Here is a 71015-nt window from a genome sequence, read left to right as displayed (position 1 = left end):
TGTTCAAATTCCCTAAGGCTGAGAAAGTAAGAACTGAGAACACTGAACAACTGAGTTCAACTCTTCCCAACCGTTTGTTTACTCTGTGTCTAAATTTTCAGCTATCGCCACGTGGCCATTTGGGGGGATAGTTTTGGAAATTCAGAATATTCAATTCAAGGACCAAAAGAGAGCTTCTCTCAATCTCAATCCTTTTTTTTTATTTTTATTTTTTATATATATATATAAAAAATAATTTTATTATTATTAAGAAAAAAAAAATTCAATGGTTATTTTTGAATAATCCTCGTCCACTCCATACGTTCCAAGGAAAAAAAAAGAAAAAAGGAAAGTAGATAAGACTAATAAGTATTAAATCCAGTTTTATTTATTAAAAAAAAATACCCTAAGAAGAAATTAACTCCTGTAATATAAATAGATATTTATTTTATTTTATTTTTTAGGTTACAATTCTTGAATTAACAACATAGTCTATATATAATAATAATAATAATAATAATAATAATTGGTAAAACTGAGAAAAAATCTAATTAGATTTCAAATTAGATTTCAATTAGAGTCTAATTTTGTGCCACGTGTCCCATCTAATTTAAACTTTTAAATTTTTGTGCTAAGTGAGTTAATTCAATGTAAAAATTGGATTTCAATTAGAGTTTAATTTTGCGACATGTGTCCCATCTAATTTAAATTTTTTAATTTTTGTACCAAATGAATTAATTTAGTATAAAAAATGAGGAGTCCAAAATAAGTAAACCATAAAAAACATAATTTTGAATGATTTTATATTTATGAGTTTTTTTTTTTTTGTAGAACTAAAAACAATTTAAGTTTATAAGTCATCTATATATATATATATAAGTAAAGTTGAGAGAAAATACAATTAGAGTTTAAATTGAAATCTAATTAGAGTTTAATTTTGTGCCACATGTCTCATTTAATCAAAAAATTTAAAATTTTCAACTAAGTTAGTTAGTTTAGTGTAAAAATTTGATTTCAATTAAAGTTTAATTTTACAAAACGTGTTCCCTCTAATCAAAGTTTTTTAATTTTTGTGCAAAATGAGTTAATTTAGAATAGAAAACGACGAGTCCAATATAAATAAATCATAAACAAATAATCATATATCTAACACTATATATAAAATTAGAGGAAAAGAGAGTTTCAATGATTTTATATTTATGAACATTTTTTTTTATAACTAAAAACAATTCATTTGGCACAAAAATTATATATATATATATATATTAATAGGTAAAATTTAGAGAAAATCCAATTATATTCTACAATTGAAATCCAATGTTGTACTATGTGTCCTAAATTATTTATTTTTAGAGAGTTTTATTTCTTAATTTTGGAATAAAATGTGAGATCATATCATAAATATTCATTCAAGTGAATTATTGTTAAATATCCATTCAAGTGAGTTGTTGTGTACAAAAATTAAAGAGTCTAAAATTAATGAGCATAAAAATATTTAAAAAATGAAAAATTTATATTTTCTACCTAATAACATTTTTACAAGACTTTTTAAAGAGTTAAAAAAAATATAAGAATAACAATTAATAATATTCAAATTATATTTGTAAAATTATTATACTATGTATTTTAATGTATATCTTTTAAGTATATTCATGCATATGCATGAACTTACAAGCTAGTACAAGTTAATATTTGTATTCAGAATATAGTCCAGATAGACGAAATTGAGATTCAAATATCTCTCGGTGCTCGTTGGAATTGAATTGGATAATTATGAGTTTTAATTTGCTCAACAATAAAGTTGTAGTTAAATCAAAATATTTCAGAAATAATTTCCTATTTCAATGAAGATCATTCTCAGTCTCAACACCAATCCTCAAAGTCTCGCATAGTTAAAACTTAAATAGTTGGAAAGAGATACGAGAAGTCTAGAACAAATGGTGTGTGTCACCACTTACACTTCATGTTTCATCTACCAAACTTGAAACTACAGCTCAATATTCCAACAGGACAAAAAACTTATTAATTAAGCATCTCTCTAAAAGCAGAGAGGCATGTATTCCCTGAACCCCTAAAAAAATATGATTTCAGAGAATCAATAAGGTGATATGTAAAATATGAACAAGTACCACCGAGACCATAAAAGAATGGGGAAAAAATAGAAAATGTTATTTATCTATGATACAACTTGCAGACTAAGAAAATCATTGTGGTATGATCCAGAGAACAGATGATCAAAGAATTCGTCACAAAATTGTTGCCAACAGCCATATATGCAACAAGAGCGAATATGCAATAAGGCCTAGCCTTGCTTGGGGACGACTCATCAAAAGTCGACCACCGGATACCCTGCATGTACAGATTAAAAAGAAACTTAGTATCAAGTCTGTATATAGAACATAATCCAACTGAGTTACGACTTTATTCCCCAGTTAGTCCAAATTTCAATACAATAATTGAAACATAAACTAAAGCAGATGATATGGCATGTTACCAGATTCCATCAACCCGATCTGCAATCAACTTTCCTTGTTTTGGAATGAGACCTGACGTGTTCAGAGACTTGAATACATGACCTGGATAAGAGAAAAAAAATACGTCAATTACCTGAGCTTTCTAAACTGAATATTTGGTTGAAGATGAGATAGAATGCAAACCTTTGTCTTCATCACTTCCCTCATTGTTGATCAAACGTTCAGATTCCACATCAACATTAATTGCGAGATGCTCAGCTGAACCCTTTCGCACAGTTCGTGCAACGGTGGCTGGCAGGACAGGAGATTTTGAAGTCTGCCCAAGTGAGCCCTGCATAAGGCAGGCAATGCTTTATACATGCATCTTCTCTATTATTTGGAAAGGAAAATTTTGAGTCACCCAACAGCAAGTCTACCCAAATTGTGTTACATATCATTACTCCTTTGCCTGAACTACATCTTTCTTTTTTTAATATCCAACTTAAGTTTTGAAATTCATTCGGGAAGAGAGAACAAGAAAAAGGATTGAAGAAAGCTTTAACTTTTCCAATGGAAAGTTTTAACAATTAGGTTGGTCACATAGATCACCGAAAAACGAGACTCTGTAGGCAGTACAGATATATGTATAGAATATATTAATTAATCTAATTTGTCTAACTGGAACATCTGCAAGACCTGAACATAAGGTCATTTGAGATCCAAAAACCAACACAGTTTGCTTAATATTTATCCATGAAAACTTTGTTCAGAGAAACAAAAATATCATGCAGGAAGAAAATTATATTAAAAAAATCATGTAATTCAATAATTACCGCATCTTCAATTTCAGATATCTCGGACCCTGTAGGCAATGAGGGAGCTTCAAAGATGCTCCTTTCCTGAACAATCTCTGTCTGAGCACTCCTATCCTGAAGTGAGTCTTCAAGAACTTTAACTTTGACTGACAATTCATCCACAACCTTTTGGCTTGCAAGCAACTTTGTGCCAAGCTCCTGAGCTTTTGATTTTGAATTTTCCAATTCCAAAGGCATGGTCACAACCTGCTTTTCTAATACTGACAGAAGTCCCTTGACACCAGCAGATTTTTGGTCAAACAATTCACCTCCTAAAATACCTATAATTTTCTCCAAACCAAAAGTGAACTCAGACAGTTCATCCTTCACTTTTTCGGAATCTTGTCTGTCCCTGACAAGTTTCTCAACTTCCTCCTTCAGATGCTCAATTTCCAGAATCTGTGTTGTAATTGTTGATTGCAGCTCTTCTTTGTCATGAGATAATAACCTCACTTGCTGCTGCAACTCAGTAACAGTATCAATAATGTAAAAGAGCTTCTTTACATGAGCAGAATTATGGGGCACCAGGTCTCCAACTTCTGACTCTGCCGTCGGGATTTCAATCCCTCCAACTTTGTCAAGGAGTGTTTTCACTTGGGATGCTGACAGAAGGGAGTCTTCTGCCTCTGAAACAACAAATATGAACAAAGAAGTCAGAAGAAAATTGACAAAATAATAACAACCAAAATAGATTTGTGCAGCAAGATCCCATCAAAGATGTTTACCTTTTTCTTTCATTAACAAAGTATTGGACAGTGAGGAAATTTCTGCCTCTCTTTCCTTTAACTTGTCCTCTTTGGAATGAGAATCATTTAGTTTAAGCCTCAGCTCACTGCATGAAGTTTGCAACTCTTCTACCTCACTCTCTAGCTTGGAAACTCTATCTTGGTTTAGATCCCTTTCTTCAATAGCTTTTTCAAGACTTGTTATACTTTGTTTCAATTTATTTTGCAATTCTTCAACTGTAGCGGCTGCCACATTACTTGTGCTCTCAAACTGTTTAACCAGAGATTGAAATTTTCTAGTTGCCAATAACAACTTATTTGCAGCATCAACATGTTTGTTGCCATCAAGTCTTTGTTGCTGCTCAACTGTAGCATCTCCATCAGTATCTCTCATTTCTAAAGACAAAGTATGGTTCAACTTCTCAAGCTCAGGAACAGAGATAAGTTCCAATAGATTGTTCTTCACTTCAATCTGCAGTTCTCTCGTAGCATCAGTACAAGCAGACAACAAAGTTGCAACATCATTTTCTAAAATGGATATAGTGGTCTCCTGTTCCTGTTGAATCATTTCCAGATTCTTTGATTTTTGTTTCAAAGATTCAATGTGCTCAAGTACAAATACTACACCATCCTGTGTTTCCTGTAATTTTCTCAACAAACCTGCGATACACTCATCTATAAAAGATGAAAAACCTTCGACTTTATCATAAATAATTTTGTTTCTCGACTGGAACCCTTCCACAGTCTTTCTAAAATGTGAAGAAATATTGTCACCATCTGCAGCACTCACCCGGCTGTTATTGATTTCAACATCAACAATATTGTTGAGGCTATTTGAGAAAGATTTCATAACATTTGAATCATCCTGGAATAAATAAAACAAGCCAATTAGAGAAAAGATGGAAAAGATTTAATAGGAGAAAGAGAAAAGCTTTAGATTCATTCTGCATTCTTAAATAGAAAAAGAGAGCATGTTAGCAATTAAGAGAGATCCACAACCACTAATAAAAAACCAAAAAATTGGCAACTGTCATCTGTTTTCAAAAGCAAACAAGTGATCCACTTGAGCATACATATACCAAACCAGTGGTATATTTTTTTCCATTGACAATTCTAAATATAATTGAAAATGCCTTGTCAATGCTAACAATTCTGATTTAAAGACCCAGAATGATTGGCTAATCGAAGTTGATGCGCTCATAATGATTATATAGGTGAAGGTAATTACCAGTTACAGAATCAAGTTCAGAAAGGCAAAATCTAAATACACACATATGGAGATCTACCAAAATAACATGCACAGACACCCTTTCCACCCCCCCCCCCCCCCCCCGGCGCTCCCCACAAAAAAAAAAAAATCATTCAACAAGAAAATTTTTGATCCATACACACACATGCTCATATATAGGTTACCTCCATGACATGGTGACTTTGCAGCTCTTCTAAATCCACTTCTACGAAATGGGTCCTTATGTTTTTAAGAATGAGATCCATTTTTCTCAAGCTCTCGAATTTCTTCTCAAAGCATTCTTTTACCCTTGATAACAGAGTCTCATCTTTCATAATCACTTGAAGATCGTTAAGGTGTCCAGCAAGCTCTATAGATTTGCTTTCAAAACTGCCACTGGTTCCAGCCAACTCTTCCATGCATGCATTTAACTTGGAATTAAGTGACAATAGTTCCTCTTCAGCATTTTTCTTTTCACCTTGAAGTACAGAAACATCTTCTTCTGCCCTCGACAACGCATCTTCCAGCGATTTTATTTTTGCATATGAATCTGCCAGCTTGTTAGCTTGGGACCCAGCTTCCTCTTGCAGCTTCTTTAGCTCATTCTCCAAATTAGTTCTACCAACTTGTGCATCGTTATTTTGCTCAGTCAGCAAAGCAACATTAGTCTCTACCTGAGACAGTGAATCTTCAAGTGACTTTATAGTTTTGAAGGCCTCTGTTAGTTTGCTGGTCTGAATAGCAACCTCTTCTTTCACTTTCTCCAGATCCATCTCTGCAGCAGTTTTACTTACTTGAGCCTCTTCTTTCTCTCTGAACAGCACAGATATATTATTTTCTGCTAGGGATAAGGCCTCTTCAAGTGACTTCCTAGTTGCACAAGCCTCGACAAACTTGCTGGTCTGGGAACAAGCTTCTTCTACTGCTTTCTGTAACTCTTGTTCAATATTTGTCTTCCCAACTTCTAATTCCCTCTTTTCTTCAGCTAGTTGAGTAACATTGTTCTCCGCAACTGACAATGCGTCTTCCAGTGATTTCACTGTTGCTTGGGCTTCTGCTAACTCACTAACCAGGGTACTGGCATCCTCTTTCACCTTACCTAACTCCTGCTCTGCGTGCGTCTTAGCTTCCAGGCATTCATTAATGTACCCAGAAAGCCAGTTCACCTTTCCTACGGGCTCATCAAAAACTGTATCAACAGGAAGAACGATGCCATCAATAGATTCAACCAATTTCTGTAAAATTTTATTGCTCTCCAATAAGAATTGCTCAAGTTGATCACGTTGATCTTTCATCGCAGCAAGATCAGCCTCCAACTTTGGGATGTGCTCTACGTCAGTAGACAATGTTTCAATCTGGTCTCTGCAGTCAGCGACTGCAGATTCTTGCTGCTGTAACTCGAGCTTCAACTTTTGAATTTCTGAGTTCTTTTCATCCAGAAGCTTTTTCAAGTTCTCCCGATCTTGAACCAATCCTTTGCCTTTCTTAACTGCCATGGATAACTTCTCCCTCACCAATGCAGACTTCTCTTCCGATCTTTCAAGATCCTTCTGTAGAGAGCTCTTTTCCTCTTTCAGTGCTACAATTTCTTCAGATACCAACTTTAACTCATTCGACACTTTTTCCACCAAAGTAGACTTCTCTTCCAATCTTTCAAGATCCTTCTGTAGAGAGATCTTTTCCTCTTTCAGCGCTACAAGTTCTTCAGATACCAACTTTAACTCATTTGAAAATTTATCCACCAAAGTGGACTTCTCCTCTGATCTTTCAAGATCCTTCCATAGAGAGCTCTTTTCCTCTTTCAGTTCTACAAGTTCTTCAGATACCAACTTTAACTCATTCGACAGTTTTTCCACCAAAGCAGACTTCTCTTCCAATCTTTCAAGATCCTTCTGTAGAGAGCTCTTTTCCTCTTTCAGCGCAACAAGTTTTTCAGATACCAATTTTAACTCATTCGACAGTTTTTCCACCAAAGTGGACTTCTCTTCCGATCTTTCAAGATCATTCTGAAGTGAGCTCTTTTCCTCTTTCAGTGCTACAAGTTCTTCAGATAACAATTTTAACTCATTCGACAGTTTTTCCACCATAACAGACTTCTCTTCCGATCTTTCAAGCTCATTCTGAAGTGAGCTCTTTTCCTCTTTAAGTGCTACAAGTTCTTCAGATACCAACTTTAACTCATTCGACAGTTTTTCCACCAAAGCAGACTTCTCTTCCAATCTTTCAAGATCCCTTTGTAGAGAGCTATTTTCCTCTTTCAGCGCTACAAGTTCTTCAGATACCAATTTTAACTCATTCGACAGTTTTTCCACCAAAGTGGACTTCTCTTCCGATCTTTCAACATCATTCTGTAGAGAGCTCTTTTCCTCTTTCAGTGCTACAAGTTCTTCAGATACCAACTTTAACTCACTCGACAGTTTTTCCACCAAAGCAGACTTCTCTTCAAATCTTTCAAAATCCTTATGTAGAGAGATCTTTTCCTCTTTCAGCACTACAAGTTCTTCAGATACCAACTTTAACTCATTTGACAATTTATCCACCAAAGCAGACTTCTCTTCTGATCTTTCAAGATCCTTCCATAGAAAGCTCTTTTCCTCTTTCAGTGCTACAAGTTCTTCAGAAACCAACTTTAACTCATTCAACAGTTTTTCCTCCTCTGATCTGACCATCATCTCTTCTTCGAGTAATTTCTCACACAGCATCAATTCGTGATCCCTTACATACAAGAGACTTTGTACTCTTTCAAACAATTCTGCATTAACATAGGAAGAATCCAAAATGGCACTGCTCTGTTCTTTTATCTTCTCAAAACATCTGTGAACAAGACTGGAATTGTCAGAGAAAGTCTGATAGACCCCTTCTTCATTTTCCATTTCAGTTCCAGAAACCTCAATCAACATTTTCACTATCTGATCCTTCTCCACTGAAACTTGATGCTCTTTTTCAACAATCTCTTTGTATTTTCCCATCAGGTCGGCCAACTCTGTTTGAAAATAATCCTTTTCCTGTAGTTCTGCTGAAAGAGAAGCACTTAACTGGTCCTTCTCCAATGTAACTTGACGTTCTTTTACAACAATCTCTTCATATTTGCTCATCAGCTCAGCCAACTCTGTTTGAAGATAATCCTTTTCCTGTAATGCTGTTGAAAGTGAAGCACTTAAGTGATCCTTCTCCAATGTAACTTGATGTTCTTTTTCAACAATCTCTTCATATTTCCTCATCAGATCAGCCAACTCTGTTTCAAGATAATCCTTTTCCTGTAATGCTGTTGAAAGTGAAGCACTTAAGCGGTCAATCTCATTATGGCCAGCTTCCCTTGTTTTAGCAATTTCATCCTGCAAACTATTTACATCATCTTTAGCCCGGTAAAATGACTCCCTCAGCCAACCCACTCGAGCTTCCAAGTCAGATGATGAAACTGTCTCCGGTAGATCAAATGAGGAAAAAGCATCTTTCAATTTTTGAGACTCCAGTGAAACATCCTTTAGTACATTTCTCTCATCTACAAGCCATCTAAATCTCTCTCTAATATCCATCGAAAGAAGTTCCTCAGGTACACCAGCCTCAGACATAATTTCATCAATTTTTTCAAGAACGGAAGTCCTTTCCAATAGTGTTTCCTGCAGAGATGCAATCAAATTTTCACTTTTGACCAATTCCTCCTTGCTTAGTTCATCAGACTCCAATGCGCTAGACTTCTCTTGCAATGCAATCAAACATTTCTCAAGCTCACTTGTTTTATCAGCTAGAGAATGCTTCAATGAGTCTCTCTGTTGCACCAATGCCTTTCCCTTTGTCACAGCCATGGTAAGCTTCTCTTTGGTATTAGCACACCTAACCTTCTCCTGCTCAACTTCTATTTTTGTGTTTGCAAGTTCTGCATTCACTTTCTCAACCATTTCTTTATGCCCGTCAAGTTGTTCCACTAATTTCCTATTTTCATCCTCTAGATGTCTAACTTTATCAATCAAATCCTCCTCCTTTCTTTTCAGCTCAAGTAACTCATCACGTGCAGCAACACAAATAGCCCCATGACCCTCTTGCACCCTGATATCAACCCCAGTCTCGTTCAAACATTGCCTAAGTTGATCAATTTCAGAAAGAATCTGATTGTACTTCTCAATCAACAAAGAGTTGCCTTTCTCAACCTGAATTATTTTCCCACTAATTGAATTCTCCAATGATTCTTCTTGATAACCTACCGATGCTAGAGAAGCTAACATCCTGTTTGCCACATCATCTACATGCCGATCCTTTTCCAACGATACTTCCAAAGAATTCTGAACTGAACTCATATAAGATGCCGCAGCATCATTCGCCAATGACAACTCAGAAACCCGTGCATTGAGATCTCCAATCTCTTGTTCCTTAGTAAGAATAACACCACGAATTTCTCTCATTGTCCCCTCAGCCTGCAATCGTTCCTCTGAAGCTAATTTAACAAACAGTGAGCATTCCTTTATCATTTCAAGCAAAGGGCTATTATCATTTTCCCCACTCTCATTATCACCAAGCAACGGCTGCTGATGATTAATCAGAGCCTTAAGCCCGTGACGAAGCTCAGCAACTTCCCTAGCAAACGCCTCTCTTTCGTCCTGCACACCAAAAACCACAAATCAATAACATAAGAGAAGTGCAACGTCTACAACATTTTCAAGTTGTTACTGGTTCTAATTTTGCTCGTCAGTAACAACCCGCCACTTAGAATACATTGTGAAAGTGGAGTGAAAATAGCATTTCTGATACCAAATTGATAATCACAAAGAGTAACTAAACAAAACTACCCAACTAAACAACTTTTTTTCGACCTTGTATTCCCGTGCATTGCTCAGTCGTCGTTGTTGTTGTAGTTCCGGCTGCACGTAACCATCCAACACCCCATTTTCGACTCCTCGAACCCCATCATCACCCGATTCTTCCCTCACTACTGCTACAACTGCTGCTTCCTTCTCAGCACTCGAAACCAACTCGTCCGAGCAGTCAACAAAATCACCCCCCTCTTCCTCCTCCTCCGAAACCCCATTATCATTATCATTATCATTATCAATATCATCATCAGCACGACCCATCACCGACAATAACGCCGGTTCCTGAAATCATTTCTCAACCTCTCACTAAATATGCACAAATTACAACCATTTCTCACATCAAATCAAAATTGATATACTTTCAATCAATCATAAATTCATTACCTGATTGACTTGGTCATGGTCATGGTCATACCCGTTAGCTTCTTGGGGTGCCCGAATTGCATGATCCGGATTCGGGTCAAGAAAGTTGCTATTCTGAGCTCCAGAAACTTCCAGAACCTGCTCTGAGCTATGATTCTCAGACATTTCTCAATTGCTCATAATCGAAACTGTTGCCCCCCTCCAGATCCGTGAGATTCGAATAACGAAACCTGAGAGATAATGAATTCAAAATCTAGAATCTGGAAATGAAAAACGAAACCCTAGAAACGGGAAAATTATTATTGTATTTGACCTGAGAATGGAAACGGCGTCGTGTTGTTGCGGTGATCGGACGGTTCACGATGAGCTTTGGATTTGAGATTTGAGGACTTCTAAGTTCTAAAGAGTTGTAGTTAGTGGAATCTGGAAATTGTTGCACGGAGCAATTAGCAAAAACCACCCAGTCAAATTAAAATTTCCCACCCACTTTTAATGTTTACTGAATGTTTTTTATTTTTTATTTTTTTTATTAGAAGCGTTACTGCGGTGTCGTTTTATTATCACTGTAGCGTGTCGTTTCGACTTTCGATACGGTACAAGTGTATTCAAAGAAAGGTGTCGTTTTTGGCGTGGAAAACGCTGCCGACCTTTGGTTTTACGTTTCAAAGTGATGCATTGAATGCATGTTTGGGCGTTTTTATTTTTCTTACAGAGTAATGCTCAGGACATATAATTTTGTGTACAATTTTGCGCCCTACCATGGAGTGAATTATGAGAAGTGAAAGTGTGATGATGGGTCATGTGGAGACACACTTTTGTCACTCACAACTCATCACATGTGGCATAAAGTTGTGTTCTAAGTATTATTCTTTCTTACAGGGCGGCTCAAACCTAGCCTAATTTATTTAATAATGGACAAAATTTAGTTACAAAATTGGTTGTAGTCTAAGGATACAACTTTATTCAATAAAATAAATATTACTATATATTTTAAAAATCTAATTGTTGAATTACATATTTTTTATATTCTTAATCCATATATCAAATTTTGTGTCAATCAGACATTATTTACTATATAATCTACAAGCTTATATTTTATACATAGGTTTAAATCACAAAAATTTGCAATTTAAACAATTTATTGATGACATAGCTGTAAGTGCACAATTGCACCTGGCCCCAAGAACAGTTACGGACTCAGGCCCAATGAGCCTTAAACAATATAATTTGTAGAGCGTGGGCTTGAAACCCATGTTAGAAGTGTTTGAGGATTAAATGACAAGCCAAAGATTGTAAACACTTGAAAACAACAAGAAACACCGTAAGTCAGCCTGCTCGGACGTAAGCCGAGAACTGTTCTTATATTATTTCTCTCTCTTTTTTCTCTTTCTTTTAGGTTACAAAGAAGGGGATCCTCTTTTCTGTTCTAAGTTGCTCCTTAAATACTCCTCTTTTTGATACTTTGTACACGTGTTGCCCCAACTCCCCCTTAGCCTAGATATTTCTTTTCTCAGTGCCTTTGAATAGTAACCAGAAGTTTCCCTTCCACTGTTCAATTGTCACTTCCCCATTAATGCGGCCAGGGTGGTAGGTGCAGGGTCTTTAATATGGAGGTGACAACCTTTATCCTTGGTGTTTCTCTAACATCGGTGCTTCTAGGACATTCAAGGGTTTACCCCTTTTATCCATTGGTTTTGACCATGTCATTGCCTAACGTTTATCATGAAATCCCGGGTTCTCCGGTGTCTGTCCGAAGAGAAATTCACCCTCGGCTGGATCCTCGGCGTATGGGCCGACCCGTAGTACTAACAAGTTCTAAACTCAAGAGTAGGTCGGCCTTCCTTAGCACGGCCCAAAGGCCCATATCTCCATCAGGGTCTTTTTACTCCCCATAATAGCTATTGATTTTTAATTTTCTAAAAATTTTACAAGCACAGAGTGTATAAGAAGAAAATGTAATCTAATGGAGGATTTGTCAAAATTCACCTTTAATAAAAAGATATTAAGTAAGATTGTAACCTAAAGGTACAATTAATTTTATAACTAAATTTTGTCCTTTAATAATTATGTCAAATCAAATCTCTCTCAATTCGTTTCTTAAAAAAAAAAAAAAAAATCTCTCTCAATTCTAATACAGCTTATTAATCAAGCGAGTTTACATAACACAACTCATTTCAATTTGTTTAATACACAATCTAAGGGGAAAAAAAAAAATTCTTTGTTTTGGGTAGAAGAGTTGGGGATTTTAGAGTTTCAACGAAGAATTTATCAATAGACAAAGTTTAGCTACGAAATCAACCTTACTCAATATCTTTTTATTGAAGAATTTTGACAAATCAACCAAGGAATTACATCTTCTTCTTATATTCTTCATGCTTGTAAAATTTTCAGAAAATTAAAGATTAATAGTTATGTTATCAATAAATTGTTTAAATTGCAAGTGTTTGTAGTTTAAAATTATGCTTAAAATATAAACTTATAGATCATTTAGTAAATAATATCTGAGTAACACAAAATTTGATGTGTATTAAAAGTGTAAAAAATATGCAAATTAACGGTTAAATTTTCAAAATATATAGTCATGTTTATTTTAGGATAAAATACTATTTTGGTCCTTAAACTTCAACGGTTAAACTTTACAAAAAGTTTGTTTTTCATCCCTAAACTTTAAAAAGTTCATTTTTCGTCCCTAAACTATTGAAAAATTTGTCTTTCATTCCTAAACTATTGAAAATGTTTTATTTTTGTCCTTAAACTTTTTTAAAAAAAAAATCATCCCTAAGCTATTGAAAAGAATTCTTTTTTCATCTCTATTTTTGTCCCTAAACTATTGAGAAAACTACTTTTAAAGACTAGGGATCAAGCTTTTGGTAAATTTTAGGGACCAAAAAAGTATTTTACCTTTTATTTTATTAGGTACAATTGTAGCCTTAGGCTACAAGCAATTTTATAGCTAAATTTTGTCCTTTATCAATATAACTATTAAAATTATTTTAATTCCTTAATTATATTTAGAATTAATTTTTTTAAAATGACACTCATTTATATTCAAATAGGTCATTTCAGTTTGATTACCTATTTATTAATCATGTTTAGCATGTCGACCCATTTTTGACACTAACCCATTTAAACTAAACACTAACCCACAAAACAATTACATCATGTTTGCAGGTCATGTTGAATATTGTCACTCCTGTTTTATAGGCTTATTACGATAAGAACCACTCTATTATAATTCCATGGACTATATGTCCATATCATTCCTACAAACTCGTTATATGAATGTTGAGGATGATTCTTAAAAAAAAAGTATATTGAGGGTGTTGTTAATAGACCGTGAAGGGCCTTTCAGTTGTATAGAGTAAGAGTATTTGCATTAGTAGGTGTATAATAAAAGAAAAGTGTGAAATTTACACATTCAAATCCCAAATCACCCACATCAGTTAAGTTATTGATGGTGAATTTGCAAAGTTACTACATTAATTGTATAAATATACATAGTTATCGTAGTAGTTTTGTATATCATTATTTTTAATTTTTTTTTCTCTCATCTTTTGCCTCATCAAATTCCTCTCTCTCTCTCTCTCTCTGAAGATAATAATAAACAAAGAATGAAAAATGATTACTAAAATAAAATAAAATATAGAATAAATAATTTAATGTAGGTGTTTTCGAAAAGCCATAGTGTGAAATAGAAAAAAAACATGTTCTTATCCTAAAATATATAGAAATTTTTGTGCAAGTTGATGCAAATGTTCTAAGAATTACTTGCTCACCATTTAATACCTTAACAATCTTCGCATCATCTTTGTGAGTTCACGAACATCTTGACTAGAAAAGCTTCTACTTGCGATTGGTTGGAAGTCTTCTTAAGCATTCACATCAACTCTTGAAAAAAAAAATCATTTTATTTTAGCATAAGAACCTACTTTTTCTATTTTACGTACTCACCTTTTTTTATACAAGATAAAATTTCTATTCTAGCCTAATCTAAGTGTATATGTGTGTGAAACTTCCTCTTAGAGACTTGAACTCAAGTCATTACCCCCCCCCCCACATCAAATTATCTACTTAAAATATCAAAATTTTTAAATTTTTTAAATTGTTTCCTTTTTTTCACATACAATAACCATTAACCATTATTCACTCTCTTTTTTCAACATCGGGATACGTAAAGAAAGAATAAAAAATTATATGCATAGTAAATAGTGTCAGTGTAAATTTACATAATTACTGTATCAACTTTGTGAACTTATGCATTTTTAACTTGACTGATATGAGTGCTTTTGGAAGTTAAATGTGTGAAAATGATACCTTTTTTCTATCTTGCATTGTTTGATGCAAATACTCTTGGTACAAGCCATTGAAGTCTTGCTTCAGATTGAACAAGTTGGTTATGGACCTTATGGTAGATAAAGCAGACAACCGAGGGTTCTTTTGAAGAAGATGAATGATCAGTTGAGGTGAACTTACATAGAAGCATCCTCCAATTGAGATCCCTCAAAAAATGGGACATCGATCTCGTTATGAGGCACCCTGGCTATAGAGCCATAGACCACCACCCAAATACAACAAAATGGCCACGAAAAAAAAAAGAGACAATAATTGGTATTTGCCATAATTTTCTTTTTTTTGTATAAAAAATTGACACTAATTGTTTATTTTAAGATACACTAATTTGTTTTCTGATGGGACAAATTTTATTACAAGAATTTTCAAACTTTATCTAATTGCCCAAACTTGTGTTAGTTTGTAGAGAGTTAGTAGTGTTGCTTACCCATGCTCTCTTCGTGAGAAACCGTAATATATTCGTGATTTGAATATTGGACAAAACTAGATGATATATAGAGAGGTATATAATGACTTGGACAAAGTTTATCTTCTCAACTCAATAGGGGGCAATTTATAAAGAGTCCGAAATTGGTAAAGATAAAGTGTAAAACTCATGTTTTACATTATTGAATAAAAGATTGCTACATCAAATTTTTATTTAAAACTCAATACATTTTACCATACATAATAACATATTAATAAACTTACAATTAAGTTGGATTTTCAAATGAATATTAGATATATATATATATATATATATATTTTTTTTTTTTAAGAATCTGGGTATTAGAATTGATTGAGTGTAGTTGTGTTTATTATATAATATGTAATATGATGATGTAATATGTTGAAATTGGATGAGCAAAACTTAGGTTTTATTCCACATCTTTATAGAATTCTATCTCATTTATAAAACTATCTGTGTTTTATTTAATATAAAGCCAAAACACATAAGACATAACTCATTAAAAAACCACCGCACACCCTTGATGCGATGGTCACTCCACAAGTATAAGTGCTTGTGGGGTGTGGGGGGCAAGGGCCGGGATTCAAGTCTCCAGGAGGGAACTTCACACACATATACACTTAGATTAGGCTAGAGTAGAATTCTATCTTATATCCAAAAAAAAAAAAAAAATTCATTAAAAAAGTTTATGGACTAAAACTACCCATGGATAATCTTATAGATAGCCACGTAATGGTTTGGAGTAACTGTTTCCTTAAAACTTTGTGACCTGAATATTGAACAACATATAAATTTATAAAAATTCTTTTCTTGTTGAAATTATGTAAATTATTTGTATCAAAATTGATATATAATAGGTTTTCTAATTAAATTTAACTACATAGTTGCATTGACCAATAAAATACAAAAAAATTTATCTTTTTTAAAAACAATTATATTTAAAGCAGCCATACATTTGAATTTAATTAAGAAATTTAATATAGTAATGAGTGTCATTTTCCCTTGAATGATAGCATATATCTTTCAAGTAAGAATATTAGAAGATCTTTTTATGTACCAATTTTCAATTAGCAGCAATGGGTATTTTAAGGCAGTAGATGACGTAGACGAGGTGATTCTCATAACTATTTATAATTGCTATGAAATTTGATATTTTTGGGGGTCAGCTTAAGTTTTATTGGAGATGTGGGAAAAAAAAAGGGGGAAATAAACTTATCTTGATGATACTTTGACTGGAAAAAAAAAAAAGTTTTTGAAATTTCAATACATAGCTCAAGAAGAAAGAAGTTTTGAAATCTCAATACATAGCTTGATACAAATTGATTGGTTGAGATAAGTTCACTACATGTCTTGATAACTATTGTTCAATCAAGAATTACGGATACAAAATCCAACTTAGGTATTAATTCATCCAATCTCTAACATTTTATGCCCTACTTGCTAGAATATTTGAGGACTAAAAAGGACAACCAAATAAATATTTTGATAGATATGTCTTGCACATGCAGGGTTTTTGTAGCCGAGTTCTCACTCAGCAACAACCAAAGATATTAAGATCAATGATCAAGGGCTATAGTGAAAACCTTCAATGTTACACTTGAAATTTAGATGAATCATTCGTTTGTACAGAGTTTGCTAGAAAAGAATCTAACGATTTTGAGTTGCATGTGGTAAAATTATAAGTGCTATAAGGGGGAATTGGGGGGAGTAGTAGAATTAAGGATAATTTTATTATAGTACTTTGATTCTATTTAGTGGATCTGTTTCCCTGGGAGTTGGTGGTAGACCTCTAAAGAGTTTTTCCATGTAGACTTTTCTTTTCGTAACCATATTGTTTATTGATGATGCCGATGAAATCACCAGTAAGCTGCGAATACTCCTCAAATTGAAGCAACACCTGCGAAGAGAAAATAGATGATCGAACAGAGAGCACCGGTGTGGTGCCGGCCAAAAACCCTCCGACGATCAAGTTAGAGTCTTTCAAATAACCTTAGAGTGCCAGAGTTGGGATAATTGTGCGTACCTCTGGGTTATGAGGGTTTTTGGGGTATATATAGTGGTATGGGGCCGAAATAAACGCCTTGGTGAAGAAGTACTTTCCTTTTAGAAGAGTAATTCGTGGATCTTTGCCTATTGTATAGAGCCCTTTCCTTATAGGAATCTTCTTGACTAAAGTCGAACGTGTAGCGCAAGAACTTTCCTTATATTCACGTATGTAGAAGTCAAAAGAAGCTAAAAATGAAGGTTGGATTACTCCTTCAGCTTTTGCCCCTGCCAAGGTCGTCAGCCCACGAGTACCTCCTATACTACCGTCAGCCTATGTATTCTCCACAAAGAACGTCAGCCAATGACCTTTACAATCAAGATCGTCAGCTTTGACTTGTCAGCTTAACGTCGCTACGTAAGGGGCATGGCCTCAAACGTCATAAAGGAGGCATCCTAATGAGACTGGCTGACGGGTTGTATATTCCCGTCAGCCTTCTTAAAAACGTCACTATCATTTATGTTATTTACTTTTTGCATTTATTTGTTTACCAATATTGGTTTGTACTTATCAAAGTTAAGAGAAATCCAATTAGATCTCAAATAGGAGTCTAATTTTATGTCACGTGTTTCATCCAATTTTCTTAATTTTTGTAACAATTTACTACACCACAAAAATCGAGTCCAATTTAATTTTTCTTAATTTTTTTGTGTTAAATGAATTATCAAATGAGAATATCATAGAATCAAAATTAATAAACCTTAAAAAATCACCATCATTAATTATTATTATTATTATTATTATTATTATTATTATTATTATTATTATTATACAAATTAAATAGAGGTTAGACAAATTAAAATTAAGAATTTCGTGGATAACAATTTCAATGATTTTTTTTTTCATTTGTTTCAAATAAAATTATAGTTATTTTATTAGTAGCTATTTTATATTTTCAAATATACAAACATTATGTATATGATATATAAATTTGGTAAAATTTTAAAACTAATTTAATTATGCTTATTTGTAAATGTATCTCATGCATATGTATGAGGTTACCAGCAAGTTAACCACAAGTTTTTTTTTTTTTTGAGATAGAGTTAACCATAAGTTGAACGTCCAACAATAATTGGTTAATTAATTTGCTGGTTTAAAATTGGTTAATTTCTAACAATCGGGGTCTAAATCTCCAATGACGTGTCTAGGAGAGATTGCTTCCGCAAACAACAATGAGGTTGAGTTCCCTGGCATTGTTAGGCACATAGAGAGTCAAATTTACACCACAAGACTTAATGCTGCAAGTTTTTTGAAATTGGACTATGACCAAGTAAAACAAAGATCATCTTTGCTCTCCTAAAGTTAGGGAGGTTCATTCAATGCCTCAATGAGCTACCATCCCACAAGGGAGAGGCACCAAGTATAAATGTCTCATTTGCTCCACCATTTAGTTCCTGCAATCAAACAAACAAACAAGATCCTTTGTTGAGTCACAAAATGGCAAACTCCAAGTACTTGTTTCTTCAAATTGCATGCTTCATCCTCTTGTTATCCTTGTCTCCTTCATATGCTCATAACAAGAGCCACGAAAGCACACCACCTCCTGCTGGTTTCCAAGCAAAAGTTGATTTCAAAGATTGCTTCAACAAGGTTTATGCTTTTGGCGATTCAGACACAGATACTGGAAATGCTTACAACTTAGGTGCTCTCAAATCCTTCATTAGCACTTTATTCTCTCACGCTTGGTCTCCGTATTCCTCATCAGAGAATTCAAACTTATCAGGTTATCGACTATCTAATGGCCGCTTGGTCATTGATTTCCTATGTGAGGCTCTCAACATACCCCACTTGTCAGCTTATAAAGACTCTTCTGCAAACTTCTCAGGTGGTGCAAACTTTGCAATAGCTGGATCAACAACTCTTTCAAGTAATCTCTTCGGCCATTTCAATTTTGGTAATCCCCTAATGTGGAAACCAAATCCACAGAGTATTCTAACTCAAATTGATTGGTTCCATAGCTTTGTTGGGGAGAGAGAATGCCAGGGAAAAGATGAGGCTTCATGCAAATCAGAGCTTGGGCAAGCTCTCTTTTGGATAGGTGAGATTGGTGGCAACGACTATGCTCGTCTTTTTGCTTCTTCCATTGGCCTTGCTACTACCAATAAGCAATTCACAGAGCAAGCTGTTGATCACATCTGCACACTTGCATTGGTAAGCATTGATAAACTACCATTTATATCAAAAGCTTCAATTAATTAAAAAATATGATGAATTTGATCATTTAACTATTATTCTAACCAAAAAACTATTATTCTAACAGGCATAATATTACAAAAAGAAAGAAAGAAAGTAGCAAGTAGCCTTAGCTTGTTAGAAGGAAAAAAAAATAGTATCTTAATGAGTTCTTCCAACATAAACATTTGACCAAGACTATTTTCACAAAATGGTGCATTGCATATAAGAGAAAGGATGAATGTTATGGTGAAGTTAATGTTGGAATAGTCATATTAAGCCTGCTTTCTTTTGACAGGGGCTATTGGACAAGGGTGCAAAGTTCCTCGTGGTTCAAGGGCTACCATCAATAGGGTGCCTTCCATTGCAGTTGGCAACATGTCCCTCAAACGATCGTGATCAAAATGGGTGTTCAGCGAGTGCCAACTTGGTAATAAAGGGTCACAACAATCTTCTCCAAAAGAGGTTGGATGAAATTCGTATCCAATACAAGGGTTCTGTGATCCTATATATTGATTACTATAGTGCATTCACAACAATACTGGAAAAGCGCACACAGTACCAGTTTGAAGAACCCTTCAAGGCATGTTGTGGAGCTGGGGGAGGAGCATTCAACTATCAACCAAACCTCCTTTGTGGAGCTTTTGGCACCTCTACTTGCAAAGACTCCAACACCCACATTAACTTTGATGGGGTTCACTTGACCGAAAATATGCATCTACACCTCTCTGATCTCTTCTTCAACCAAGGTTTCTGTACACCATCATTTGCAGATCTGATTAAGAAGAAGAAAGGCCAATATTAAAATTTCTAATATTGGCCTTTTTGTTCTCTTATTAGGATTAAATATCTGATGCCTAATGCTTGATGTTGCTAGGTAGATTAGTAGTAGGATCCCAATGGTGGCATTTAAAGAGCTGGATAATGTTTCTTGTTTCAAAATAGTCTACTATCTTTTTACCTTATTATTGTTATTATTTAAATGTTACACCAGTACCTAAGGTCTTGAACTACGACCTCACTTTTTATTTTACACTCTGGTCCAGCTCAATAGGTTTCACAGCCTAAGGCAAAGACTTTAAGTAGGGCATTTTTATATTTAAATATTAGTAACAAATTTGTTCGTACATACTTTTTTAGACTCAATTTATTTTTCAACTTTATTTTTTAAAGTTTTTCATATGTGGACATTTATAATGAACAAGTATTTATAAATAAATAAAATATGTATCATAATTGAAATTTTTAATCTAACTAAAAATAAAATCTAAAGTATAGAATAATAAAACCTAGTTTACCAAGAGCAAACTTGCAACTTTACTAATATTGTGACCACTTTATAATCTAAACTTGCATGAATAAAAAATATTTTATTACACAATTCAATAAATTAATATCACTAACACAAATGGATTGATGTGATATACATCAAAATAGCAATATGTGTGATAACTTATAAGTTAGAAAGCAAAAGATCTGTACATCATGTGGCTCACTCTCTTAGTTGCTATGTGATATGTTTAGAAAAAGAAAAGAAATAATAATAAAAGGCTAGAAATAAAAGGGAGAGTGGTGACAGTGTTATGTTTTGTCACTTCTATGTCTCTTTCCACTACCATGATAAAACAAAATTTTAATAGCTTAATGAGAAAAAAGAAATGGAGCAAGAGCTTAAAGCCAAACTTGAAGGGAGAAAAGATTTGAAGCACAGCAAATTTCAGGCCATTGTAGAGAATTTAAAATGGAGACAATGACAAAGTTTCCAGTAATGAGTATAACATTCTAAGGTTTGAGTTTGATTTGTTTGGGCCTTTTGATTTTAGTCTTTAGTTTTGCTTTGTTTAGTTATTGGGAGAGAACGAGAGATTTTTCTATTTGTGTAGTACAAGAGACTTAAGTGGTACACTCTTAAGCTCCCACACTGAGATAGAAGAGTCAAGAGCACTGATCACCAAGAGTTTTTTTCCCCCTGTTATTTCTTTGATATATATAAGAGATAATCAATTCTGCTCACACGAAAAGTTTTTATTTATGTTTTTACTTTAATAAACAATTTATTTTTGATGCATTGATTTATTTTTTGGCCTTAATTAATATTCTTATAGAGAATAAAATATCCTTATTGGTTCAAATTTGGGGACTTGTTCCACATGGGGGCCTTAGGAAATTGCATTGTCGCTTATAGGGTTCAGCTGGCCCTGGACAGGAGACTGTGATTAGTAATTTCTTTTGCATTTACTGGGATAGCTTACGAATATGTTATTAAAATAAATAAATAAATAGGCATCCAGAGAATGTTACAATTGAAGGGAGAAGAAGACGTTATTGATGGTGGGGGACTCAGAGCAAGACAACATAAAAAAAACTCCTGCAAAGCTTTGATAAACATCTCTGGGTTGAAGTGATCGTTGGAGAAGACTTATCTAGGCTCCGAAAGCCACACCAAGCATAGATAGTTTCAACTTTTAGTAGATTTTATAATCAAATGGGATAACTTGCCAAAAAAAAGGCAACTTGTTCTGCATATTAAAATTTCACAATAAAAAGGCAATATAAAAGTCTGGTTCAATATCAATGGTTTAAGATTAAATTTGTTAGGATCATATTTTTTATGTATTGGCATATCCGATGACAAAACATACTTTACTTATAATTGAGCAGATCTAAGTTTATTCAAGATTATCATGACAAGTGGTTTCAATGAGGACATAAAGATTGCTCAAGAACTACTCAAGAAAAGCTAAATCTGCAGGTCCCAGTACCTCCTTGATACCTGTCGATCTATTGAGATTTAATAAAACTTGATACATCTCAATCTATCGAGCTGACAAATTTTAGAATATAGCCAGCAACGTTTTATTTTGAGAAGCTATTTGTTTATGAGTTTGTCAAATGTTAATAGGATTAGGAGAGCCCAAGGTCTGTGTAAAGCTAACAGGAGTAGGAAAACTCATTAAAAGGCCCATTAGGGAGGTAGGGAGAAAGAAAACTCTAATCCTAGAAAGCTAACCCTAGAAAGCTTCATAAGGTTATATTATTGAAACCTTAGCCTCCTCCTATAAAAGAAAGAGATCTTGCTGCATTTCTTGTGCGTCTTTGTGTTTTGTAACCAAGCAAAATCTCTAGCACCAACTATTGAAGATCTTATTGGTGTCTATGTGAAGCTATTTTAAATCAACTACAAAAATCAAAGGGTTTTTGTAGATTTAGTCATGTACTTGGATTCGTACAAAGAAGTTAGTCACGTACTAGGATCTGTGAAAAAAGGGAAGAAGTCTCTACATGATTAAGTCCAATTGGGTATTGAGTAAATGTTCAATTGTAAGTCGGTATTTTAGGATAGTCCAGGGTAATGGTAAGATTCCTTATACTTGTAACTACTTCATTCTTGATTAGTGATTCTTGGGAGTGTTGACCTGAAAAACATCCGGTGAGGTTTTTGCCTTGCGAGAGGTTTTTCTCATTTGTCAACAAATCACTGCATCAATTTAATTTTTTCTGCACTTAGTTCATTTGGTGATTTGTGTGTGCCTCCACGATTTGAAAGTAATTTGACCTAATAAATTAACTTGAGTAATTGCATTAATTAACCGAGGTCAATCTATAACCCAACAAAATTTACCTCCTTGCTGAGCTAACAAACAAAAATTAAAAAAAAAAAGGAAATTACAACTCCTTTTTAATATATATATTCCAGTTCCACTCCTTCATTGAGGAATTTTATTAGTCATGTCACACAAACCCTCCACTTACCAAATATTCATCACTATGGGCGCAAGCCTTCGCGACAAGCATTTGGGTTTCCCCAAAAACTATGGGAAGTCCACCTTGGCTGAGGGTGGACTATGGCGACGGGTGTAAGTGGAGCCGCCACCTAGATTAGGCACCCAACCCCACCTAACTCGTAGGTTGGCCTCCATTCATTGTGTTCCAAATCTTAATCTCATTAAAGGGTTTTAACATGTTATTTTTAACTCACACACACTCTAACATGCATCTAAAGCATTCAATCATGGCATATCATCCCCTAACCCAGCATTCATTTATCAAAGCACAAGTATATATCAACAAAGGCAGCACACACAAGACAGATTAATCAAGCACATCAAAACATTCAAGCGTTATCGACACTCAAATTGCAAGCTTTTGTGAGAAGAGCTTTTGTTTCCTAAAAACCAAAAAAGAAAGATATATCTGAAACAAATAAAACAAAAAACAAATTGGAAGTAGAAAGTAAAGTGAAATAAAAAAAACAAATTGTACATTTTGGTTAACAGATGGTTCATTGGTTCTAGGGCATTTATGCTTTGAAATTCTGTCTCCAAACTCGAACAAAACAATAAAAATAGAGAAAAATATATATATATTTTAAAATAGAGCATGTCAAATTAACCATTTAAAATAGGGGAAAATAGTGGGAGAAAGAAGAGGCGCTCTATTAGGGTGAAGACCGACGACAGTCCTCTCATCTTCCTTCTTCTTCTACTTCTCCTTCTACTCCTCTAAAAGGAAGTGGCGTTGGTTTCAAAGTTGTGCAAGAAATAAATTACAAATAGAGAAGAGCGTATACATAAAAGAAAAGGTTTTTTTCCTTTTAGTTTTTTGTGAGAAGGAATATAATGGGTGCAAAATTTATAACTTCCAAGGAGCCAGAACATTGTGTCTTTAGTTTAATCAATTGATTTTTAAGGTGCGTATATCTTTTATAGTAGTCCATGTGATGCAATATGAAATATGTAATAATAAAAAATAAATTCTAAATTAAAGTAGATGAATATGTAAATAAAATTGTCCTAGATGAATGAGTAAAGTCAATAATCTATATGTGTGCGTGTGTGTGTATAAAAGAAAGGAATAAATAAGAAATAAGAACTATTAACATGATGGTGAGGTGGTGCAACAGGAGCTCAGTAGCAATAAATGCTATGCTTTAGATTTTAGATATATATAAATATAGATGTGGAAAAAAAAGGGAAAATAATCATATCTTGATGATACTTGACCGAAAAGGAAAAAATTGATCTCATGTTCTATCACCCAAAAAAGGATTTGGTGATAGTCGTTGCATAAGTATAAACGTGTGTTAGTTCAATAGATTGTAGGCTAGCAAACCAGGAGATAATGCTGGTATTAAGTGTGTTTTACTTTTTAGAGAGTTTTTAAAGTCCAAGACTAATGCCTATAACAACTCAAGAAGAAAGAAGTTTTTCAAATCTCAATACATAGTTCAAGAAGAAAGAAGTTTTTGAAATCTCAATATACATATCGATTGATTGAGATAAGTTCAATACATGTCTTGATACCTATTGTTCAATCAAGAATCACGGATACAAAATCCAATTTAGGTCTATTGATTCATCCAATATCTAACAATTTATGCCCTACTTGCTAGAATATATGAGGACTAAAAAGGACGACCAACTAAAGATTTTGATAGCTATGTTTTGCACATGTTGGGTTTTTTAGCCGAGTTTTACTCAACAACAACCAAAGAAGATATTAAGATCAATGATCAAGGGCTATAGTAAAAGCCTTCAAGGTGAATCTTGAACTTCTAATGGAGCATCCGTTTGTATAGAGTTTGCTAAAAAAGAGTCTTAGGATTTTGAGTTGCATGTGGTAAAATTGTACGTGCTATTGGGGGGAGCTGTAGAATTAATGATGATTCTATTATAGAACTTTGATTCTATTTAATGGATTTGTTTCCTTGAAGGTTGTTGGTAAACCTCCAAAGAGTTTGATCCATATTTGAACTTTTCTTTTCTTAACCATTTTGCTTATGTTATTTGCTTGTTGCATTTATTTGTTTACCAATATTGGTTTGTACCTAACAAACTTAAGAGAAATCTAATTAGATCTCAAATAGGAGTCAAATTTTATGTCTATTGTTCCATTAAATTTTCTTAATTTTCTGTGCTAAATGAGTTATCAAATGAGAAAACCATAGAATCAAAATTAATAAACCTTAAAAAATAACCATCATTGATTAACTATTATTACTATTATTATTATACAAATTAAATAGTGGTTTGACAAATTAGAATTGAGAATTTCATGGATAACAATTTCAATGATATATATATTTTTCATTTTCTTCAAATAAAATTGTATATATTTTATTAATAGTTATTTTATATTTTCAAATATACAAACATTATATGTATTATATATAAATTTGGTAAAATTTTAATACTCATTTCATTATGCTTAATCGTAAATATATTTCATGCATATGCATGAGGTTATAAGCTAGTTAACTATAATTTGAATCCCAAAATATTTGGTTAATTAATTTTCTAGTTTAAAATTGGTTAATTTCTAACAATTAGGGTCTAAATCTCCAACAACGTGTCTAGGAGTGATCGCATCTGCAAGCAACAATGAAGCTGAGTTCCCAAGCAATGTTAGGCTCAAAGAGAGTCAAATTTACACCACAAGACTCAAAATTGCAAGTTTTGTGACATTGGATAATGACCAAGTAAAACAAAGATCATCTTTGCTCTCCTAAAGGTAGGGAGGTTCATTCAATACCTCAACAAGCTACCATCCCACAAGGGAGAGGTGCCAAGTATAAATACCTCATTTGCCTCACCATGTAGTTCTTACAATCAAACAAACAAACAAGATCCTTTGTTGAGTCACAAAATGGCAAACTCCAAGTACTTGTTTCTTCAAATTGCATGCTTCATCCTCTTGTTATCCTTGCCTCCTTCATATGCTCATAACAAGAGCCACGAAAGCACACCACCTATTCCTGGTTTCCAAGCAAAAGTTGATTTCAAAGGTTGCTTCAACAAGGTTTATGCTTTCGGCGATTCAGACACAGACACTGGAAATGCTTACAACTTGGGTGATCTCAAATCCTTCATTAGCACATTATTCTCTCACGCTTGGTCCCCATATTCCTCATCACAAAATTCAAAATTATCAGGCTATCGACTATCTAATGGCCGCTTGGTCATTGATTTCCTATGTGAAGCTCTCAACATACCCCACTTGTCAGCCTATAAAGACTCTTTTGCAAACTTCTCAGGTGGTGCAAACTTTGCAATAGCCGGATCAACGGCTCTTTCAAATAATCTCTTCAGTCATTTCAATTTTGGTAATCCCCTAATGTGGAAGCCAAATCCAGAGAGTATCCTAACTCAAATTGATTGGTTCCATAGCTTTGTTGGGGAGAGAGAATGCCAAGGAAAAGATGAGGCTGCATGTAAATCAGAGCTTGGGAACGCTCTCTTTTGGATAGGTGAGACTGGTGGCAATGACTATGCTCGTCTTTTTGCCTCTTCTATTGGCCCTGCTATTGCCAATAAGCAATTCACAGAGCAAGCTGTTGATCACATTTGCACACTTGCATTGGTAAGCATTGATAAACTACCATTTATATCAAAAACTTGAATTAATTAAAAGAATGATGAAGTTAATCATTTAACTAATTCTAACGAGCATATTATTACAAAAAAAGAAAGAAAGTAGCATAAAGCCTTAGCTTGTTAGAAGAAAAAAAAAGTATCTTAATGAGTTCTTCCAACGTAAACATTTGACCAAGACTATTTTCACAAAATGGTGCATTGCATATAAGAGAAAGGAAGGATATAATGGTGAAGTTAATGTTGGAATAGTCATATTAAGCCTGCTTTCTTTTGACAGGGGATATTGGACAAGGGTGCAAAGTTCCTTGTGGTTCAAGGGCTACCACCAATAGGGTGCCTTCCATTGCAGTTGGCAACGTGTCCCTCAAATGATCGTGATCAAAATGGGTGTTCAGCGAGTGCCAACATGGTAATAAAGGGTCACAACAATCTTCTCCAAAAGAGGTTGGATGAAATTCGAATCCAACACAAAGATTCTATGATCATATATATTGATTACTACAGTGCATTCACAACAATACTAGAAAAACACACACAATACCAGTTTGAAGAACCCTTCAAGGCATGTTGTGGAGCTGGGGGAGGAGCATTCAACTATCAACCAAACCTCCTTTGTGGAGCTTTTGGCACCTCTACTTGCAAGGACTCCAACACCCACATTAACTTTGATGGGGTTCACTTGACTGAAAATATGCATCTACACCTCTCTGATCTCTTCTTCAACCAAGGCTTTTGTACACCATCATTTGCAGATATGATTAAGAAGAAGAAAGGCCAATATTAAAATGTATGATATTGGCCTTTCAGTTCTCTTTTTGGAAATAAATATCTGATGGCTAATGCCTGATGTTGCTAGGTAGATTAGTAATAGGCTCCCAATGGTGGCATTTGGAGAGCTGGATAATATTTCTTGTTTCAAGATAGTTTACTATCTTTTTTACCTTATTATTGTTATTATTTAAATGTTACACACGTACCTAGGGTCTTAAACCATGACCTCACTTTTTATTTTACATTGAGGGCCGGCTTAACAACTTTCTTGGCCTAAGGCTCAAATTTTAAATAGGGCATTTTTTATATCTAAATATTAGTAACAAATTTATCCATACATACTTTTTTAGATTCAATTGTATTTTCCACTTTTTCTTATGTTTTTCATATGTGGACATTTATAATGAACAAGTATTTATAAATAAATAAAACATGATTCATAATTGAAAATTATAATCTAAATAAAAATAAAGTCTGTTGGGTTAAGATGGCTTGACCTCGATTAATTAATTCAATTACCCAAATTGATTAATTAGATTCAATTGCATGAAAATCGTGAAGGCACCAACAAATCACCAATTAAACTAAATGCAGTGAAAATTAATATGACACGGTGATTTGTTGACAAATGGGGAAAACCTCTCACAAGGAAAAAACCCCACTGGGTGATTTTAAGGTCACCACTCTCTAAAATCCACTAATCAACAATCAAGCGATTACAAATATGAGGAAATTTACCACTACCTTGGCCTATTCCAAAATACCAACCTACAGTTGAACCCTCGCTTCAATACCTAATTAAAATTGATCTAGTAGTAGCTTTCTTTTCTTTGATGCACAAATCTCCAATCTATGACTAACCCTTTGCACGAATCCCAGTACATGACTAACTCCAGCAACTTAAACGATGTTGTTGGTTGCAAAGTTCTTCACTTCATCAACAATGAAAATTAGGAAGCACTTGATTACAAAACCCTATGGTGTATAAATGCAGTAGTTTCTCACAGAGAAAATAAATCTCTTGGCCTTTGTATCCATGTGTATGTCAAGGGCTGTGAGAAAAGAAACATTAAACAAATACATAAGCTTGGGCTGAATTTTAGACTTGGAAATTCTAAAATCGTAATTCTTGATAGATCGAGTTGGTGTTAAGCTATCTATCAAGCTTTATATTAAGTCTCTATATCAAGTATTTGTTAAGCTATCTGTCAAGACTTAACGAGCAGCTTTTCTTCACTTGTTTCTTAGACCAATCTTCCTGTCTTTTAATACGAAACTTGATATGCTTGAACCACATATTTCTTGATATATTAAACTCATCTTTGATCTATCCAATTACAAGTAAAGTGCATTTTGTCAAAGGATTAGCCAATTACATAAAATATAAACCTAACAATTTCCCCCTTTGGCAATCTGTGACAAAGCCACAAGCATAATTATGAGAGAAGTATAAAGCAACAATCTCCATAACTAGTCCAAAAAGCCAAAAGTACGTAAGCCTAACAACTACAATGAGCTCTTGAAAAACTTTGCAAGAAAAGAGATCATGGCATGATAGACTTGCAATCTGTCTTATCTGAAACACTTAAACAAGATTCATCAAGGTATCAAGTGTGAAACATAAACAAGTTGTATAAAAGAAGAAACATGTGTATAAAGAGAGAAAAGAAACAACACATGTAAGACAAAGGTGAAGAAACATACATTATATATATCAAAAGAATACAATGTATGTAAAAGTGGTCACAAGACCATCAAAACCTCACTACATCACTTTCCCCCTACCTAGTCTATCTCTATGCTAGCTCTCCCCCTAACAACAAGATTACTCTCATATACAAAACTATTCCCCCTTTTTGTCACGAGTGACAAAGGGTGAATCACTAAGAGATGGTCATCTCATCATCACTAGAAGTGATAGAAGCATCATCACCATCATCTCCACCATCAGAAGAATCCTCAACAGGCTCGGGAGAAGGTGAAAGAGGAAAATCGCCTAGACGAGATTGTCGGCTAGCTATGCAATCGATCCTGGTGTTCATCTGACACATCTCATCAGAAATGTGGTCAAGATGACTACCAAAATTAGCAAGCATATGGTAAAGCTGGTCCATGATGGCAGCAAGAAATGCCTCTACTCCAGAAGAAGAAGATGGAGGAATAGAAGAGGAAGAGGGTCTAGAGGCAAGAGCAGCATCCGTTGAAGTAGACTCCACACGAGGCCACTTAGCAGCCAACTGTGCATCACTCCTCCAATAGATTCCTTGCTAATAGCACCATGGCATAAAAATGAGAAGAAAGAGGAATGGTGATGTGCATGTGTGAGAGGATGCGTGTGCTAGTGAGCAACTTTTCCTCACTTGTTTTTTGGACCAATCTTCATGTCTTTTAATATAAACACTGTAGGATTAAGCATGGATTGTATCTCATACAAAACATACGCAACGAAAATTTAACGGATCTACTTCATTCACAATTGATAACATGCACTATGTAAGTTTCAGAATTCAAGAACAAGAGAGCGTACCTTGGAGCGATGAAATTCAAAACCAAAGATCAGAAGTTCTCAGGAACACTTTCAATCTTCACTCCAATTCCACTAGCGCCCAAGATGTTTGGTTTCTCAATTAGTTCACAAGAGAGAATGTTAGAGTGTCTCACTCTCACATACACACCATTTCACAATAGTGTTCTCTTACAAAAAATTCCTACAGAAAATTCTTTATGTTTCTCCCTTTGTATCTAACTGATTATCTAATTGGGTTGTCATTTTGGGCCTTTCCAATTGGGTTTAAGTGTGTGGCTTGGAGTGGGACGAAAAGGGACCAATAAAACACTAGTTCCAATGGGCCTTGGGCGTTTCTGTCAACTCTTGACAAGTCTAAAGTTACTATTAATTATATTTAATACCACTATATAAATATAATTGCACTCTAGGCCTTATTATAAATTATATCCCAATACTTTATTGTACATGTAACCCCTTCATAAAATATTCGTAGTAATACAAGGTCATGAATATAGACTGCCACTTTGTAGATTACTACATCTTAATTCCTTGAGTACCCAATTTAATCCTTTAAAATTATTTATTTTATATTTATAAAATCCAATTCCATAAATATATACTTTAGTAACTCCTTACTAAAGTGGTTAGGCCTAACTTTCTGAATAACTGAACCCATTAAACTTATCTCAAGGGAATATTTTATATCTCTGTTAAGAGACTATGAATTCCATCTTAAAAATATATGTTCCATCAACACTAAATGTGGCTGCCCAACATACTGAGGTTTTGACCGTTAGGATAGATCTCACTTTTGATATATCAAATCAACCTACGCTTCATGATCATGTTTATTATCCTCTCAGGATTAAGAGTTCATGTAAATAGAAGTCGTGAGATTTATTATTCGTTTGACAGTCATTAGGAGAATAATAAATCTCACAGCGGTCCAGTTCAATATGTCTTAACTCTTAAAACATATCAACACATCAATTAGAAGTCTCCACTTCCATGATCAAGACAAATCATCTTAGTTGATATGTTATAGTCATCGTAGATGAAATGCCCAATTTCATCACCGACTATGAACTAAAATTCTGAGTTTACAAAGAACTTGTGACTTATATCTTCTGTGACTAAATCACACACATCACATATTATGCATCTCATGGATTATATAATAATGTCCGAATATTTATGTTACCATTATTTTAGATTATAATAAAACAAATTTATTAATCACAAAATTAAGTCATACATAATGTCATACATAATAACATACATAGTATCATACAATAGGATTTAAGGGCACCAATCCTAACAAACACTTGATATGATTGAATAACATATTTCTTGATGTATTAAACCCATCTTAGATCTAGCTAATTACAAGTAAAGTGCATTTTTTCAAAAGATTAGTCAATTACATAAAATATGACCCTAACAAAGTCTAATGTATAAAATAATAAAGCCTAGTTTACCAATAGCAAACTTGCAACTTTACTAATATTGTGACCACTTTATAATCTAAACTTGCACGAATAAAAATTAATTTATTATACTCTTAAACTCCCACACAGAAATGGAAGAGTCAAGAGCATTGATCACCAAGAGTTTTTTTCCCCCTATTTTTTCTTTATATATATGAGAGATAATCAATTCTACTCCCGCAAAACGTTTTTATTTATGTTTTTTCTTTAAGAAAAAATATATTTTTGATGCATTGATTTATTTCTTGGCCTTTATTAATATTCTTATAGAGAAGAAAATATCCTTATTGGTTCAAATTTGGGGACTTGTTCCACATGGAGGCCTTAGGCAATTGCATCTGTTGTTCATAAGGTAGATCCAGCCCTGGACAGGAGACTGTAATCTGTAATTTCTTTTGCACTTGCTGAGATAGCTTACCAATATGTTATTAAAATAAATAAATAAATAAATAGGCGAACTATAGGTGGGGGACTCAGAGCAATACAACATAAAGAAATTCGTACAAAGCTTTGGCAAACATATTTGGGCTAAACCAATTGCTAGAGAAGACATATCAAGGCTCCAAAACCCACACCAAACACAAATAGTTTCAACTTTTAGTATATTTTATTAGCAAATGGGATAACATGCCCAAAAGAAAGAAACTTGTTCTACATGTTAAAATTTCACAACAAAATAACATTACAAAAGTATGGTTCAATATAAATAGTTTAAGATTAAATTTGTTAGTGTCATATTTTTTTTATGTATTGGCATATCCTATGACAAAATGCAGTTTACTTATTATTGGGCAAATCTAAGTAAGTTAAAGATTATCATGACAAGTGGTTCCATTGAAGACATGAAAATTACTTAAGAACTGCTCAAGAAAAGCTGAATTTGCAAGTTCCGAGACCTTATCGATACCTGTCAATCTACTAAGATTGAATGAAACTCGATACCTAGCTCGATACATCTCGATCTATCGAGCTGACAGATTTCATCGGGCTATAGAACAACAATGTTTTATTCTAAGAGGCTATTTGTTTATGGGTTGTGTAATTCTAATAGGATTAAGAGAGCCCAAGGTTTGTGTAAACCTAACAAGAATGGGAGAGCTCATTAAAAGGCCCATTAATCTCCTATATACATAAGGAGGTAGGGAGAAAGACAATCTTAATCCTAAAAAGCTAACCTTAGAGAGCCTCATAAGGTTTTTTTATTGAAACCCTATCCTTCTCCTATAGAAGAAAAAGATCTTGCTACGTTTCTTGTGTGTTTTTGGGTTTTGTAACCAAGCAAAATCTCTAGCACCAACCGTTAAAGATCTTATTGGTGTTTCTATGTGAAGCTATTGCAAATCAACTATAGCAATCAAAAGGCTATTCTGGAGTTAGTCATGTACTTGGATTCGTGCAAAGAAGTTCGTCACGTAATAGGATTCATGCAAAAAGGGAAGAAGTCTTTACATGATCAAGTCCAATTGGGTCTTAGAGTAAAGGTTCAACCGTATGTTGGTATTTTGGGATAGTCTAAGGTATTGGTAAGATTTCTTATGCTTGTAACCACTTGATTCTTGATTAGTGATTCTTAGAAGTGGTGACCTGAAAATCACATGATGAGATTTTTGCCTTGCGAGAGGTTTTCCCCATATGTCAACAAATTACCCTGTCAATTTAATTTTCACTGTACGTAGTTCATTTGGTGATTTATATGTGCCTTCACAATTTGCATGTAATTTGTTATAATTAATTAACTAGGGTAATTGTCTTAATTAACCAGGTTCTATCTATAACCCAACAAAATTTAACCTCCTTGGTGAGCTAACAAACAAAAATTTTAAATAAAAGGAAACTACATCTACATCTCTTTTTAATATATATATATATATATATATATATATATATATATATATATATATTCTAGTACCACTCCTTCATTGAGGAGTTTTACCAGTCATCTCATACACAAACCCTCCCCCCAAAAAAATTAATGACTGTGGACGCAAGCTCCCGTGATAAGCTTTTGGGTTTCCCCGAAAACCATGGGAAGTACGCATTGGCCTAGGGTGGACCATTGAGGAGGGTGTAAATAGAGTTGTCACCTAGATTAGGTCTAGAAACCATAAATATAGCGCCCTTGTTAATAGACTAATCTTTACCAAAGCACGTGTCCAGTTTAAGAATGGGGATGTGAGGGTGTTAGGCACCCAACCCCACCTGATCTATGCGTCGGCCTCTACTCATTGTGTTTCAAATCTTAATCTCATTGAAGGGTCTTTTGACATGTTATTCTAACTTACACACACTCTAACATGCATCTAAAGCATTTAATTGTGGCATATCATCCATAAACCTAGCATTCATCTATCAAAGCACAAGTATATATCAACAAAGGCAGCACACACAAGGCAGATTAATCAAGCACATCAAAGCATCCAAGTGTTATCGAAACTCAAATTGCAACCTTTCATGAGAAGAGACTTATGTTCCCAAAAACCAAAAAAGAAAGATATATTTAAAATAAAGCAAACACAAAACAAATTGGAAGTAGAAAGTAAAGTGAAAATAAAAGAAAAACTGTAGATTTTCGTTTATGGATGGTTCTTTGGTTCTAGGGCATTTATGATTTGAAGTTCTGTCTCCAAAACCAAACAAAACAGTAAACATAGAAAAAAAAAAGATTAAAAAAATAGAGCATGTCAAATTAACCATTTAAAATTGGGGAAATTAGTGGGAGAAAGAAGAGGTGCCCTATAGGGGTGAAGATTGTAGACAATCCTCTCAACTTCCTTCTTCTTCCACTTCTCCTTCTACTCCTCTAAAACAAAGTGGCATCAGTTTCAAAGTTGTACTAGAAATAAATTACAAAGAGAGAAGAGTGTAGAGATTAAAAAAAAAAAAGGTTTTTTTCCTTTTAGTTTTTTTTTCTGCGAAGGAATATAAAAGGAGTAGAATTTGTAACTTCCTAGGAGTCAGAACATTGTGTTAGTCATTCAATCAATTGATTTTTAAGGCATGTATATCTTTTATAGTAGTCCATGTGGTGTAATATGAAATGTTTAGGAATAAAAAATAAATTTAAAATTACAGTAGAAAAATATGTAAAGGCAAAATTCTATGTAATGTTAAAACCATCCATCATGAATGAGATTTGCAATCCATTCTGTAGTCACTCTATTGTTTACATTGATGTAATGTTTTGGACATCCTTTTCTAAAACATGTTTTTCAGATTTGCAATCAATTCTGATTAAAAACTTTTGATTTAATAAATCACTTTGAAATGCATAGTATTATAGATAAAATTTCTTTTTTAATAGTACTATAATTTAGCTGAGCAGGAGTCCAAATTTCTGAATGGAAATGAATTATTTGTTCAAGGGAATTTGGATTTGTACGCTGAAGGAGAATGCCACCATAACCAATGTTAAAGGAATTTGTCTGGACGATCTTGAAGGAATTTACTGAGGGAATTCCTAAACAAGGGAGAGTCTTAATATATTTTTTGATTTCTTGGACAACTGATGTATGAGCTGGGGTCTAAGGAGGTGGATTGGTTCAAAGTCTATCAAAAGGTGGTTTGCATTGCTGCCTAAGATTTTGATAGAAATCAGAGATGTAGTTGAAAGATCCTAAAAACCTTTGAAGCTGAGTTTATATATCTGATGTGTCTTGTGTCCCTAAGGGCCATGAGGATTGAGCAATTCAATCCTTCCCTGATTTGGGGTTTAACTCCTACTTGGACGAGACCTATGTGTAAGAAGTTGTGCCCTTCTTTCTGATGTGCAACTAGAGTTGATGGTGAAAATAATTAACAGGTTTCATATTTTTTGTTTAAACCATAAACTTGCTCTTTAGTCTTAACATGGTAGTCTGTCTTAAAAGCTTTTTTAAGGGACCAAGAAGACTTATAGATATGATTGGTGGGGACCGTAGGGATATTCCAATCTCCTAAGTTTAAATCTAAATTTGTAGCTTCAAAAGACTTTGAATTGAGAATCCCAGTGTCATCTGGATATCAGTAAATATCCCTTTCTTTGAATATTTTGAAAACCATTTTGAATGGCACAGAAAGTCTTGTGTCATCACAAAAACAAGCTAGACCAAAGAAAACAAGGAAGTAGTCCGATCTAGTCATCCTCCCCTAGAAAACATAACCATCAAACACCAAGGCTATGAAATAGTTGCAACTCCTTTTAGAAAGCCTACCAGTGAAGATAAACCAGTAAAAAATGTCATAGAACAAAATAATTATACCAACCAGTGTTTAGATGTCATAGGAAAACAACTAGACAGAATAGAAGATAGGATAGAAGCCAAGGCTGGAAACCTTGTTAAGCCCATCCCGACTTTAGAAAAGACTTTAGTTAAGTTACCAGTAATTCGATAAACCAGTCTCAGGTCCAAAGATAAAACCGCATTAGAAATAATCAACCAAAAGTTAGAAGAGCTAGTTAAGAAGGAACCAACTACCTTTTCAACTAGTAGAGACCACAGGTTGGCCACCCTAGACATCCATATTGCATCTAACAGCAGTAGTAGCAACACCTCCACAGAATCTGAAGAGGAGATAAGACAATTAGAAAACTAGTTTCAGAATTTACAGGTGAGTAAACTCCACCATCGTAGGGTTATCCCAACCAGTATCACCAAAAATTGGTGTCCTAGATCAACACCCCTTGACCTCCAATTTGAGGAAAAGAATGTTAGCAACCAGTTCTCAATATCTTCTGATAAACTCTATGAATGGAATATAGATGGATTATCATAACAAGAAATCATAAAAAAAATCCAACACATGATTATGGTAGCCAATAACTACCTCAATGAAGGTCGCCCTCATACAAAAGTAGTTGAAATTCTATCTTAGCTTTGGTAAACCTATTGAAGATTTTCTCTAGGTTAACTGGGGGTTCAGGATGTTTGTGTTTGGTTTCTTTTGTTTCTTTGATTAAAGTGCTCTAAAACTTGCTAAGGTATTAAGCCTTAACAATTGGGTCTTCAACCTTATCTATTTGAGTGAGGAGAAGCTCCTCTTGTTGGCTAAGAACGTTGTCTGATTTGTTTTTGCAACAACTGTCTTTACATCCTATTCTAATGTTTTGACTACTAGAGATACTAGATAACTCTTTGGAGGATGATGGCTGGTTTACCTGGAAGATTTCATTGTCACTAGAACTATTGGAGGACTCATTATCTATGTGATTGAGTTCTAAGAGCTTGAAAATTTCATCTTTGCTGGTTTGATCACCTTGGAGAGTGTTGATTAAAGCTTTAGCTTTGGATCTATACTCATTCCTAAAATGACCTTTCTTGCCACACTCATAACATTTGCTATTTTTCTTATCAAATGTTTTTCGTGCTGAATCTTTCCTTTTACCATTGACTTTATGGTAATCCTTGGATTTCTTGCTCTTTTTATAGAAATCATTTTTGTTGAAGTTACTAGGCTTCTTTTGACTTCTATAATACTTGGAGGCTATTCTTTTCCTAGGGTATTCTTTCCCTCTAGATTTCCTTTTGGATGGGCCTATGGGAGGCCATACTGAGTACAGAAGTTTCCCACTTCATACTTAGCTTTTCTCTTGTCCTTATTGGCCTGGTTCTGGATTTTCATGTCTATGCACATTTTCAGGCCTTCTCTGCGAATGACACTAGATATGTCTCTATAAGTTAGGTCATCATAATCTATGACACCTGAGGAGTTACTAAGAGTTTCCCTAATCTTATGGGCAAAAAGACTAGGTAAGCCATAGATAAACTTCTCCTTCCAAAACGGAGAGTTACAATCGCTTCTGTACATGACTCTAGTGGTAAAGACGTCTCCATACCATCTGTAGTCACTAAGGGTAGGACACCTGAGGTTACTTAACTGGTCATGTATCCTAGTGGTGACGTTGCTACTAGAGCAATGTGATGATGAGGTGGTGCAACAGGAGTTCAATAGCAATAAATGCTATGTTTCTGTTTATATATATATGGAAAAAAGGGGGAAATAAACATATCTTGATGATAATTTGACTAAAAAATTAAAAATAGATCTCATATTCTATCACCCAAAAAAATGTTTTGGTGATAGTCATTGCATAAGTAGAAACATGTGTTAGGTCAATAGATTGTAGGCTAGCAAACCATGATATAAAGTTGGTATTGAGTGTGTTTTGTTGAAAATATTTTTGTGAATAAACAAGTTTTGATAAAAAATTAGAATCCCAAATAATTAGCAAGAATGTAAAACAAAAAGGAGTTTAAAACAATCTCACAATGCTATAGAATCACGCTGTGAAAGCATTGTCCTTAAAAGTTGACTCGTGTCACCCGGAGTAAAACTTGGTGCGATTGGTTCTCTTGGCTAAACAACCCCCTAGGATTAGACTATAGCGTCAACTTTTGTGATGGATGCACTTCCACTCACGAAGGTTTAAGAACAACCCTCTATTGGCTTTCCTTAGAACAAATATAAATTGTAAAAAACATATGTGAGAGAGACATATAATAGGATTGTGTATATCTAAATATAGAGTGGTAAAATATGACTTTTAAGAAAGAGTATGATGATAGGTATTATATAGCCTATTCATGACAATAATAACATATAGTTATTGGTAATTAATACCCATAAAAGCCTAACGGCTATATTAACCATAATTGCCAACGGCTATTTTATCATAAATTTCTAATGGCTAAAAAATAAATAATAATAAAAGTGTTGTGAACACACCCACACCAACAATCCCCCACATGTTACAAACACAAAATAGGAAAGCCAAGCAACTAAAGAAAGCATGTATCAATATGGTACCAAAAGATTTTAACCATACTTAGGATAAATAAATAGGAACTAAAAGACAATGATGGAGTTAAAACTCTTTTAACCAAGCTATTAGTAATTCAAACTTACCACGCACATAACTTTCTTTACCAAGGTTGTTCTTAAGCGGGTTGGCACCTTATCCAGGCCATGCGCCACTGGGTTTCACAAGGGCTCAACCTCTAATAATTTGTAACTTAGTCGATGGCATCTATCAGAAATGCGTGCAAATACACCCTATCCCAACATGTAGGGATATGGGTCCATTAAGAGCCTAAAGCTCTACCTCCAACAATCTGCAACTTAGTCAATGGCATCTGTTTGGAGTGCGTGCAGGTACAACCCATCCCAACAGGTAGGGATATGGATCCATTAAGAGCCTAAAGCTCAACCTCACATTTTGCAACTTAGCGCTGTCTCACACCATAAGGATGGACTCATCACTAATCTCCTTACCGAGATAGAGGAAAACACATAACAAATGATAGTGCCCACATACACCACTAATGACCTCTACCCAGTTAACATTTTGCTTGGAATCCATCATAGAGGTTGAGCATTAGCCACAGTGTCATAACTTGGGTATCAGTCCAATTCCTCTAGGTGTCTTACTTACCAGCCTTTTTGCTACTGGTTTAGTCAAAGGATCGTCCAAGTTCCTTTCAGACCTCACAAAGTCCAATGACATAACATCATTATCAATAAGCTGCTTCAACCTCAATTGGATATGTCGACTTTTCCCATTATAAAATTTGTTATTAACATGTGTTATGGCATTCTGGAAATCACAAGGAAAGCAAACAGAGACGACAGAGTTAGTAAATGGATGCATATCAGTTACTAAACTCCTAAGCCACACAACTTCGGATCTAGCCTTCTCTAAGGCCATTAACTCTGTTTACATGTTAGATCTCACTATGCAAGAGATAGCCCTTCCAGCTAGTGAGAATACATATCCACTAGTGGGCTTTACATAATCTGTATCAGAGATCCAGTTAGCATCACAATATCTTTCTAAAACAATAAGATAACCACAATATGACAAACAAAAATAAGAAGTCCCCTTTAAATATCCAAATAATATAGATATATTATCCCAATGCTCAATGCTAGGATTGTGAATATATCTACTCAATCTACTAACATCATTTGCAATATCAAGGTGACTACAATTTGTCAAAAATATTAAACAACCAATAATTTTCGCTTATTTATCTTGTGAAACATTATCACCAAATATTTTGACCAAGTGCACCTTTAAGTTATACATAATAGACATAGGTCACATATCAAAGTGTTCAATATTTTTTCTCCATATAATGAGATTAAGATAGTACAATGCAATCATTATCCCTAAGGATTTTGATGCCTAAAATAACATTTTCCTCAACCAAAATTTTCATATCAAATTTAAAGGGAAGAAAACATTTAGTATCATGCACAACATTATGGCTAGTTCCAAATATAAGTAAGTCATCAACATTTAAACAAATAATGATACCTTCATTATTATTTAACTTATTATTATATATGCATTTATCCTCATGACCATAAATCACAAATCCATGTGTAAGCATCACATATCAAAATTTTCATGTCATTGTATAGGTGCTTGTTTTAATCCATACAAGAATTTGACCAATTTACAAACTTTAAGTTATTGTCCAAGGGAAACACAACCCTCGAGTTGTTCCATGTAATTGTTTTTTCTAATTCACCTATTGGAAAAACAGTTTTTACATCCATATGATGTATAATAGGTTTGTAAATAGATATAATGACAAACAACGTTCTTATAGATGCAATTCTAATAAACGAAGAGTAAGTATCAAATAATCGACATGATATTTTGCTTATAGCCTTTAGTTACCGAGCATACCTTATACTTATCTATGATCCCATTGGTTATAGTTTCTTATAAACACCCACTTGCAACTAATAGCCTTATCCTTAGGTGGAAGCTCAACCCATTCCAAGCATGATTAGACATAATCTAATAATTTGTTAAAAGCTTCCAACCATAATGGTACATCAACAAATTAAATTGTATCATAATAACTTACATGTTCATTTTCAACAATATAGGCAATAAAATTGTTACCATAACTCTATTTCTTAATAGCTTGCTTACTTCTTCTCAATCCTTGTACATCACAACAAGATCATTAGAAGTATCAATAGGTTCATGAAACAAATTTTCCTTATTTTCCAAGGGAAACACATATTTAAAGAAAGCATTTTAAGATTCAACAATAGTATTAAATTCTAAATACATCACTCTTGATGAAAATAATACTATATCATGAACTATAGCAAGTGTAACCAATAAACACACAATCACATATTTAAGAATCAAGTTTCCTCCTTTTAGGTTCATGTAGCATGACCTTAGGCAAGTATCCCCCACACTTTGAGGTATTTTTCTCGTAGATTTTGGTAACATCTTAGTCAACCACCCTCACAATTCGAGGTATACTAAGTTAGGCTTACGCCATTCTCAACTTCATTTTTTATATTTTATAAAAATTTCCAATACCTCATATTTGGTTACTAATACATAGGGTTAAGTAAATATAAAATGGTCATCAATAAAGATTACATAAAATCTTTTACCACCTCTAATCATTGTGTGTTTTAAATCATCCAAATTACTACGTACCAAACTATGGAGTTTGGTTCCTCTTGTTACGGATTTGCAAGGTTTTTTATTTATTTCAAATTCACAAAAACCTATCCACCATCTCAAAACAACACATATAGCCAATAAAATATGTAAATATATTTTTTCAATATCACTCTTGCACTTGGTGGATAAAAGGAATATATATTCCCTCTAAATCTTATACATTAGCCCAAAATACTAGTTGGATCATTTTTTTTTTATATGAAGAAGTTTTAAATTATTTTCCATAATTTCTCATTTCATATATTTGTGTCAAGAGATGTAATAATAATAGCATTTGTACATAGAGCCAAAAGCCTCTAGTTACTAGAAACCACTCTTAAGAATGTCCATAATTTCACAAGGAAAAGACACTCAATATTTTGTAAAATTTGACATCATTATACCACAATTGTATAATACAAATGTTTAATCATTTACAATTTATTTTTCACATGACCATAAATGATTACTTGAATACTTTAGTAAGGAAAAAATATTTAATTAAATTATGGTATTATTGTATCTTCATCATACAATAGGAGTGTCATGTTGATATGGCACTATTGATCCCACTTAACAATAGGAATGCCTTCACCATAAGTCTACACCATTTTTTTTTTCTTTCACAATTGTGCCAAATTTTTTTATTATTATCTCATTTATCATACATATTATCATTAATTATTTGTTATGAATTCCAAAAAAACATTTCTCAAAAAATATACATTTTTCTTCAATCTCATGTTTCTCATATTTCAATAGACACAAAACTATTTCATTAAATATGATAAACATATAATATCACACAAAATGCAAATTCAATAAGTTGATATTCACTTTTTAAGACAACGTTACATAATATTATTCACATATTGATTTAGATTAAAGAATCAAAAACACATATGGATGTACATCATTTATTTTTTCTTCTAAAATTCTTAGTCCACCAAATTGTTTAGATTAAACATATAGCAAAAGAAGCTCCACAAAAGATATAAGTAATTATATTTGTGAATATAACTACTAAGATTTTTCCCTTACAAACATAATATCGATAACTTGTTTATCCATTTTGAAGCATGAAAATCAATTTCTAAGATTGTTGGAAATATTTTAGTGAATAAACAAGTTTTGATACAAAATTAAAATCCCAAATAATTAGCAAGAATGGAAAATAAAAAGGAGTTTAGAACGATCTCACACTGCTATTACTATAGAATCACACTGTGAAAGTACTGTCCTTAAAGGTTGATTCGTGTCATCCGGAATAATACTTAGTGCGACTGGTTCTCTTGGCCAAACAACCCTTCAAGATTAGACTATAGCGCCAACCTTCGTGATGGAAGCACTTTCACTCACGAAGGTTCAAGAATAACCCTCTATTGCATTTCCGTAGAACAAATATAAATTGTAGAAAAATATGTGGGAGAGACATATAATAGGATTGTGTATATCTAAATATAGAGTAGTAAAATATGACTTTTAAGAAAGGGTGTGATGATGGAAATTGTGGGGGGTAAAAAGATCCTGATGGGAACATGGGCCTTTTGGGCCGTGTTAAGGAGGGCCGACCTGACCCTGGGTTTGGAAATTGTTAATACTATGGGTCGGCCCATGCGCCGAGGGTCCGAGGACCCAGCCGAGGGTGAACTTACCCTCGGACTGACACCAGAGAACCCGGGACTTCATGGTACAGGTTAGGGAATGACACGGTCAAGACCAATGGTTAAAAGGGGTGAACCCTTGAATGCCCCAGAAGCACCAGTGTTGAAGAAATGTCAAAGACAAAGGCTGCTACCTCCACATTAAAGACCCTGCACCTACCACCCTGGCCACATTAATGGGGAGGTGACACTTAAACAGTGGAAGGGAAACTTCTAGTTACTGTTCAAAGGCACTAAGAAAAGAAATATCTATACTAAGGGAGGAGTTGGGGGCAACACGTGTATAAAGTATTAAGAAGAAGAGTATTTAAGGAAAGACCTAGAACAGAAATGAGGACGGAACTTTTTGTAACCTAAAAAGAAAAAAAAGACAAAGAGAGAGAGATAATATAAGAACAGCCCTCGGCTTACGTCCGAGAAGACCTATTTACATTACTCTTTGCTGTTTCTTAATACTGGCAATCTTTAGTTTGTCATTTAATCTTCACTCACTTCTAACCTGGGTTTCAAGCCCACTCTCTACAAATTTTCATTGTTTAAGGCTCATTGGGCCTGAGCCCATAACTGTTCTTGGGTCCAGGTGCAATTGTGCACTTACAGAAATTATATAGGTTATTCATGACAATAATAACATATGGTTATTGGTAACTAACACCCATAAAAACCCAACAGCTATATCAACCATTATTGCCCAACAACTATTTTTCTCATGATTGCCAACGGCTATTTTACTCATAAATTCCCAATGGCTAGAAAATAAATAATAATGAAAGTGTTTGGAACACACACCCATACCAACATGGTTTACTTTTTAGAGAGTTTTTGAAGTCCAAGGCTTATGCCTAGAACAACTCAAGAAGAAAGAAGTTTTTGAAATCTCAATACATCGTTCAAGAAGAAAGAAGTTTTTTTAAATTTCAATATACATATCCATTGATTGAGATAAGTTCAATGCATGTCTTGATACCTATTTTTCGATCAAGAATCACAGATACAAAATCCAATTTAGGTCTATTGATTCATCCAATCTATAAAATTTTATGCCCTACTTGATGGAGTTCTCGTTTGTATAGAGTTTGCTAGGAACGAGTCTAAGGATTTTGAGTTGCATGTAGTAAAATTGTAAGTGCTATTGTGGGGAGCTATAGAATTAAGGATGATTCAACTATAGAACTTTGATTCTATTTAGTGGATTTGTTTTCTTGAAGGTTGGTGGTAAACCTCTAAGGAGTTTTTTCCATGTTGAACTTTTCTTTTCATAACCCTTATGCTTAATTTTATTTACTTTTATACACTTAGATTGGGCTATAGTAGAATTATATCTTGTATAAAAAAAATTATTTACTTTTTGCATATATTTGTTTACCAAGATTGGTTTGTACTTATCAAAGCTAAGAGAAATCTAATGAGATCTCAAATAGTAGTCTAATTTTATGTCATATGTTCTATTCAATTTTCTTAATTTTGTTGCAACTATTTACTACACTACAAAAATTGAGTCAAATTTAATTTTCTTAATTTTATGTACTAAATGAGTAATCAAATAAAATAACCATAGAATCAAAATTAATAAACCTTAAAAAATCACCATCATTGATTAATTATTATTATTATACAAATTAAATAGTGGCCAGACAAATTAAAATTAAGAGTTTCATGGATAACAATTTCAACGATTTTCTTTTTCAATTGCTTCAAATAAAATTTTAATTATTTTATTAATAGATATTTTATATTTTCAAATATACAAACATTATATATAAATTTGGTAAAATTTTAATACTCATTTAATTATGCTTATTTGTAAATGTATCTCATGCATGTACATGAGGTTACAAGCTAGTTGACCATAAATTGAACATCCCAAAATATTTGGTTAATTAATTTGCTGGATTAAAATTGCTTAATTTCTAAAAATAAGGGTCTAAATCTCCAACAACGTGTCTAGGAGAGATTGGTTCCACAAACAACAATGAAGCTAAGTTCCCAAGTATTGTTAGGCTCATAGAATGTCAAATTTACACCACAAGACTCAAAACTGCAAGTTTTGTGACATCGAATAATGACCAAGAAAACCAAAGATCATCTTTGCTCTCCTAAAGGTAGGGAGGTTCATACAATGCCTCAACAAGCTACCATCCCAAAAGGGAGAGGCACCAAGTATAAATACCTCATTTGGTCCACCATTTAGTTCCTACAATCAAACAAACAAACAAGATTCTTTGTTGAGTCACAAAATGGCAAACTCTAGGTACTTGTTTCTTCAAATTGCATGCTTCATCCTCTTGTTATCCTTGTCTCCTTCATATTCTCATAACAAGAGCCATGAAAGCACACCACCTCCTGCTAGTTTCCAAGCAAAAGTTGATTTCAAAGGTTGCTTCAATAAGGTTTATGCTTTCGGCGATTCAAACACAGACACTGGAAATGCTTATAGCTTGGGTGATCTCAAATCCTTCATTAGCACTTTATTCTCTCACGCTTGGTCCCCATATTGCTCATCACAGAATTCAAAATTATCAGGTTATCGACTATCTAATGGCCGCTTGGTCATTGATTTCCTATGTGAAGCTCTCAACATACCCCACTTGTCAGCCTTTAAAGACTCTTCCGCAAACTTCTCAAGTGGTGCAAACTTTGCAATAGCCGGATCAACGACTCTTTCAAATAATCTATTTAGTCAATTCAATTTTGGAAATCCCCTAATGTGGAAACCAAATCCAGAGAGTATCCAAACTCAAATTGATTGGTTCCATAGCTTTGTTGGGGAGAGAGAATGCCATGGAAAAGATGAGGCTGCATGCAAATTAGAGCTTGGGAACGCTCTCTTTTGGATTGGTGAGGTTGGTGGCAATGACTATGCTCGTCTTTTTGCCTCTTCCATTGGCCCTGCTATTGCCAATAAGCAATTCACAGAGCAAGCTGTTGATCACATTTGCACACTTGCATTGGTATGCATTGATAAACTACCATTTATATCAAAAGCTTAAATTGATTAATAAAAATGATGAATTTAATCATTTAACTATTATCCTAACAAGCGTAATATTACGAAAAAAAAAGAAAGCAAGTAGCATATAGCCTTAGCTTGTTAGAAGGAAAAAAAAAATAGTATCTCAATGAGTTCTTCCAACCTAAACATTTGATCAACACTCTTTTCACAAAATGGTGCATTACATATAAGAGAAAGGATGAATGTTATGGTGAAGTTAATGTTGGAATAGTCATATTAAGCCTGCTTTCTTTTGACAGGGGCTATTGGACAAGGGTGCAAAGTTCCTTGTGGTTCAAGGGCTACCACCAATAGGATGCCTTCCATTGCAGTTAGCAACATGTCCCTCAAATGATCGTGATCAAAATGGGTGTTCAGCGAGTGCCAACTTGGTAATAAAGGGTCACAACAATCTTCTCCAGAAGAGGTTGGATGAAATTCGAATGCAATACAAAGATTCTGTGATCCTATATATTGATTACTATAGTGCATTCACAACAATACTGGAGAAACACACACAGTACCAATTTGAAGAACCCTTCAAGGCATGTTGTGGAGCTGGGGGAGGAGCATTCAACTATCAACCAAACCTACTTTGTGGAGCTTTTGGCACCTCTATTTGCAAGGACTCCAACACCCACATTAACTTTGATGGGGTTCACTTGACCGAAAATATGCATCTACACCTCTCTGATCTCTTCTTCAACCAAGGCTTCTGTACACCATCATTTGCAGATCTGATTAAGAAGAAGAAAGGGCAATATTAAAATATTTGGTATTGGCCTTTCAGTTTTCTTTTTAGTAACAAATATCTAATGGTTGATGCTTGTGCTGCTAGGTAGATTAGTAGTAGGCTCCCAATGGTGGCATTTGGAGAGCTAGATAATATTTATTGTTTCAAGATAATTTACTATCTTTTTACCTTATTATTGTTATTATTTAAATGTTACACGAGTACCTTGGGTCTTGAACTGGGAACTCACTTTTTACAGTACACTTAGTGTCGGCTTAACAGCTTTCATGGCCTAGGGAGAAGATTTTAAATAAGGCATTTTTTATATCTAAATATTAGTAACAAATTTATCCATACATACTTTTTTAGATTCAATTTTTTTTTTTTTTTGGTTTTACATATATGGACATTTATAATGAACAAGTACGTATAAATAAATAAAACATGATTCATAATAGAAAATTATAATTTAACTAAAAATAAAATCGTAAGTATAAAATAATAAAACCTAGTTTACCAATAGCAAACTTGCAAGTTTACTAATATTGTGACCACTTTATAATATAAACTTCCATGATTAACAATTACTTTATTACATTATTCAATAAATTAATATCACTAACAAAAAATGGATTGATGTGATATACATCAAATTAGCAATAAGTGTGATAACTTATAAGTTATAAAGCAAAAGACTTGTACATCACGTGGCTCACTCTCTCAGTTACTATGTGATATGTTTAGAAAGAGAAAAGAAATAATAGTAAAAGACTAGAAATAAAAGGGTGAGAGGGTGACAATGTTATGTTCTATCACTTTTATGTCTCTTTCCACTTCCATGATAAAACAAAATTTTAATAGCTTAAAGAGAAAAAAGAAATGGAGTGAGAGCTTAAAGCTAAACTTGAAGGGAGAAAAGATCTGAAGCACAACAAATTTCAAGCCACTGTAGTGAATTTAAATGGAGAGAATGACAAAGTTTCTAGCAATGTGTATAAAATTCTAATGTTTGAGTTTGATTTGTTTGGGCCTTTTGATTTTAGTCTTTTGTTTTGCTTTGTTTAGTTATTGAGAGAGAGAGAGAGAGAGAGAGAGAGAGAGAGAGAGAGACTTTTCTATTTGTGTAGTTTGAGAGACTCAAGTGATACACTCTTAAATTCCCACACAGAGATTGAAGAGTCAATGAGTACTGATCACCAACACTTTTTCCCCCCCTATTTTTTCTTTGTTATATATGAGAGATGATCAATTCTACTCCCAAAAAAAAGTTTTTATTTATTTTATCTTTAATAAAAAATATATTTTTGATGCATTGATTTATTTTTTGCCTTAATGAATATTCTTATAGAGAAGAAAATATCCTTATTGGTTTAAATTTGGGGACTTGTTCCACATGGGGCCCTTAGGCAATTGCATCTGTTGCTTATAAGGTAAAGCTGGCCCTGGACAGGAGACTGTAATTTGTAATTTCTTTTGCACTTATTGAGATAGCTTACCAATATGATATTAAAATAAATAAATAAATAGGCATCCAGAGAAGGTTACAATTAAACGGAGAAGATGACAAATTGAGGATGGGGAACTCAAAGCAAAACAATATAAAGAAACTCTTGCAAAGCTTTTGCAAACATCTTTGGGCTGAAGCGATTGCTGGAGAAGACATATCTAGGCTCCAAAAGCCACACCAAACACAAATAGTTTCAACTTTAGTAGATTTTATAATCTAATGGGATAACATGAAAAAAAGAAAAAGAAAAAGGAAAAAGAAGCACTTTTAGATTAATTTGTTAGGGTCATATTTTTACGTATTGGCATATCCTATTACAAAATGCACTTTACTTGCAATTGGGTAGATCTAAGTGGGTTCAAGATTATCATGACAAGTGGTTTCATTGAAGGCACAAAGATTGCTCAAGAACTTCTTAAGAAAAGCTAAATTTGCAGGTCCCGATACCTCCTTAATACCTATCAATTTATCAAGATTTAATGAAACTTGATACCTAGCTTGATACATCTCGATCTATCGAGCTGACGAATTTCAGGATATAGCCAGCAACGTTTTATTCTAAGAGACTATTTTTTTATGGGTTTGTATAATCCTAATAGGATTAGGATGGCCCAAGGTTTGTGTAAACCTAACAGGAATAAGAGAACTCATTAAAAGGCTCACTAAGCTCCTATATAAATAGGGAGGTAGGGAGAACGAAAACCTTAATCCTAGAAAGCTAACCCTAGAAAGCTCCATAAGGTTTTCTTATTGAAACCCTAGACTCCTCCTATAGAAGAAAGAGATCTTACTGCATTTCTTGTGCGCCTTTTGGTTTTGTAACCAAGCAAAATCTCTAGCACCAACAATTGAAGATCTTATTGGTGTTTCTATGTGAAGTTGTTGCATCTACAAAAATCAAAGGGTTGTTGTGGAGTTAGTCATATACTTGGATTCATGCAAAGAAGTTAGTTACGTACTAGGATTCATGCAAAAAGGGAAGAAGTCTCTACATGATTAAGTTCAATTGGGTAATGGAGTAAAAGTTCAATTGTAGGTTGGTATTTTGGGATAGTCTAGGATAGTGGTAAGATTCCTTATACTTGTAACCACTTGATTCTTGATTAGTGATTCTTGAAAGTGGTGACTTGAAAATCACCCGATGGGTTTTTTGTCTTGCGAGAGGTTTTTTCCATTTGTCAACAAATCACTGTGTCAATTTAATTTTTACTGCACTTAGTTCATTTAGTGATTTGTATGTGCCTCCACGATTTGCATGTAATATGACCTAATTAATCAACTTCGATAATTGTCTTAAATAACCGAGGTCAATCTATAACCCAATAGAATTTAACCTCCTTGGTGAGCTAAAATACAAAAATATTTAATAAATGGAAACTACAGTTACATCTCCTTTTTATTTTATTTATATATATATATATATATATATATATATATATATATATATATATATATATATATATATATATATTCCAATACCATTCCTTCGTTGAGGAATTTTTTCAGTCATGTCATTTACAAACCTCCCCCTCAAAAAACATTCATGATTGTGGGCATAGGCCCACGTAATAAGCTTTTGGGTTTCCCCAAAAATCGTGGGAAGTATGTTTTGGCCTTGGGTGGACTATGGAGGGTGTAAATAGAGTCGCCACCTAGATTAGGTCTAGGAACCATAAATATAGCACCTTGGTGGAAGGACTGATTTTTACTAAAACAAGTGTTCGGAGTTTAGGTATGGGGATGGGAAGGTGTTAATCACCTAACTCCGCCCAACCTGTGGGTCGGCCTCTACTCCTTGTGTTCAAAATCTTAATCTCATTAAAGGGTATTTTAACATGTTATTCTAACTCTTATACACTCTAACATGCATCTAAAGCATTCAATCATGGCATATCATCTTTGTAAAGTTATGATTTACAACTATGTTTTATATTGGCTTTATTCCATGACAAAAAGTGTTGTAATTGTTTTAATTTTGTTCCTTGTATTTTGTGAGATTTATTCTATTAGGTTTAGTATTAAGATGGCAAAGAATCGAGCATGTATTGGATGAACAAGTGGATTTCACGAGTGTCTCGCTAGAAGCTAACCCGTGAAAGAGCCACATGAGAAGCACATGCTAGAAGCTGAAGAGTCATGCCAGACTATCAATTTTGTGAGTGTCTCGTGGGTAAGGCATTCCCGCGAAGTACTCGCGAAACATTCTGCCTATAGGATTTTTTAAGTGTGACTTTCTTACCCTTCACCCATACTATATATATGATAGAGATATGCATGTTTGTATCACATACAAAACATACGCAGTGGAAAAATAACGGATTTATTTCATTCATAAATGTTAACATGCTACTATGTAAGTTTCAGAATTTGAGAACAAGAGAGTGTATCTTGGAGCGGTGAATTTCAAAACCGAAGATCAGAAGCACTTGGGAACACTTTCAATCTTCACTCAAATTCCACTAACACCCAAGATGTGTGGTATCTCAATTAGTTCCAAAGGGAGAATGTCAAAGTATCTAACACTTACATACACCACTTCATAATAGTGTTCTTACAAAAATTCTCTACAGAAAATTCTATATGTTTCTCCCTTTGTGTCTAACTGATTATTTAATTGGGCTGGTCTTTTGGGCCTTTCCAATTGGGCTTAAGTGTGTGGCTTAGAGTGGGACCAAAAGGGACCAATAAGACACTAGCTCCAATGGGCCTTGGGCTTTTCTGTCAACTATTGACAAGTCCAAAGTTACCATTAACTATATTTAATACCACTATATAAATATAGCTGCACTTTAGGCCTTATTTATAAATTATATCCCAAGACTTTATTTTACATGCAACCCCTTCATAAAATATTCGTAGTAACGCAAAGTCATGGATGTAGACTGCCACTTTGTAAATTACTACGTCTTATCCTTGAGTACCCGGTTTAATCCTTTAAGTTATTCATTATATATTTATGAAATCCAATTTCATAAATATATACTCTAGCAAAAATTTACTAGAGTAGTTAGGCCTAACATTCTGAATAACAAACTCATTAAACTTATCTCAAGAGAATATTTTGTATCTCCGTTAAGAGACTATGAATTCCATCTTGAGAATATATATTCCATCAACACTAAATGTGGTTACCCAACATACTGAGGTTTTGATCGTTTCTTTAGATCCCACTCCTGATATATCAAAACAACCTACACCTCATGATCAGATCCATTATTCTCTCAGGATTAAGAGTTCATGTAAATATAAGTCGTGAGTTTATTATTTATTTGACAGTCGTTAGGAGAATAATAAATCTCACACCGGTCCAGTTCAATATGTTTAAACTCTTAAAACATATCAACATATCAACTAGAAATCTCTATTTCCATGATCAAGACAAATTATCTTAGTTGATATGTTATAGTCTTCGCAGATGAAATGTCCAATTTCATCACTGACTACGAATTATAATTCTGAGTTTACGAAGAACTTGTGATTTATATTTTCTATGACTTTTTACATAAATGACATACTATGCATCTCATGGATTATATGATAATGTCTCAATATTCATGTTACCATTATTTTAGATAATAATAAAACAACTTTATTAATCATAACATTAAGTCATACATAATGTCATACATAATAACATACCTAGCATGATATAATAGGATTTAAGGGCACTAATCCTAACAATATACCCTCATTACCCACAAAAGTATGAAAGGTCATTCAGAGAGAAAACCCTAGACAGGTTTTCTACAACACACACATCCATCTTTTAGAGAGAGAGAGCTACTCATCCTTAGTGAGAAATCATTCTAGTCTCTTCTCCCTCTCCTAATGTCATACCTTGAGAGGAGATTTGTACCTAAACACAACCCACACCTTTTTCAGAGTGTAAAGAGTGTTTTGCAACTTGGGAAGCTTTGGGGATTTGCCAAAAGAAGCAGGTGAGGCTTTGCAAATGCAATCGGGCGTATTGCGGGATCTAGAAAGCTAGAGAAGACATGACTCCGAAGCTTGGAGGGCTCAAATACATTAGATAGACTAGGCTTAGAGGGTCTTTTGTGATTCGTGTACTCCAACTTATTTTCTAGTTGATCGATTTACCGCTTGGAGGGCGGTGGAGAGGTTTTTCGCCGAATTCTTCGGTTTCCTCTTCGATACACATCTTGGTGTTATCTTGTGTTTGCATCATTCTTCCCTACTCTTTTAGCTTTCATTTTATTGTTGATATTTGATGAATATGGCTTAGAGTAGTTTTATTGTTAGTTCGCTCGCATTTACTTTTATTCCGCACTTAGTTTAAGTTAGGGTAAAATTAACCGAGCCGCTTTTTTATTTAGGGGTCTAAACAAGCTCTTGTGCTTTCACACAATTTTGAGCTTTCAATCTCAAAACCTAGCATTCATCTATCAAAGCACAAGTATATATCAACAAAGGTAACATATACAAGTCAGATTAATCAAGCACATCAAAGCATCTAAGCGTTATCGACACTCAAATTGCAAGTTTTCGTGAGAAGAGAATTTTGTTTCCTAAAAACAATAAAAGAAAGATATATCTGAAATAAAGAAAGCACAAAACAAATTGGAAGTAGAAAGTAAAATGAAAAAAAATAAAACAAATTGTACATTTTGGTTTACGGATGGTTCATTGGTTCTAGGGCATTTATGCTTTGAAATTCTATCTCCAAAACAGAACAAAACAATAAAAAGAGAAAAAAGAGATTAAAAAAAATATAGCATGTCAAATTACACATTTAAAATAGGGGAAAAATAGTGGGAGAAAGAAGAGATGCCCTATCAGGTGAAGACTGCATATAGTCCTCTCATATTCCTTATTCTTCTACTTCTCCTTCTACTCCTCTAAAATGAAGTGGCGTCAGTTTCAAAGTTGTGCAAGAAATAAATTACAAAGAGAGAAGAGCGTGGAGATAAAAAATTAAAAATAAAAAGAAAAGTTTTTTTCCTTTTAGTTTTTCCTTGGAAGGAATATAAAGGGTGCAAAATTTGTAACTTCTTAGGAGTCAAAAGGTTATGTCAGTATTTTAAACAATTGAGTTTTAAGACGTGTATATGTTTTATAGTTGTCCATGAGGTGCAATAGGAAATGTGTAGGAATAAAAAATAAATTTTAAATTAAGGGAGATAAATATGTAAAGGCAAAATTATATGTAACGTTAAAACCTCCAAAGATGAATGTGTAAAGTCAATAATATATATATATATAGATATATACATAGATGTTGAAAAAAAGGGGGAAATAAACATATCTTGATGATAATTTGATTGAAAAATAAAAAATAGATCTCATATTCTATCATCCCCAAAAAAAGGTTTTGGTGATAGTTGTTGCACGAGTAGAAATGTGTTAGGTCTAGGGGTGTCCACACTACTCGGTAACCCACTTAACCCGCCAGACCCGCCCGAAACCGAACTGCCACCACCTGAACTGACCAATCTGACGGTTGGTGGTGGGTCACCACCCATAGAACCCGATCCCTTCAAGTCGGCTGGCAGGTTTTCTCCCTAAAAACCCGAGCCACCCAACCCGACCATAAAATCAACAAAATCCAATGAGATCCAAATGTTTTCCAACAAAGAGCTACTTGAAATCCACTGCAATCCACCAGATCCGGCGATATTTTTGATTTTCTGACAAAGAGCTACTTGAAATCCACTAGATTCGACGAGATCTCGTCGAGACCTAGTCCAGATTTGACGGATTTGGCCAAATATTGGTCAGATCTTGACTGATTTGGCGAAATATCGACACCGGCGGCAAAATTGAAACCGAATGACACCAACCCGAAACCTGACGGACCCGAATCGGATGATCTAACCATTAATACGGGTCGGTTTCAATTTTGATTTTCACCCACCCGAAAAATTCGGGTCGAGTCTGAGTCGGGCACAAACCCGACCTGTGGACACCCCTAGTTAGGTCAGTAGATTGTAGGCTAGCAAACCATGAGATAAAGTTGGTATTAAGTGTGTTTTACTTTTTAGAGAGTTTTTGAAATCCAAGACTTATGCCTTGAACAACTCAAGAAGAAAGAGGTTTTTGAAATCTCAATACATAGCTCAAGAAGAAAGAAGTTTTTGAAATGTCAATATACATATCAATTAATTGTGATAAGTTCAATGCATGCCTTGATACCTATTGTTCGATCAAGAATCACAAATACAAAATCCAATTTAGGTCTATTGATTCATCCAATCTCTAACATTTTATGCCCTACTTGGTAGAATATATGAGGACTAAAAAGGACAACCAAATGAGTGTTCAAGTGAGAAAACCATAGAGTTTAAATTAATAAACCTTAAAAAAATCACCAACATTGATTAATTATTATTATTATTATTATTATTATTATTGTAAGTGCACAATTGCACCTGGACCCAAAGACAACTACGGGCTCAGGCCCAATGAGCCTTAGACAATAAAATTTGTAGAGCGTGGGTTTGAAACCTAAATTAGAAGTGCTGAGAACTTAATAATGGGCTAAGAGTTACAAACACATGTAGATAACAAAAGATAACTGAAAATAGGCCTCCTCGGACGTTAGCCGAGGACCACTTCTGTATTATTGCTATTTCTTCCTTAAAAGTTACAATTCTTAGTTTCTTTCTTTGTTGCCGATCCCCCCATTTTTCTCTGGCCTCCACCCCCCTTAAATACTTCATTCCCTGATACTTTTTGGACAGTGACTAGAAGTTTCAGCCCTACTGTTCAGGGGTCACTTTCCCATTAATGCGGCCAGGGAGGTAGGTGCAGAGCCTTTAATGCGGAGGTGGCAGCCTTTGCACTTGATATTTTCTTTAACACTGGTGCATCTAGAAGGTTCAGGGTATCCCCTTTTAACCATTAGTCTTTCCAGAGTTATATCTTGACCTTTATAATGAAGTTTTGAGTTCTCTTGGATTTGTCCGCGGAGAAGCTCGTTCTCAGCTGTACCCTCAGATCCTTGGCGTATGGGCCAATTCGTAGAGTTTAATTCTGGAGTAGGTCGGCCTTCCATGCTACAGTCCAAAGGCCCATATGCCCACTTTGGTCCTTTTACCCCCCACAATTATTATTATTATTATTATTATTATTATTATTATTATTATTATTATTATACAAATTAAATAGTGGTTATACAAATTAAAATTGAGAATTTAATGGATAACAATTTCAATTTTTTTTTTCATTTGCTTCAAATAAAATTGTATTTATTTTATTAGTAGCTATTTTATATTTTCAAATATACAAACATTATATATATATATATATATATATATATATATATATATATATTATATAAACTTGGTAAAATTATATTTAATCATGCTTATTTGTAAATGTATACTATGCATATACATGAGGTTACAAGCTAATTAACCATAAGTTGAACATCCAACAATAATTGGTTAATTAATTTGTTGGCTTAAAATTGGTTAATTTCTAACAATCGGGGTCTAAATCTCTAACAACATATCTAGCAGAGAACGGTTACACAAATAACAAAACTGCAAGTTTATACTAGAAGACTCAAAACTGCAAGTTTTGTGACATTGGATAATGACCAAGTAAAACAAAGATCATTTTTACTCTCCTAAAGGTAGGGAGGTTCATACAATGCCTTAACGAACAATCAACACACAAGGGAGAGGCGCCAAGTATAAATACTTCATTTGCTCCACCATTTAGTTCCCACAATTAAACAAACAAACAAGATTGGAGTCATAAAATGGCAAACTCCAAGTACTTGTTTGTTCAAATTTCATGCTTCATCCTCTTGTTATCCTTGTCTACTTCATATGCTCATAACAAGAGCCACAAAAGCACGCCACCTCCCGCTGGTTTCCAAGCAAAAGTTGATTTCAAAGGTTGCTTTAACAAGGTTTATGCTTTCGGTGATTCTGACACAGACACTGGAAATGCTTACTACTTGGGTTCTCTCAAATCCTTCATTAGCAATTTATTCTCTCAAGCTTGGTCCCCATATTCCTCATCAGAGAGTTCAAACTTATCTGGTTATCGACTATCTAATGGCCGCTTGGTCATTGATTTCCTATGTGAAGCTCTCCACATACCGCACTTGTCAGCCTATAAAGACTCTTCCGCAAACTTCTCAGGTGGTGCAAACTTTGCAATAGCTGGATCAACGGCTCTTTCAAATAGTCTATTTGGTCATTTCAACCTTGGTAATCCCCTAATGTGGAAAAAAAATCCCGAGAGTATACTAACTCAACTTGATTGGTTCAATAGCTTTGTTGGGGAGATAGAATGTAAGGGAAAAGATGAGGATGCATGCAAATCAGAGCTTGGGAAAGCTCTCTTTTGGATAGGTGAGATAGGTGGCAATGACTATGCTCGTCTTTTTGCCTCTTCCATTGGCCCTGCTACTGTCAATAACCAATTCACAGAGCAAGTTGTTGATCACATCTACACACTTGCATTGGTAAGTATTGGTAAACTACCTTTTATGTCAAAAGCTTAAATTGATTTAAAAAATGATGAATATAATTATTTAACTGTTATTCTAACAAGCATAATATTACAAATAGAGAAAGAAAGTAGCATATAGCCTTAGCTTGTTAGAAGGAAAAAAAAATAAGTATCTCAGTGAGTTTTTCCAACCTAAACATTTGATCAAGACTCTTCACAAAATGGTGCATTGCATATAAAAGAAAGAATGAATGTTATGGTGAAGTTAATGTTGGAAGTCATATTAAGCCTGCTTTCTTTTGATAGGCACTATTGGACAAGGGTGCAAAGTTCCTTGTTGTTCAAGGGTTACCACCAATAGGGTGCCTTCCATTGCAGTTAACAACATGTCTCTCAAATGATCGTGATCAAAATGGGTGTTCAGCGAGTGCCAACTTGGTAATAAAGGGTCACAACGATCTTCTCCAAAAGAGGTTGGATGAAATTCGAATCCATTATAAAGATGCTATGATCCTATATATTGATCACTATAGTGCATTCAAAACAATACTGAAAAAGCACCAACAATACCAATTTAAAGAACCCTTCATGGCATGTTGTGGAGCTGGGGGAGGACCATTCAACTATCTACCAAACCTCCTTTGTGGAGCTTTTGGCACCTCTACTTGCAAGGATTCCAGCACCCACATTAACTTTGACGGGATTCACTTGACTGAAAATATGCATCTACACCTCTCTGATCTCTTCTTCAACCAAGGCTTTTGTAAACCATCATTTGCAGATCTAATTAAGAAGAAGAAAGGACAATATTAAGATGTCTGATATTGGCCTTTCAATTCTCTTTCTGGCAACTAATATTTGAAGGTTGATACCTATTGCTACTAGGTACATTAGTGGTAGGCTCCTAATGGTGACATTCGGAGAGCTGGATAATATTTTTTGTTTTAAGATAATTTACTATCTTTTTACCTTATTATTGTTATTATTTAAAAGTTACACATGTACCTAGGGTCTTGTACCATGGCCCCCTTTTTTACTTTACACTTGTAAGGGAAGGAGGTGTCAATTGTTTCTATTGTATGAGATTGTTCCCATAAAGTTGTTAACCATTTCCTTCCGTTGTCTTTTTCTCACTTAACTAATGGGTTAATTATTCTGTTCAATGGCAAGAAGAAAATACAATTATCCACTTCTTTTTTTTGTATGTGTGTGTGCACACACACGCTTAGTTATTCTCTCGAATCTTGATACTACAGATCTTTTTATCTATATACTTGTCTCTGCGCATGCACATGCTTAGAGATTTTTTCTATTTTTTTGGGTAAAGATTAAAAATTTGTATCTATTATAATTTAATTTAATTTTTTCAAAAAAATAAAATAATAAACTTTAGAGTTAAACAGTAAATATAATTTCTTTTTTGAACGTGAAGAAAAAAAATTCCTAAAATTTAGAAATTCTCTTTTTAAATTTAAAATGAAATTTGTTATTTGACATTGACCTTATTTCTAAACGAAGTTACCCTTCATTAATGAGAGTATTTTTGAACCACATAAAAGTCTAGTTGAAATAGGAGAATTCTCTAATATATAGTATAGATAAGTTCTGTCACTGCGTTGTTGAAGAAATTGGGCCTTTTGACTTGCAACAGAACCATATTTCTCCTCTAGGTAACTTAAACTTCCTTTCGAGCACTTGCAGCAGTGGAGCTAAATAGCTATATAGCTATTTTAGCTCCACCAAAACACCAAAAAGAAGCATGCAGCAGTGGAGCTAAATCTATTTTTTTAAGCTCATTGCTATAGTGTACATCTATAGATAGATGTGCACTGTTCATGAGAGCTAAAAATTAATTAATTTTTTATTTTGCGTTCACATTACTTTTTTATTGTGGTATTTTTATTGTAGTGAGATGTATTATTTTATTGTGGTAGATATATTATTTTATTGTGATGTTTATATTATTTTATTGTGTTGAAAGCTAAAATAGATCCACTGCTGCAGCATGTGTGTAGGTAAAATAGATAAAGTAACTTTTAGTGGAGCTAAATTGCTAAATTTTTAGCTCCACTGCTGTGGATGCTCTAATATCTGCATATAGTAAACAAAATATGATCCTTTATGATATGAACAACATAGAATAATCAATTCATGGCTTCATAAATAACAATGAGGACTACTAACTATCAGAATATGTCAAATCTTCCGGCATTCAAATGTGAAAACTGTTTGGTAGTATCTAGTTGTTGAATGTGCCCTTCACACGGAAATAAGCTCACAAAAGTTAGCTAGCTATGGCACACAATAATTTAGGAGTCACAATTAGTAGCTCAATTAACTAAAAGTAATACAATATCAAACGGTTTGGTTCAACAACAAAGGTCAGAACATAAAAGAAGCCAATCGACTCCAATAAATTCCGTTCATAGATCAATTTGGTTTGTCATGTCCTGCCAGTTCTATTTCTGACTGTGACCATTGCTCATTTATTATCATCTACGTAGTCAAGACTCAAAAAGGAGCTCAATTTTTTGTGGAGTCAAAATGGGCTTATTTAATATAAAAAGAGAGACAATAAATTCTGAGCAAGCATATTAAATATTACTAATAAAGGCGGTGGAAAAATTGGCCCAAACCACTTTTTTCTTTTTTCTTTTTCTGTTGGAAGAACCTGATATGGTGGGAAAATAGCTAGACAAACTATGAAAGGAAAGGGGCTGGGTTGAATTTCTTATAAGAGGAAAAACAAATAGAAACAACTCTTCTAGATTACTAATGGAAACTGTGTGTAATACTGAAAGGTCTAAAAAATTCAATCAAAGACCTTTACAAATGCATGGGAGCTGCAGTTTATGATAGCGGGCTCGGGTAAGGGTGGGTTAGCAACTGACATATTGTTCTGACAGCTAATCCCTAACTAATCAGCCAAGAAAATTTCTTGCTTGTGCTGTTACCAAAAGTACAAACTTTTAAATGTTACAACTACAAACAAACAATTACAAAGTCTAACAGTTTATACAATGATGAACTGCATCATAAACTAATCATAAAAAACCAGTATAATGTTGTAATGCTCATAGGTTGTGACTAAGCCATTGGACTTCAAGTGCCACGCATCAAAATAGCAAGAAGAACCAGCATGAAAACAGAGCTAAACCTAAACATTGAAAAACTTGCGATGCTAAATTTTAAGTTCCCCCATACTCTCCCCATTCAAATTACTTTTTGTGACATTGATACCAAATTCTAACAAACATTACAAGTAGCTTTTGAATTTGGCCAACAAGCAAGCCAACATATGCACAGATTAAACGTAGCTCATACGGTTTGACAAGATCAGGAAGCCAAATTCTGAACATGTTTTGCATAGATTTCTCTTCAGTCACACAAATTTTTGCTGGAAATATGTGTATTTCAATGTGCATTATACTGAAATTTTAGTAGATTATGAAGATAGACAACAAATTTCAGGTAAAACAAATTTACCATTAATCATGATGAGTATCATACATTGATGTTTATAGTTGTAAAACAAGTACAATGGAGAACTTGTGACCGTGTAAAAATCCCAGAGAATTTTCCCTACCAGACTCTTTTCACAGTTGAAGGTCGGCCTTTTCTATCTGCAGTCTGTACACATATCTTCTCATTTACTTCAAATCAAATTAGGTATTCATAATACACTAAAAATAGGGAATCTGGGTAATCTTTTGGAAGGCTGTTGATGTAGAGGTAGAATCGCAACACATCCTCCTTAGAAACTGTTTCAGGATCAACAACATCATCATTACAAGTGAGCACCCATAAGTCTTCTGAATTGACTCTCTTTAAGCTGCCACGACAAAAAGGGCAGGACTCTGATCTTGTGTTCCTGCAATTTGTAAAGAACACCACAAGAGCAAATAATAAGTCCTGTTAATATAAAGTATTAGTGGTGTTACCATAAGAAGCATAAGAGATATAAAATTAAAACAGTAGTTACCAATTGCGATAGCATTTGATGCACATTGAATGACAACAATTAGGCAAGACCATTTTGGTGCAAGGCTCCAAGCAAATCCCGCATTCATCTTCTCTTTCCAAATCGACATTGGTGAGTCTTCCATCTCCTTCCAGCCTCTTTTTGCATGACATTTCCATTCGCAGATTCCCTTCTTTAGTAACATCAAAATCCTCCAAGCTACCATGGAGCCGTTGAAGTGATGGTAATATAACAGCTGCAATTTGGATTTTTTTGGAACAAAGGTCAGAATATATGCATAAACCATAATAATTGGCAAATTGCCTCTCTTTGTTCTTCTTTCTGAGCACAAAACATATTCAAAAGTAGGCAATTAACATACCATAAAAGTCCCTAATTGTTGCCTTCCTCCCATGTGTAGATATGTTTGGTCTGCCATCTGTATATACCTGTTAATATAAGATGGTAAGCTACAAATTCATGCTCAAGTTATTTAAAGCAAAAATTGCAAACTTTGTCATAACCCACAGCTACAACAGGCTAACATTAAAAGAACCAACCTTGTATACAAGTATGTGGAAAAAGTTCAGATATCTGGGGAGCAGACATGTGCAAGAACAATCCAGCCACTGTAGTAAAAACAGATAGAGAGGAGCCAATTGATTGTACACCAATTTCATTTGAAGACGTGCACCACTCTTGGCTCTTGGGATTACAGCAGCCCTAAAAATCCAGAATCCTAATTTAGACAAAAGTTGGTTTAATAAAGCAGCATCTACCTTTACACTCAATCAATTCACCGGCCATAAGTTATTTGCAACAAAGTAATGATAGGTACTGGGCATGAAAAAAAAAAGTCCTAATCAGGTGTTGACCCCTTGGATTTTTTTACCTTCTAATAATTCCAAGAGGAAACAAATTAATTTGAAAAAAAAAATCATCAGATAATAAAAAGTACAGCATAAAAATATAACCATAACACAACACTTAAATGAGTTCTGCTTCTTTTCTTTTTTTCTCCATCAATTAGCAAACAAACTGAACAATTTACCACAGGTTGATCATCAAAAAGCCCAAAGCCTAAGTGCCTAACCATACAAAATTATTATTAAAAAAAAAAAAAAACCCACTTCAGGGAAACTAAAACAGAACAAACCCATATAAAAAAACACACTCAAAAAACAAAAAACAAAAAACTCACAGAGCATTAGCATGTTGTATATCAGCCTCCAAGACTTTCAAGGAGTCCTGGTAAGAAGACCTTGCAAGCTCATAATACATCATCTCCATCTCTAACTCTCTTCCTCTTCTTCAGTTTTACACAGCAAACAAACAAAAACCCTTCTCAGAATTGATGTGAAGCACTTATCTTTCGCTCTCTTTTTTCACTTGGGAACCTAATCCCCTCTGCCAAAAAACAAGCACAAAAGTAAACAAAATAATACACAGAGAGAGAGAGAAAGAGAGAGAGAAAGAGTGGGTATGTCTATTTCAAAGTTTCTTTTTTATTTTTTTTTCTAAGACAACACCAAACCTCTTTTTCTATTTTATCTTATGTGGGTAATAAAGGGCGGCTTCGAAGCATGTCTTTGGTTTTGGCTTTGTCCTTTTATGGTCAGAGAAAAAAATGCATACATATATATATGTGTTTGATATGATACCGAATGAGAAAATTTGGTTGAGAAAGAATGCGTTTTTTCTTTTGTATGACTATATGATGATGGTGATGGATAAGAATAAAGATAGAAACTTGGGAATACCCACTTTGAGTTCTTGTTCTTATCATAATAATCCTTGCTTTTTTGGTTGGTTTTCTTTTAATACTTTAATAATGTTGCTTTTTTTTTTTTTTTTTTTGGGTTGCTGAAAAATAATAGACTGTATTAAATAAGATTGCTAAAACTGCTCTTGCTTATTATAATTACTAGTTGCATAATCTTCTGTTATTATCTGCTATTATATTGTAGTAGCTCTAGTGCAAAATATTGTTAATAATATATATATATATATATATATATATATATATATATATATATTACCAGTCTGTATTGCTATATAATAATTATATTTGATAGGCATTAATGAATAATGCAAAACGTGGCATTATATAATATTGATGGTTCTAGTGTGTTAAATTATCCAACACCACTTGATCTAAGGGTCCATTTTCATAGGTTGATTATTTTCAAATAGATTGCTGCTATCTACTTATAAATGCCTAAATGAAGCATTGTTGAGGTGACATGACAGTTGGGTATTTGATACGAAATTTGGGGTCAAATCTTATTTTAGTTCATGTGGATTGAAATCAAATACGTACGCAATTTATATATTTTATTTTGAAAAAGGTAACGAATGTCTTAAAAGTATTGGTATATAAAATATTTTTAGAAACCTTTTATGAAAAAATATGTTGACTTTGTTGACAGTTTTTTTTTTTCTTAAATAGTCCATTAACTAATGCCTTTATAGTACCCATTAGTAGAACCCATCTTATAAAGTTAAGTTTATAATTCTTGATTTCTTTCAACTGCATGTTGATACATGGAATTTAATTGGAGAAAAGTTTTGAACCCTCTATGTCTATATCTGAAATATCAGATTTTTATAATAAATTTTATAGGAGGAAATATCAGAAATTATGAGAACTATAATGCTTTCGGCACTGATAGTTGTAAATTAATCATCACTCCAATTATATTTTCTTGATGATTGTTTAATTATTTATAACCATATAGTCTTTTGGAGAAAGAAAGAAATAGTGGGTGACGTGCCAAATAAACTTGAAAACGATATATATATTGTAGTTTCTTATGGTTCATGAACCATTAATTTAATTCTATTCTTTTCTCCCACAAAAAAAATTCCTATTCTCTAGAAATGGTTCGGTATGCCACTTTCATGTTGTGTTGGTGGTCCAACTATATTCAACTAAAAACCTAAAGCTTGGTTCATAGCATAGGTTGGGCCAATATTTCACAATTTGTTGGGTAATTCAACAAAACCCAATCTGCATAACATTTAGAGTCACAAGTCACAACCCTAAATTTTGCTAATAAGTGTAGAGTAGGCAGCTGGAAGCCACTAGATCACATGGCTCATGGTCATGGCAACTACCCATATGGTGAGTCAAACCCAAATGGCCACAGCAACTGCCAACAGGTTATTCAGCAAAAAATACTGCCAACAGGTTACGTGGACCTTAACCAAATGTTTGTAAGTTTCTGCTCATGTAAGAAAGTTACTATTTTGTTTGGTTGCTTCATTTTATTTTAAAAAATAAGTTGGGTAACTTATAGAGTTTACCACAAAATTATAAATAAATAAGCATTGTATATAAATTGACACTAGAAGAAATAAACCATCTAAATAGATTTTTTTTTTAGTGATAATTCAATAGTTGAGAAAATGAGATTTAAATTTCGAATGTTTTTGTCAAAAATATTAGAAAATGACACCTTTTTACCTTAAAATATTATAGAGAATGTGATTCTTAAGCTCAATATTCATCAAACACATAAAAAGTGCTCTTGATCGTCCTTGGTATCACCTTAAAAAACCTTTGAAATATTATATTTTTTTAAGCATGACATTTTAAAATTTTGTGTTTCTTCAAGTGCCACGCCTTCACTGGCTGTTATATGTAACAATAGTTTTTTGGTCAATAACTCAATATTGGACGATATGGAATCAACCAACTAAATACTTATAACACAAATTGGCCATTATCTAATTCTATAGTGCAAAAGGATTTTACAGTTTTCACGAGAAAAAGAAACAAGGCTGTGTTGTCAACATAGGTAGAAGCAATATAAAGTTGATTAGGATATATGTTACAGTTAAAAGTCTTAGGTTGGAGGGTGGTGCAAAATCATCTTGCAGATGGAACTAGGCAATCATTTGATAAGTCAGGGCTCTCAATTTCAAGAAAGCTTGTCAGCAAAGTTTTTCTTGAAGATTGTGCTTTTGAACTACTTGATGCCAGTTTTTGGTTGCAGTCAGTTCCCTTTTCAATCTTGACAGCATCTTGTATAGCCAAAATTACTTCCTGCATCCTTGGCCTTGAAGCCCCATGTTGTTCAACACATTGGATAGCAACTTCAGCAATCCTCCATATGGACTCAATCTTGACATTTCCTAGGAGGAAGGGATCTACGATGCTAATAACATCGCCTTTACGGATTAAAGACCTTGCCTACACAACATGAAGAAGATTGATTTATTATTATTTCGCATAAAATTTTGATTGTGCAGTGACAGAACAGTGGCATTGATTCCTGGATATGTTTTAGTAATTCAACCATAAGATGCAGTTTTTAATGATTGAGGTATGGTAAGATGTTCAATCACAATGACTAAAAACCTAAATAATCTAAATATGCATATTTCAGGCTATTTAAAGTTTTATAAGGATTATAAAACATCTCAATCAGTGTTCTTACATTGCTTATGTTAATTAACTTGCAAATGATGGTTACATCTCTCAATCATATTCTAGCCATCGGGGATGGTCTATGTCTCCGCACTGCAGCACAAATTTTGTCATGTTTGATGTGTTCTCTACGGAAACTCTCATATCCTCATAGACAATCCCTATGGAAGCTCTTCACATATACTGTTTGGTGTACCTGTAAACAAATTTTCATGTGTTTTGAATTATATTCCGAGCACACCCATTCCTTCCCCAGATGTCAACATGTTTAAGGTGTCTCAAAGTCTGGTTGGTTGCTATAGTGTACATATATTTAGCATGGCCATCGTCTCCTGGATCCTAAAGATGCTTTTCTTGGAAGTTTTTGTTTCTTTTTGATCTGTTAAGTGAACTGCTAGTGTGTATTACCTTAAAAGGCAGATGTCTAATTTGACAGTATTATGTTCAGCATTTCAACGCTAAAATGACAGAAATCTTGCCAAGTGCTTACCCAGTGAACAATGTTCATTTCAGGACCATAATCTTCTGCAGAGATGGGCTTTCTTCCAGAAATCAATTCCAGGAGAACAACCCCAAAGCTGTAAACATCACTCTTTTCAGTCAATTGCTGATTTGCATAGTACCTGTAAGATAGTAAGAGGATATGTGTCGTTAGCTAAGCAGATTCAGGAGGAAACATGCGGTTGATTATGCATACAGGACAAGTATTGCTTACTCAGGATCTAGGTAGCCTACTGTTCCTCGTGCCACACTCGATACATGGGTTAAATCTTCTTCAGTTTGCCTTGAAAGTCCAAAATCTGACACTTTTGCTCTCATATTGATGTCTAGGAGAATATTGCTTGTTTTTACATCTCGGTGAATGATGCTTGGGTTGCATCCAGTGTGTAAATACTCAAGACCTAACAAATATCTAAATGTGTTTATACTGTTAATTTGAAAATGAAATGTGCATTTACTAGCAATAAGTTCTATATTAAACCTTTAGCTGCATCTTCTGCTATACAAAGACGAGCTAGCCAGTCTAACTGCTTTTGGTTGGCATTATCTGTCAACAAATTAGGATTTTTAATAAATTGTTTCCCATTGCAACTGAGAAGCAAGATAGAAGAAAGAAAAATATTTCTATGAAGCATAGCTGACCATGGATGTGATCCCGCAAGGTTCCATTATGCATATACTCATACACCAAAATCCGTTGATGCTCTTCTTCACAGTATCCAATTAGAGGAACCAAATTTCTATGATGAATTCTCGACAAGAGGGCTACCTGCAAATATGTTGCCATGTAAATGAACTTGGATTCATGAAAAAAAAAAAAATCTTTGGTTGATAGTATATCTTTAAGTATTCTTGTAGGTTAGATAAAGAACATTGTTTCTAGTCCATTGCAATCTGGAATTATTCATTATTGTAGAAGCTTTCCTTCTCTGATCATGTCTTATGAAGTACAGATATGAAGAAATGTATGATGTAGGAATATAGTTATTTACATCATGTTGATTCCCAGGCATATAATATAACAGTACCTCAGTCACAAATTGCCCTTGGCTTGATAAATCTGCCATGATCTTAACTGCCACCTCTTTTCCGTCTTTCATTTTCCCATAATAGACAGACCCAAAGCTTCCACTGCCAATTTTCTTTGAAAAATTTTGGGTAGCTTCTTCTAGGTCAGAGAGTGTAATATAATATGCAATGCGTTCATCCTTTAAATGACCACCAAGGTTGATTGAATAGGCATTTGAAGGCTTGGTGCCGCTACGCTTAGAACCACCTGATGAAGACAAAACATGCTGAACTAAAGAAATCTGCCACACCGTCATGTGAACAATACTAGATGGAATTTGTTGGCATACAAACCTTTGCTATCACTTTTCTGTTGTTGAAATGTCTTTCTTTGACGATTACAAATTAATAATAAACTTCCTACTAATAGAATTGATAGAATTGCAAGTACCCCAACTGATATTCCAAGTATCAACTTAAAATGCTTTTTGTCCTGTACTTCTTTATGTAGTTGGGGATTATCTCCATAGCTGCAAAAGAAATTATATAGCAGTCAAAAACATTTTCTACACTAGACTACTTGGTCCTCCTATTTCTATATTCCCCCCATTAGCTACGTCTTGTTGATATGACTAATTGACTATTATGCGCGAGTGTTAGTGACAGAAACTGTCTATACATGCATTTGCATGTCTATATGCACTTGTGTGTGTGTGTGTGTTAATATATACACATACACATGTTGAAAACTTTTCAGGAGTTAGGCTTGATTTTACTATGAAGCTAAGATAAAAATCTGTGGATTTAAACTCCATTTTCTTATATTTGAAGTCTTAATGACCAAAGCCAGATGTAGATTCTTTTAAAGTTTTGAATACTTATATTTTCTTTTTCTCTTTTCCAGATTTGGTGGCATTTATAGAACTCAAAGCAAAATTTTCTGCAGAAAGAAAATTAGTGCACTACCTTGCAAAATAGAGGGGGAGAAAAAGACCATTAGAACTCAGATATAGCATCCATGGGTCTTAAACAAGAAACATAACAGGGTTCATACTTACTGGAAAATGATTTTCCCATTTAACAATCCTGAAGGTATTTCCCCAGTAAAAGAGTTGTTCTGTATGTACCTAAAACATATCAATTTCACAAATTACTGCAAAATGCACACTTATCAGGGTAAAGTTGCCGATAAAAAAAATCGAGGCAAGATTTTGCAACTATATGAAGTGTCTAAGTTAAGAAATCTAGATTGCCACATACAGTTCTTGTAAGCTTGGCAAACTACTGAGGTAAGAAGGTACTGAACCATTCAATCTGTTGTTCTCTATATGCCTGCATATTCAACAAAAATAAATGGAAAAATACCAAAACATAAACAACAGCCATCACAAATATAAAAGATGTTTTCTCCATTTAAACTTGTATGGTTGAAGCTTGAACTGAATAGCTTACACAATCTTTAAATTGATGAGATTACTTATGTCAGGTAGTGGCCCTTCGAGGGAATTACCATCCAACCACCTGAGAAAAAGATAGTGGTTAACTTACCATGAAAAGGAAAAATGATAGTTTTAACTTTATCTTAGAGTAGAATAGCACTCACAACTCTGTTAACGCCTCCATGTTGTTGAGCTCGGATGGGATTTCACCAATCACATTCTTTCTTGACAGCAAACTGTACAACAGGGCAGAGGTTTCCCTTTATAATTCAGCTCTTACGGGCAAGTTATAATTTTTATTTAAATGTTGGATCACAACTTAGCTTAGCTATATATCTCATGAAAAATGCTTCATGTATTAAAACGTTTTTACTTGCATTTACCTATTACAATACCATTAAAAGGTTATCTAATAATTATGTAATAACATCTTCTATAAAAGCAAAGTGAATCATTTTGGATGCTTCAGCTGGCAACTAACTTCTCACTCTATGTATTGAGATATGAATTGGATGTCTGATCCTGGGAAGTCTGATGTCGAGATGTTATGTCAATGGAATTCAACTAATTTATGTTAGAACTTGCACCATACATGGAGGACTTACATAGAATTCGGAGCTACCAATATGACAGGTCTGGTGACTGGTGCTGGTATATGTCATCTCTCAGGTGGTTTATGTTTTGAGTTGTTATATACACCATTTAAGTACATTTTTGGGCAAAGGATGTAAATCCATCTCAAGATACTTGGATGCTTATATTGCATTGCATATGTGGAATGACAGTGCACAGAAACATCAACATGAAGTAAAATTGTCAGTAAGAAAATATGCAGAAATTACATTTTCGTAATTCTCGGTGGTGTAGTTGAGCTACAGGCTACCCATTCCCATGGAGTTGGGACACAAGGATCTCCTTCATTTGTCCAAATGCTTTCAGCAGACATCAAACGAAGGGCATTGGCAACAATCACTAGCAATTGAAAACAAAAATACCAATCAGTTCATTCTCATAAAGCGCGCTAATAATTATAGTAAGCTGCAAGTAATATGACCAAATTTTAGCTACCTATTACTAATTGGCTGTATGATAGATGGCTAGAAGAATTTATAGAAATCAATATATGCAGAGATCATGGACTTACAGTCATGCCCGACGGTCTTTGGAGCAATCCTTAAGTATCTACATATTTCCATCGCATTTAGAAGTGGCCCTCGAGTAGAATCCCGGGTCCTAGCAAAGGAGAATGACAGAACGAATTCCAGAGTCACATTCATGTAGCTGGGTTCATAAAGAGTGTAGCTCCCATTGGCATTCTCAGCTATATTTACCACTGCATTGTTGTAATCAGGCATGATAGGCTGGCTCAATTTGAATTTCCGAGTCTCATTGGCACCCAAGTCTTCAATTTCAGCAAAGTATGCATAAGCTCGAGCATTGGCAGGGAAATTGTCAAGGTTTAATCTGTAGCTGAGCACCCCTTTCGTGCCAACAACCGCTGTTTGCATTACTTTCACAGGTGGGTACTCTCTTGTTTTTGTGTTTACATTCTTTGATGTATTGATTCTTTCTGTGCCAGGGGCCACCCCTACAAGATAATTTGGCCTTTTAATGAGATCTGACTGCCAAATTCTGTCATATGGATCATCTGGATACCTGAGAAATATATATATGCACACTTATCACTGATGATACCAGAATGCATTTTCTTGTTTTGGCAGGTATGAACATTTAAAGGGAGCTAATTAGTAATTACCTTACGGAATCCTCGCTTGGGGCACCAAAGTTCAATCTAGCTGCAACGTCCAAGAAGAAATTATCCTCATAATCTGTTGCATACATTGAAAGATTCAAGGGCCGCAGCTCAAGAGTGGATATGAATGGAGAACCAGTTGTTGCACAGCATATGCACACATCAATAGAATCCGAGGGTGCCCTGATAATCATTTCCTTCGCGTATATTCTTGAAGCATCCAATATTGATACAGTATACCACTGAGTTGCATCCAAGTAAAGCTGAAATTGAGGATATGTTTCTTCATTTTTTAAGTTGCCATACTGAAATGTTGCACGAACTAGATACCGCCTTCTTTCTTGGGTGGCTAAAGTGTAGCAGTACTTCTTGTTGTCTATGGGAAAATCTCGCCGCCTTTGATACTGCACCAAGTTTCCATTTGGATTTATTACTCCCACTGGTTGGCCATAGTTCATATAATCTCGGTCGGGAATCCATGCTATTCCAGTACTACGGTCAGTGTAGTTACTTGTGCCTCCACAGTCTAAACTAATAAATTCTGCATGATGAATTAGTATTGCAAAGACTTAGCTTTCATGGCCTTCGTTACAATTCAAATTTTCAAACTCATTAACATAAACAAACTTGCTCATATGGACAAAACAAATTGCTACTATCTTCTTCAGTTCTTAAGTTTCATTTAACTTTGTCTTAACATTTATGATTCATTCAATATACAACAAGACAGTAAATTTCACAAAATATTTTGATAGTTACTTCATGAATTTGAAAGAAAACTTCCTAGATTTCAATGAAGTATATTGGTTAAGGAAGAACATACCTTCAACTTGGCACACAACAGATGATATAAAGAAAAGAAATACAACCAGGAAATGAGAAAGTGAACTCATTGAAGGTGAGGAAGACAAACCAATCCTTTTGATTTTTCTAGTTTCTACAATTTCAGTGAATGATAAAAATTAGAACTGTTGGTTGATTTCAACATCTCAGTATCTCACCTATCTTTCTTCCACTGTAACTTTTACTTTTGTAATTGATGAGCTTCCTAGCTCATTGTTCATTCACGATTTTATCTCTTTTTTAAATGGGAATCTTTTATTTTCCCAAGAAAAAAAAAAGTTTTCGGGCTTCCTATCAGTTTTACCTCTTGAAAAAGAGTGTGACACAAGCTCAAACTAAAAAGTGAACAATCAACTTTGAATTCTTTCATTGCTTTTTCATGTCAAAAATCAAACACGGATGCACATACATTAAATACACACCCAAATGCATTTATCCTTTATGAATGAGTGGAAATAACATGACTTTTACCATTGACAACACTTTTACTACGCACCAATTTTACTGTTTATAATAATGGGAAAAAGTTATACAAGTGTTGTATTGACAGTGTTACAGTCTTATTGAAAAAATAATTTTGACCATAAGAGAAAGCTGTGGAAATGCAAGTAAAAAATATGTTATTGTTTAGGATTAAATATCTAGAAAATAAAAAAGATATATGTACCATCAATATGTTGGACAGGGATCCTAGAGAGAAGCTAAGCCATGCAAAAAGTATCTTTAAAGAAAGAAAA

General features: G+C 34.0%; 8 protein-coding genes across 14 annotated transcripts in view; 4 read left to right on the top strand and 4 right to left on the bottom strand.

Annotated features, from left to right (window-relative positions):
• The window catches only part of LOC142627622 (uncharacterized), a 4635-nt gene extending 4574 nt beyond the window's left edge, over positions 1-61 (bottom strand). For 2 of the 3 annotated variants that reach the window (XM_075801497.1, XM_075801499.1), the window contains exon 1: positions 1-61. This exon is cut by the window's left edge and continues 36 nt beyond it. The gene's annotated coding sequence lies outside the window, so the exon portion shown is untranslated. The other variant, XM_075801500.1, reaches the window with a different exon arrangement.
• A 1817-nt stretch (positions 62-1878) lies between these two features.
• LOC142627186 (trans-Golgi network-localized SYP41-interacting protein 1) lies at positions 1879-10895 on the bottom strand. Of its 2 annotated transcripts, none has more exons than XM_075800985.1 (9): positions 10724-10895; positions 10432-10640; positions 10048-10329; positions 5425-9834; positions 4012-4876; positions 3266-3912; positions 2637-2784; positions 2474-2555; positions 1879-2328 (listed from the first exon to the last, which is right to left on the bottom strand). In XM_075800985.1, exons 2-9 carry the CDS (start codon positions 10573-10575, stop codon positions 2226-2228), a joined length of 6681 nt encoding a protein of 2226 aa, XP_075657100.1. In that variant the 5' UTR covers positions 10576-10640; positions 10724-10895; the 3' UTR covers positions 1879-2225. The 2 variants fall into 2 exon arrangements, with proteins under 2 accessions (XP_075657100.1, XP_075657101.1); XM_075800986.1 differs by having other exon boundaries at positions 2637-2769.
• A 7794-nt stretch (positions 10896-18689) lies between these two features.
• LOC142627718 (GDSL esterase/lipase At3g48460-like) lies at positions 18690-20229 on the top strand. The gene is made up of 2 exons (XM_075801583.1): positions 18690-19403; positions 19723-20229. Exons 1-2 carry the CDS (start codon positions 18690-18692, stop codon positions 20227-20229), a joined length of 1221 nt encoding a protein of 406 aa, XP_075657698.1.
• Positions 20230-26068: 5839 nt separating this feature from the next.
• LOC142627243 (GDSL esterase/lipase At3g48460-like) lies at positions 26069-27581 on the top strand. Its single transcript, XM_075801059.1, has 2 exons — positions 26069-26783; positions 27075-27581. Exons 1-2 carry the CDS (start codon positions 26070-26072, stop codon positions 27579-27581), a joined length of 1221 nt encoding a protein of 406 aa, XP_075657174.1. The 5' UTR covers position 26069.
• A 17341-nt stretch (positions 27582-44922) lies between these two features.
• Positions 44923-46457, top strand: LOC142627406 (GDSL esterase/lipase At3g48460-like). The gene is made up of 2 exons (XM_075801260.1): positions 44923-45636; positions 45938-46457. Exons 1-2 carry the CDS (start codon positions 44923-44925, stop codon positions 46442-46444), a joined length of 1221 nt encoding a protein of 406 aa, XP_075657375.1. The 3' UTR covers positions 46445-46457.
• Positions 46458-55640: 9183 nt separating this feature from the next.
• On the top strand, positions 55641-57187 carry LOC142627518 (GDSL esterase/lipase At3g48460-like). The gene is made up of 2 exons (XM_075801395.1): positions 55641-56354; positions 56648-57187. The coding sequence occupies exons 1-2, from the start codon at positions 55641-55643 to the stop codon at positions 57152-57154; spliced, it is 1221 nt and encodes a 406-aa protein (XP_075657510.1). The 3' UTR covers positions 57155-57187.
• Positions 57188-59806: 2619 nt separating this feature from the next.
• Positions 59807-61915, bottom strand: LOC142629954 (E3 ubiquitin-protein ligase AIRP2-like). 2 transcript variants are annotated; one of them, XM_075804011.1, is made up of 5 exons: positions 61504-61915; positions 60863-61025; positions 60685-60751; positions 60324-60558; positions 59807-60212 (listed from the first exon to the last, which is right to left on the bottom strand). In XM_075804011.1, exons 1-5 carry the CDS (start codon positions 61590-61592, stop codon positions 60002-60004), a joined length of 765 nt encoding a protein of 254 aa, XP_075660126.1. In that variant the 5' UTR covers positions 61593-61915; the 3' UTR covers positions 59807-60001. The 2 variants fall into 2 exon arrangements, with proteins under 2 accessions (XP_075660126.1, XP_075660127.1); XM_075804012.1 differs by having other exon boundaries at positions 60863-61041; positions 61504-61747.
• A 2062-nt stretch (positions 61916-63977) lies between these two features.
• LOC142628205 (putative LRR receptor-like serine/threonine-protein kinase At1g67720) lies at positions 63978-70546 on the bottom strand. Of its 3 annotated transcripts, none has more exons than XM_075802255.1 (15): positions 70437-70546; positions 69439-69976; positions 68827-69338; positions 68525-68654; positions 67847-67918; positions 67696-67764; positions 67504-67575; positions 67302-67370; positions 66598-66773; positions 66264-66511; positions 65878-66004; positions 65717-65782; positions 65450-65636; positions 65225-65357; positions 63978-64497 (listed from the first exon to the last, which is right to left on the bottom strand). In XM_075802255.1, exons 2-15 carry the CDS (start codon positions 69891-69893, stop codon positions 64174-64176), a joined length of 2640 nt encoding a protein of 879 aa, XP_075658370.1. In that variant the 5' UTR covers positions 69894-69976; positions 70437-70546; the 3' UTR covers positions 63978-64173. The 3 variants fall into 3 exon arrangements, with proteins under 3 accessions (XP_075658370.1, XP_075658369.1, XP_075658371.1); XM_075802254.1 differs by having other exon boundaries at positions 70259-70483; XM_075802256.1 differs by lacking the exon at positions 63978-64497 and adding an exon at positions 64764-64930 and having other exon boundaries at positions 70259-70481.
• Positions 70547-71015: the final 469 nt, after the last annotated feature.

This window comes from Castanea sativa, chromosome 3 (genome assembly GCF_040712315.1).
Source record: "Castanea sativa cultivar Marrone di Chiusa Pesio chromosome 3, ASM4071231v1".
Classification (NCBI taxonomy): Eukaryota; Viridiplantae; Streptophyta; class Magnoliopsida; order Fagales; family Fagaceae; genus Castanea; species Castanea sativa.
Note: the sequence above shows the minus strand (reverse complement) of the source record. Positions and strands in the feature narration are given on the sequence as shown.

Bases quoted from the DNA above. Each gene is read 5' to 3' on its own strand.
- LOC142627186 (XM_075800985.1), bottom strand. From the start codon at position 10,575: ATGTCTGAGAATCATAGCTCAGAGCAGGTTCTGGAAGTTTCTGGAGCT. The intron at 4,877-5,424 runs GTAACCTATATA...TATTTATTCCAG, and splicing joins AAAGTCACCATGTCATGGAG to GATGATTCAAATGTTATGAA. The intron at 2,785-3,265 runs GTAATTATTGAA...TGCCTTATGCAG, and splicing joins TATCTGAAATTGAAGATGCG to GGCTCACTTGGGCAGACTTC.
- LOC142627718 (XM_075801583.1), top strand. From the start codon at position 18,690: ATGGCAAACTCCAAGTACTTGTTTCTTCAAATTGCATGCTTCATCCTC. The intron at 19,404-19,722 runs GTAAGCATTGAT...TTCTTTTGACAG, and splicing joins ACATCTGCACACTTGCATTG to GGGCTATTGGACAAGGGTGC.
- LOC142627243 (XM_075801059.1), top strand. From the start codon at position 26,070: ATGGCAAACTCCAAGTACTTGTTTCTTCAAATTGCATGCTTCATCCTC. The intron at 26,784-27,074 runs GTAAGCATTGAT...TTCTTTTGACAG, and splicing joins ACATTTGCACACTTGCATTG to GGGATATTGGACAAGGGTGC.
- LOC142627406 (XM_075801260.1), top strand. From the start codon at position 44,923: ATGGCAAACTCTAGGTACTTGTTTCTTCAAATTGCATGCTTCATCCTC. The intron at 45,637-45,937 runs GTATGCATTGAT...TTCTTTTGACAG, and splicing joins ACATTTGCACACTTGCATTG to GGGCTATTGGACAAGGGTGC.
- LOC142627518 (XM_075801395.1), top strand. From the start codon at position 55,641: ATGGCAAACTCCAAGTACTTGTTTGTTCAAATTTCATGCTTCATCCTC. The intron at 56,355-56,647 runs GTAAGTATTGGT...TTCTTTTGATAG, and splicing joins ACATCTACACACTTGCATTG to GCACTATTGGACAAGGGTGC.
- LOC142629954 (XM_075804011.1), bottom strand. From the start codon at position 61,592: ATGGAGATGATGTATTATGAGCTTGCAAGGTCTTCTTACCAGGACTCC. The intron at 60,752-60,862 runs GTTGGTTCTTTT...TTATATTAACAG, and splicing joins TCCACATACTTGTATACAAG to GTATATACAGATGGCAGACC. The intron at 60,559-60,684 runs GTATGTTAATTG...TCCAAATTGCAG, and splicing joins AACAATTAGGGACTTTTATG to CTGTTATATTACCATCACTT.
- LOC142628205 (XM_075802254.1), bottom strand. From the start codon at position 70,328: ATGAGTTCACTTTCTCATTTCCTGGTTGTATTTCTTTTCTTTATATCA. The intron at 69,339-69,438 runs GTAATTACTAAT...TATATTTCTCAG, and splicing joins CCAAGCGAGGATTCCGTAAG to GTATCCAGATGATCCATATG. The intron at 67,576-67,695 runs GTAAGCTATTCA...TTGAATATGCAG, and splicing joins CTCATCAATTTAAAGATTGT to GCATATAGAGAACAACAGAT.